General features: G+C 39.2%; 1 protein-coding gene and 1 long non-coding RNA gene across 3 annotated transcripts; both read right to left on the bottom strand.

Annotated features, from left to right (window-relative positions):
• Positions 1-21386: 21386 nt before the first annotated feature.
• Positions 21387-46547, bottom strand: LOC113107422 (opsin-5-like). The gene is made up of 6 exons (XM_026269917.1): positions 46239-46547; positions 35132-35294; positions 33594-33721; positions 31634-31772; positions 23270-23465; positions 21387-22042 (listed from the first exon to the last, which is right to left on the bottom strand). The coding sequence occupies exons 1-6, from the start codon at positions 46426-46428 to the stop codon at positions 21557-21559; spliced, it is 1302 nt and encodes a 433-aa protein (XP_026125702.1). The 5' UTR covers positions 46429-46547; the 3' UTR covers positions 21387-21556.
• Positions 41545-43180, bottom strand: LOC113107423 (uncharacterized). 2 transcript variants are annotated; one of them, XR_003292657.1, is made up of 4 exons: positions 42879-43180; positions 42674-42741; positions 41752-41855; positions 41545-41681 (listed from the first exon to the last, which is right to left on the bottom strand). It is a non-coding gene; the product is annotated as an uncharacterized LOC113107423 (long non-coding RNA). The 2 variants fall into 2 exon arrangements; XR_003292658.1 differs by having other exon boundaries at positions 41545-41652.
• Positions 46548-72089: the final 25542 nt, after the last annotated feature.

Below are 72089 nucleotides of genomic sequence, written 5' to 3'. Positions count from 1 at the left end.
GAATACGATTGCCAGACTATTGCACAACACGTCCATTACCTCACTGGTTGATTGCATCAGAATGTAATCTTCAGTCTAATATAATCTTGGCATAGTGGTCTCAGTAGAGGAGGCGAGCCATGTTGGAACACAAGTCTGCTATTTGCTTACCTATATATAGGTTCAAGATGACAGAGGGAAGGCCATGGAGAAATTAGAAATGAACGTCCAGCTGATCATAGTCTTCTGAAGCTCAGAAATTCATCTGTTCTCCACAGAGAATTTATTTATTTATTTATTTATTAGTTGTGAATTCCTCTGATACCATTTATGACAGTTTTAAGACAGCCTGGACTTTCTGATGAATACTCTTTTATAATCATTATTTAAAAGTATTTTATTTTAATCTTTTAACGCAGATTCATTATTATGCAAATTCATTGTAAATAACATTTTGATTTTAGGTACTTAAAGGTGCAATAGGTGATTGTCTTCATAAACATTTTTTTGTTATACTGGTAGATCAAGTATATTTCAAGTATACTTTATATAGCAAGTATATAAATATCAGTGTTCTAGTAGTATACTTGTAAGTGTACTGTTTCAGTACTCCTTGGGACTAAATTGGCCCACTTATAAAAGTATACTTTTAAGTATACTATACGTATAACAGTAGTAAACTTTGAGTACATAACTAGTTTACCTCTATGTTTATAGTTTGTACTGCAGTGAACTTATAGGTTTACTGATTTACTGATTATACTGATTTATTAATTTAATACTATGTACACTTTTAAGTATAGTCTCAGTAAACTTCTAGTTTAGTAGTTTTATACTAAAAAGTATCCTCATAAGTTTTCTTTAAGTGAACTTTTCAACATACTTTAAGTGTACTTCTATGTCCCTGTTGAGGTTTTAATTTTTAGATATATTTTGTTATATGATTATCTTAACATTAAAACAAAAAACATCCAAAGAAAGAACATGGTATCTGCTTGTAAACAAAAACATTTTATTCTAGCTTTATGCATTCTTTTTTAAACAATTTAATGTGGGTCAGTTTCATAAAAAATAACATTTTGAACAAAAAGCTGAAAAGCTGTAATTATTACCTCTTCATTGGTCAACATTTTTTCCATAACGTCACATTTTTGATGCTGTTTCATGTTCAGCAAGGATGTGTTACATTGATAAAAAAGTTATACAAATATTTTCTAACAATATAAGTCTCTATTTTGGTGTCTATTTTAAATAAATGGTGTTCATTTGGACTTTTATTCATTGTAATTTTTTTGTCATAGTTTATTGGTATGAAACAATTTTTATATAATTATTAGCATTATAATATTTTTTTCTGGTTCTCAGGTGAATGTAAAGAGAAGAAAATCGAAACATTAGATTACAAGAAAGTAAAACAGAGAAAGTAAAAATAAGTATGACTTTGACAATGCATGAGAGGATTGTGGAGGTAGAGAAAGAGAAGGATTGAATGAGGGGCTAAGAAGGAGCGATAAGCAGACCTGTGGGTGATGTCTTCAGTGTAACGACAGGTAAAAGAGGAGGAAGCAATTGCAGGCAATCAGATGATGTTTATTAGAAAGAGAGTCCAGAATGTTGGCAATGGCAAGGAAGGTCTACGGTGGCGTGAGAAGAGCTGGATGGTGAAGTCGATAGTGCAGGTGAAGGAGGTCAATGGTTGAAACCAGGAACAGACCGGAACACTGACACGAGGACGACAACACGAATCCAATCCAGCACACGAACACGGAAGACGGTAATCCAACTAGGACACGGAGACATGAGAGAGGATCTGACAACAGAGAGAGAGCGAGGTGAGTATAAGTAGCTGAGGTGTGATGAAGATCAGCTGGAGCGAGACAATCAACACCCAGGTGATGACAATCAACTAAACGAGCACATGGAGACAACGTAAGTACAAAAACAATCACAAAACATGACACGGAGGAAACACTGGATTTCCTACCGTGACAGTACCCTCTCCCCTAGGACGTCACCTGACGTTCCCAGCCTGCTTTACCTGTAGATTGTAATCAACTATAAGGTGGTGATCCAATATGTCCCGAGCAGGAACCCAGCTTCTCTCCTCCGGACCGTAACCTTCCCAATCCACCAAGTACTGAAAACCGCGTCCCCTCCGTCTAGAGTCCAGAATACGATTAACCGAATAGGTGGTTTCCCCATTAACGAGACGAGGCGGGGGGGGAACTGGGGCAGGCGGATTAAGACGGGAAGAAATCACCGATTTAATTTTGGACACATGGAACACGGGATGAATCCTCCTGTACGCCGGAGGAAGGCTAAGACGCACGGTTACCGGATTAATAATCTTGGTAATAGAAAACGGGCCAATAAATTTGGGAGCAAGTTTGTTAGAAACGGAACGCATAGGAATATTCTGGGTAGAAAGCCACACTCTTTGACCGACGACGTAACGGGGAGGCTTCGACCGGTGGCGATCGGCCTTAGCCTTGGTGCGCGACCTAGCCTGGAGCAGAGCTCTGCGAGCTCTGGTCCAGGTGCGGTGACACCTCTGGACTAGTGCGTGTGCGGAGGGGACCGAAACCTCGGATTCCGTACTGACAAAATTAGGTGGTTGGTACCCTAAACTACACTTAAATGGAGACATGCCCGTAGATGACACTGGCAAAGAATTGTGTGCGTACTCCACAACTGAGAGTTGCTGACACCAGGACGAAGGATTATTGGAAGCCAAACATCGCAAAACCCTCTCGACATCCTGATTGGCTCGTTCGGTTTGACCATTGCTCTGGGGATGGAACCCGGAAGAAAGACTAACAGTCGCTCCTAACAATTTACAAAATTCTCGCCAAAATTTGGACACAAATTGGGGACCCCTGTCGGAAACCACGTCTGTCGGAAGGCCATGTATGCGGAAGACGTGGTCAATGACAGCTACCGCTGTTTCCTTGGCTGAAGGTAATTTGGGCAAGGGAATAAAATGAGTCGCCTTCGAGAACCGGTCCACTACGGTTAAAATCACCGTATTGCCTTTAGAGGGCGGGAGGGCGGTGATAAAATCTAGCGAAATGTGGGACCAGGGTCTTGAAGGGACAGACAGCGGTAAGAGTAACCCATCTGGAGGTCGATTGGAAGTCTTACCAATAGCGCAAACTGAACAAGCCAAGACGAAATCGTGGACGTCACGAGCCATACCAGGCCACCAAAATCGTTGCTTGACTAGAAATCTAGTTCTACTAACCCCTGGGTGACAAGCAACACTGGAACAATGACCCCACTGGAGAACGTCTGACCGTAACCCCTCCGGCACAAACAATCGGTTCGGTGGGCAACGAGCCGGGGGCGTTACCCCTTCTAAGGCAGTCAACACCTTCGATTCGACCTCCCATCTGAGCGCGGAGATAATGATGGTCCCCGGTAAAATGGGCTCGGGAGTAGCAGTACGATCGGAACGCTCAAAAAGACGGGATAAAGCATCGGGTTTGATGTTTTTGGAACCCGGCCGGTAAGAAAGTGTAAAATCGAAACGACCGAAAAACAATGCCCACCGAGCCTGCCTGGAGTTAAGTCTTTTGGCGGTTCTAATGTATTCGAGGTTCTTATGGTCCGTCCATACAATGAAAGGTACACCCGACCCCTCAAGCCAGTGACGCCATTCTTCCAGTGCAAGTTTGACTGCCAACAACTCTCGATTGCCAATGTCATAATTAACTTCTGCAGGAGATAAACGGTGAGAATAATACGCGCACGGATGCACCTTTCCGTCTGAGGATGCGCGTTGGGATAACACTGCTCCTACCCCCACCTCTGACGCGTCGACCTCCACTATGAATTGACGTGAGCGATCAGGGGTGACGAGAATGGGAGCCGAAACAAAGCAGCTTTTCAGTTTGGCAAACGCAGCTTCAGCTGCGTTTGACCACCTGAACGTCAAACTAGGGGAGGTCAAGGCGGTCAGAGGAGCGGCTAGTTGGCTGAAATTGCGAATGAAACGCCGGTAAAAATTGGTGAACCCCAGAAATCTCTGCAGGGCCTTGCGAGACTCTGGGGATGGCCAATTTACCACAGCCTTAACCTTCTCAGGATCCATGCGAACACCCTCAGTCGAAATGATGTGTCCTAGAAAAGAAACAGACTGTGCATGAAAAACGCATTTCTCCGCCTTGACAAACAATCCATTCTCTAGCAACCGCAGAAGCACTCGTCGTACGTGTTGCACGTGTTCCTGGAGAGACGAAGAAAAAATCAATATGTCATCCAGGTAAACATATATGAACAGATCGACCATGTCTCGCAACACATCATTAACGAGTGCTTGAAAGACTGCCGGCGAGTTGGTTAGCCCGAACGGCATAACGCAGTACTCAAAATGGCCTCTAGGGGTGTTAAAGGCAGTCTTCCACTCATCCCCCTCCCTGATGCGGACCAAATGATAAGCATTACGTAAGTCCAATTTAGTGAAAACGGACGCTCCCTGCAACCTCTCAAAAGCTGAAGACATAAGCGGCAAAGGATAGGTATTCTTTACCGTTATGTTGTTCAGCCCTCGGTAGTCAATGCAAGGTCGCAAGGATCCGTCCTTCTTTCCCACAAAAAAGAACCCCGCCCCCGCTGGAGAAGAAGAAGGGCGGATAAACCCCGTTGCTAGAGAACTGGATATATATTTCTCCATGGCCGCCGTCTCTGGAATAGACAAAGAATATAACTTGCCCTTAGGCGGAGAAGTACCTGGCAATAACTCTATCGCACAGTCATAGGGACGATGAGGAGGAAGAGAATCAGCACGAGACTTACTGAACACCTCCTTCAGGTCGTGGTACTCCGCGGGCACGCTAGCCAAATCCACTGCTTCCCCCTGAAACACAGACTCAGAAACATTAACACCAGCAGACAAAAGACAAGACAAATGACATTCCTCGCTCCAGCTAACCACAGATCCAAGGCGCCAATTGATCCTGGGGTTGTGTTTCTGAAGCCAGGTGTGACCGAGAACGATGGGGGATTGAGGTGAGTCCGTGATGTAAAATGATATCTCCTCAGTATGGTTGCCAGATGTGATGAGAGAAACAGGTAAGGTGGTCTGTGTGATGACTGGTAATCTGTGTCCGTTGAGAGCAAAGGGTGCAATGGGGTGTTTGAGGGAGGTGAGAGGAATGTTAAGCTTACGAGCGAATTTGAAGTCCATGAAGCTACCCTCTGCCCCAGAATCCAACAAAGCGTGATGATCGAGTGCGTGGGTGGACCACCGTAGACTCACCGGAAGGAGTGTCGATGTAGATGAGGTCTTCCTGGCAGAGATCCCACCCGATAGTAGCCTCTGTTTTACTATCGGGCTTGGTCTTTTACCGGACAACGCTGGATGTGATGTTCTTGGCTGCCGCAGTATAAACATAGTCCCAGGGATCTCCGCCTGATCCTCTCCTCCCGGGAGAGCCGAGCTCGCCCCACCTGCATGGGTTCAAGATCTCCCGGTGGGCTGACCGCAACCTCTGAGCGCTGACACTGAGCCTCCGGTCTGTTCGCGAGAACTGCTCTCCCCCTCCGTCTGGCGGCTTGATCGAGACGGTTGTCAACTCTGATGGTGAGATCAATCAGGCTATTGAGAGAAGTGGGGAGCTCGACGGCGCGGATCTCCTGTTGGATGCGGTCAGCCAACCCATGCAGGAAGTGATCCCACTGCGCCTCTTCGTTCCACTTACACTCCGCCGCCAGGGTGCGGAACTCAATCGAGTAATCGGATACGGACCTGTCCTCTTGACGTAGGTCCGTGAGAAGTCTAGCTGCTTCCCTCCCGGCGACGGAGCGGTCGAAGACCCGTCTCATCTCCTCCGAAAGGGCGTGGAACGAGGCACAGCAGCTGTCTTGATTCTCCCACACCGCCGTCCCCCAGAGGGCAGCCCTTCCCGTCAGTAGTGACAAGACGAATGCCACCTTCATTTCCTCGGTGTAGAACGTGCGGGGCTGCATGGCGAAGTGCAGAGAACAATGAGACAGGAATGATCGACAAAACTCTGGCTCACCCGCATATTTCTCCGGGATGGGGAGGCGTGGCTCAGGCTGGGAAATACCCCCGGAGACGATCGGCGGTGTGGGTGGCGTGGGAGGCGCAGCGGGTGGCTGTTGTTGTTGGTGTTGAGTCTGGAGAGCGAGCTCGGACACCTTCGTCACCATTGCTTGGAAGGCTCGACCCATCTCATCTATCGCCTTGTCTTGGCGATCCATACGACCCACGGCTCTCTGCAGAAATTCCTCCAGATGAGATGGGGAGCGATCGCCTGCTGCTTCCATGAGGGTCAGATCCTACTGTAACGACAGGTAAAAGAGGAGGAAGCAATTGCAGGCAATCAGATGATGTTTATTAGAAAGAGAGTCCAGAATGTTGGCAATGGCAAGGAAGGTCTACGGTGGCGTGAGAAGAGCTGGATGGTGAAGTCGATAGTGCAGGTGAAGGAGGTCAATGGTTGAAACCAGGAACAGACCGGAACACTGACACGAGGACGACAACACGAATCCAATCCAGCACACGAACACGGAAGACGGTAATCCAACTAGGACACGGAGACATGAGAGAGGATCTGACAACAGAGAGAGAGCGAGGTGAGTATAAGTAGCTGAGGTGTGATGAAGATCAGCTGGAGCGAGACAATCAACACCCAGGTGATGACAATCAACTAAACGAGCACATGGAGACAACGTAAGTACAAAAACAATCACAAAACATGACACGGAGGAAACACTGGATTTCCTACCGTGACATTCAGATGTGGTTACAGGGTGCCGATGGTCACAGATGACTGGCTTCACTACAGAATGAAAATCTCCTGAGTCCAATATCTCACTGCCCGCTAATAGAGACTGTCACTCAAAGCTCTGAAAGGCAGCACACACACACATGCACACACATAATCATACTCTCTCTCTCTCACACACACACCAAGATCCTGGCCATAAATCAATGCCTCGTAAGTGAACGTGAGAGGAATATGAAGTCGGACTGACTCATTCACCTCAGTTTAAGACATCTCAGGAAGATGAAACGATGACAGCAGTCTGACCTATAGCCAATGAAACACTCATGGCTCTGTGTCAACCTCATTCAACAAATTCAATCTAAAATCCCTATTTCATGTTGTGGCATCACTATATAATACACCAGACATTAAACAGGGAATATTTTTAGCGTGAAGATGTCATACATCATCTAATGCAACATATATTGTCTTCGCATGATTCATAATGTGCTTTGAGTGGATGGAAAGTGGAATGTAGATCGGAGTAAGTAGCTATTTATCACCTTAACTGCTGCTTTAAGAATTGCAGATGCATTCTGTTAGCTGACAGTTATCGCAGGAAACTGATAATTGGATGTCAGTAGTGACTTTCAGGATGGAGGACGAATTAAAGCTTAAAACCTGAAATAATGTGTTGCAAGAAAGTGTGCTGTGGCTGATTAGTGATGCTTGCTAATGCAACCATCTGGTTTACTGTTGCTCAGTGTTGCTCAGTACTGTTGCTTTCAACAAGTAAATGACTTACAAGTTTCAATAGACATGACATTAAAAGTACAATTTAGTTTATTATAAATGCTTGTCGGTATATTCAGTTTAAGCATATTGCAACAGACAATATAGAAGTAGTTATGAAATTACAAACTTAAAGGGATATTTCACCCAAAAATGAAAATTCTGTCATTAATTAGACCTCTGTTCATCTTCAGAACACAATTCAAGATATTTATTATGCATCCCAAGAGCTCTCTGACCCTCCCATAAGCTGGGTTTCCATCCAAAGTTACGAATTTAACTTATGCGCAATATTGGAATATCGCACAAAATATTTGAGAACAAATTTGTTTCCATCCAACAAGTCAAAGGGAACAAAATCATCACTTTCTGATAAACTGGCACTATACATCACTAAGGAAAGTAGGATAAGCTACTGAATATAATAATTTTCTTATATAATAAATTACTTAAACCTCAGAACAAGCAGACGAAACACAATGAATGTGGTTACTGCTTTCGGAGGTGGATGCTGCTGTTTGGGAACACAGACATTTAACAGTTAAAGTAACTTTTGACGCTCTAGCGGTTAATAAACAGAACTGCTTGCGTCTCGCGGAAGAACATCGTAGCCGGAACTACTTCTCTCTGTTTATGTCTATGAAGAATCACAAAGGTACTGGGTTACTCCGCCGCGGTACCCCCGAAGCAATCTAAAATAGTCCGAATATAAACACTTATTATAGGTGCACCCTAGTGATTCAGGACAAGCTAAAAACACAGTTTGGAAAATGGATTCATGGTGTACTCGCTTATTATGTAACAAAGTTACGGACCACAGCTCTGATTGGTTATTTTTTACCGGGTCTCATATTCTACTGTCAGGACATAATGACAGGTTTAATAAATATGTAAAACATATATTTTTACAAAAGTTACTTACTGCAGCTTTAAGGGAGGAAGTTATACAGAAATACTTTGATGACAGACTTTGCTCGGGCATTGCTGAATGACCATATAACAACATTTCAACAGTCCGTTGGTTTGTCAAGATTGACCGTACCATAGCGCAAAGTCGCATTACTTTTTTTTGATGCGCTTGGAGGAATTTGTTTGCAAAATGCATTTGCATCTCCCATTATTCCCATTAGCCAATTTTCACACAAGTCAAAAACCACCTCAAGCGATACTTCAAAATGCACATAAAAGCAGAGTGATGGAAACCCAGCTATAGACAGTAAGGATTCCTTATGCGATCAAGACTCAGAAACGTAGCAAGGAGATCGTTAAAATATGTGACATCAGGGGTTCAATCGTAATGTTATAAAGCTACGAGAATATGGTGTGTAAAGAAAATAAAAATAACGACTTTATTCAACAATTCGTCTCCTTCGTGTCACCCTGGTGCCATTTTGGAGAGTATCACATACATAAACAATGTATGCAACGTATGTACATGGATATATTGTTTAGTTAAATTCAAAGCATAAGCAACAAAAACTGCATATCCACATATGGTGCAGCTGACACAGAACAGCATACCTTGTTTATATATGTGATACAGTTCTCTCCTTAATGGTGCTATAGGGTGACGAGGAGGAGATGAATTGTTGAATAAAGTCATTATTTTTGTTTTCTTTGTGCACAAAAACCATTCTCATAGCTTTATAACATTACGGTTGAACCCCTAATACCACATGGATTATTTTAACGATCTCCCTGCAGTGTTGGGAAAGTTCACTTTCTACATGAACTAGTTCAAAGTTCAATTCACAAATTTTAAAATGAACTAGTTCAGTTCATAGTTCAAACTACAAAATTTTGAACTAAGTTCACTAAGTTCCAAAAATGAACTAGTTCATAGTTCTTTTTTTCCATATGTTGCTGCGAGCTATTATTTTACACAATTATTGCCACAGCCCATATAGAATCACAGACAGCAATTATTTCATCAGTTTTAACAATGAAGCTATGCGTCAGATTTCATCTTCATATCCAATTTTGAATCTTTATCCAACCAGGGTTTACATTAGCATTGAGGGGACTACATTTCTCCATTGTTGCTTTAATGCTTTGTCTCCCATTCTCACCGACCTTGTCATAAACATCATAAAATTAGTTTAAATGATCATACGCCTTCTTGCTACATGCTGCTGTCGCCTCCATGCTTTTTTTTTTTTTTTAACTATCGTTCAAGGCACAAAACTGTCTCCCTGCTACATTTCTGAGCCTTGATCATGTAAGTATCCTTGCTGTCTATGGGAGGTGAGCTGTTAGATTTCATAAAAAATATCTTAATTTCTGTTCTGAAGATGAACAGAGGTCTTACGCGTTTAAAATGAGTGTAATTGAGATAAATGAATAATCAATGACATAATTTTTATTTTTGGGTGAACTATCCCTTTAAATTGGTCATAAAAGCACTCTTAAAGGGTTAGTTCACTGAAAAATTAAAATTAAGTTATTAAAAACTCACCTTCATGTTGTTCCAAACCAGTAAGACCTCCGTTTATCTTCGGAACACAGCTTAAGATATTTTAGATTTAATCCGAGAGCTCTCAGTCCCTCCATTGAAGCTGTGTGTACGGTCTACTGTCCATGTCCAGAAAGGTAAGAAAAACTTTTTTTTGAAGCATCGAAAATACATTTTGGTACAAAAATAGCAAATAATGGGTAACACTTTAACAAAATAATGTTCCATATTTTAACATTACTAAATGCAGTAGCTGACATGAATTTTTAATAAAGCATAAATACAAATATACAAATATTGTCCGCACACTGTTGTAAATGCTCTATAACAATGATGTAATAATGCAACGTTTTGATCATCAGGCTTCGTAAGGCACAAATTACGTGAACTGGTACAACTCTTTATAAGTAATGAATTTATAATAAACAATACTTTGACACCATGTTGTTAACTTTAACATATAACTAAGGTACAGAAGCTGTCACCCTTCCAAAAGGTACTAATATGTACCTTTTAGGTATGCATCGATTAGGGGTAAATAATGTGCAAAAGTGTGCCTTTTAAAAAGATGCTGCTTTAATGACAGCTTTTTTTAAAGAGTGTGTAAATTAATATTAATCAGTTTCTTAAATGTAAATTAAAAACATAAAATTGGTATTGGTTTTTCAATACAGAATAAATGATCTGTAAATATTTCCATTCCATGACACCTGTAATGAATGAATAAATACCATAAAATTACAGTTTTACAGGAATAAAAAAGTAGCGAGTGTTTGTGAAGGTTGTTACACAACACACATTTCTTATTAAACAAACATCTTTAAAAGTGCAATTATTTTACAGTATGATGGACAATTTGATTTTACGGTGAATAACCCGAGGTTAAACAAAGGTTACAGCTTGTCAGTAATTTGTTAGCAGTTGGCGAAATATGCCGATGCATCCTCATGAGGCTCGCTTCATCATGCGAAACAACTGTCCTTTTACATTTATGATGTAACGAGACGATGATGAGGACAAACGATCCATTCTCCTCTCTTTCTCTCTCTGCCCCTCGCACATGGAGGAAAACTTGCATTCTCACACAAATTAAGGGCAAACATTCCCACTAAGCTCAAAAACACATACACTGAAGAGCAGGAGAAAGTGTTTGTGTGTGTGTGTGAGTGTGTGTGCTAAAGTGATGACAGCTGAGCTGAGAGATACACAAGCCAACATAGATTTGTATTACGTGCAAACATGTCGCTGGGAGTCACTGGGAAGCTCCAAAACAGTTGGTGTGACAAATCTCAGCAGACGCCCCAAACTCAACCACTACAGCCGCCCTCAGGGCCACAACAACAGCCAGAACAGCAACCAGTCGCACTATTGTTTCAGATCTTTATGTTCAAAATCATAAATCAAATAAAGTGTTATTTCAACAAATTCAGATTTATGTGTAGTAACTAACATAGAGACTTTGTGGCATACTTTTTAAAAGAGTACTTATTACAAAAATAATTTACTTTAAACTGTATGAAATGTTGCACTATAACTGCAATTAAATTCAAATGAATTATAGTTTAAAACTGAACTTTTTAAAATGCTTTTTTTAAAACCACCATGTATTTATTCAGATTTCATGATTATATTTATTTGAAAAGTTTTTGCTTACATGATATATGTGTAGTAAAAACACACACATATGGCATATATTTAGAAAATATGTACATGTATGTATATGTGTATATTAATATTCATATAATTTATATTAATATATTTAATATATCGACATAGCATTTTTTTAAATATATGCAGTAAATGCATGTGTGTGTGTGTATGTATATATATGTATATATATTTTATATATACATAATAAGTAGACATATTAAACAGACATATATTAGGTAAACAAAACTTTTATTTGGGATGTGATTTATCGCGATTAATCGTTTTACAGCACTTATAATTATTTAATATTATATTATCTGCAAGTACAGTTTTTAAAATAAATTTCTCAGATTTACAGTACACAACAAGTGCACATTCATTACAACTGACCTTTCGCAAAAACCCACCCTCCTTAGTTACTGTTGCTATGTCTCACACTACTCATCATGTTCTTACGCAGTGAAAAATAAATCATGATTAAAGAGAAAACTGACAACACGCTGACAGACAAGACAGAGCAGGTTACTTATGATGTGAAACAATTTTTATTTTTTTTAAAGAAATGTAAACAATAAACGGTGTTTTGTGGCTCTTTAATGTGTCATGACAGATTGCTGTTTTGCTTCAGTTCAAGCGGCACGTAAACCGATGATCTTTTCATATTTACTTGAAACTCCACTCCAAAATGAACATTTTGTCATTAATCACTTACCCCCTTGTCATTCCAAACACGTAAAACACATGGGAATATGTCTATGCACACAATTTTTCAAGTTTCAAGTTTTCAAGTTCAAGTTTTGTCTGATTTGTTTGTTGGGCAAGATGGCAGATTTGGCGTTATGAATGGTCAGATCAACTGTCAAACAAGCTCCTTGCAAATGGTCAATTAAGCACACTTCTCTCTCTCTCTCTCTCTCTCTCTCTCTCTCTTTAGTAGAATTATATATTTTTAATTACTTTTTATTTGAGTTTTATGTTTAAATATTTTAGTCCATCATGTCAAACTATAAATTAAAATGTGAAATATTGTATACTGTATTTTCCGGATTATAAGTCACACTTTTTTCATAGTTTGGCTGGTCCTGCGACTTATAGCCAGGTGCGACTTATTTATAAAAATCCATTTGACATGAATGAAGAGAAATAAACCAAGAGGGCGCTCTATGCTGCTGAGTGCTCCTGTAGTCTACACTGAAAACATAGAACGCCCTCTCGCGGCTGTAGACGGTAATGTTTTCTCTTGGTTCTTGGTTCTAAATAAATGCGACTTATAGTCCTGTGAGACTTATATATGTTTTTTTCCTCATCATGACTTATTTTTGGACTGATGCGACTTATACTCACGTGCGACTTATAGTCCGAAAAATACAGTAATATTTAATTATAATGTTTAAGTAACTTTAAGTAACTTGTTGTAAGGTGTTGTTTAGGATGGCAGGGTCAACTGATGCAAGAGCAGCACAGAATGCAAAATTGCTACATCTGTTTGGTTATGTAACCTAATTTAGATGACTATACACAAAGTGTTGGCCGCTTATTTAGCCAGCCTGTCCAGCCACATAAAGTCATTGATTAAAGCCAATGACAGACCAATCTACTTTGAGTGTAAACTAAATGAGCCAATGCACATTGGCATGCAATTATTGCATCCAGCTGCTGCTGATCACAGCGTGAGTATAAGAAGGCAGCAGGTGCAATGCATACCTGCTTTTCGATCCGAAGCCGAGCGACAGTATCGTTCTGCTTACCTCAGCTGTGTCTACGGTGAACTGCGAGTTTAGCACGGTCTGGGATGCTTCCTGTGTTGGCGAGACAGTGTAGCGGCGGTCATTCCAGTGTCGAGTGAGTTGCACACTTCAGACTGCACTACCTCCTGTTGGATACAGTCGTTACCTGGCACCGGGTGATGGTCACTGTAGCAATGTTCTTTCATGGGAAGAAGGAAGCGGGAACCGGCGGACAATCAAATCACTTAAATAATAAAATAAAGACAAAACAGCGCGGCAGCCCCTCGCAGACGACTGCCACACACAAACAAAAATTACTCCAGAGATGGAGGCATCTGCTCTTTGGGAGATAGTGAACACACCACTCCCTCCCATGGATGAGGGCCGGATGGAGAATCTTTTGTTACCTTTTTCCCGCCGTTGCCCATAATACTCAACAAAAGAGAAATTTACCTTATCTCTGGGTCCCAGTAGTGCACGGAGAGTTGTGGACGGCCAAGCTCCGGACCTCAATCATCCTCCTCCCTCCCTCGGGCCCTTCACCGGCTACCGTTCAAAATGTTGACACAGAAACGAATTTCCAGGTGCGTTCGTCCCCAAGATTAGTTTGCAGCGATCGACCTGTAGGACGCGTACTTACATGTATCCATCCTTCCGTGCAACAGACCTTTTCTGTGGTTTGTGTTCATGGGACGGGCATATCAATACAAGGTCCTGGCCTTCGGGCTGTCCCTGTCTCCCCATGCCTTCATTAAAGTCACGGAAGAAGCACTTGTTCCACTCAGAGAGCAGGGTGTTCGTATTCTCAACTATCTAGATGATTGGCTGATACACAATCTCACAATCTCGGGATCAGTTGTGCCAGCACAGGGATTTGGTGCTCCGGCACCTGAGCCTGTTGGGCCTTTGGGTCAACTGGGAAAAGAGCAAACTCTTGCCGAGGAAGAGGATCTCCTTTTTCAGTATGGAGTTGGATTCGGTCAAACAGACAGCACGCCTCACAGAGGAACGTGCGCGGTCAGTGCTAGCCTGCTTGAATATGTTCAAAGGTAGGACAGCGGTCCTACTGAAACTTTTTCAGAGGCTCCTGGGGCATATGGTGGCTGCGACGGCACTTACACCGCTCGGCCCATTACATATGAGACTGCTCCAGCACTGGCTTTATGGCCGACTCCCGAGGTGGGCGTGGAAGCTGGCTGGGGGGCCACGTACAATGGGCATGCAGTCTCAGGGGTTTGGACGGGCCCACAGCTGCAATGGCACATCAATTACTTAGAGTTGTTAGCAGTGCACCTTGCCTTGAACCATTTCAAAGGTCTCTTATGAGGCAAGCATGTGCTAGTCCGAACGGACAACATGGTGACCGTTGCGTACATCAACCGACAAGGTGGTCTGCACTCCCGTCGCATGTCACAACTCGCCCACCACCTCCTCCTTTGGAGTCGGAAGGTTCTGAGGTCACTTCATGCTGTTCACATTCCAGGCCTGTTCAAGCGTACAGCCTCGAGTAATGCTCCCGGGAGAATGGCGACTCCATCCCCTGATGGTCCAGCTGATTTGGAGACAATTCAGAGCTGCTCAGGTTGACCTGTTTACTTCTCCAGAGACCACTTACTGCCAGTTGTTCTCTCCCTGACCAAAGGAACTCTCGGAAGGAAAGTCTGGGAGGACGAGAAGCAAGTCTTAGCGCTGTATTGGCCCACTCGGACCTGGTTCTCCAAACTAGTGCTCCTCGCGACAGCCACTCCTTGGCCAATTCCTCTGAGGTAAGATCTACTGACTCCGAGACGGGGCACCATTTGGCACCCACGTCCAGAGCTTTGGAAACTCCATGTCTGGTCCCTGGAAGTAACGCAGAGGTTCTAGTTGACCTACCCCAAGAGGTAGTGAACACCATCACTTCAGCAAGAGCACCGTCTACGAGACACACCATGACACCGAGAATGGGAAGTCTTTGGGTAAGCAGGACCTCATCGTCAGGTTCCTTAGAGGGGCCAGGAGGTTAAATCCTTCCTGGCTCCCCTCTATACCCTCTTGGGACCTGACTGTAGTGCTTAAAATCATGGCCTAATGGTTAGAGAGTCGGACTCCCAATCGAAAGGTTGTGTTTTCGAGTCTTGGGCTGGCAGGAATTGTGGGTGGGGGGAGTGCATGTACAGTTCTCTCTCCACCTTCAATACCACGACTTAGGTGCCCTTGAGCAAGGCATCGAACCCCCAACTGCTCCCCGGGCGCCGCAGCATAAATGGCTGCCCACTACTCCGGGTGTGTGTTCACAGTGTGTGTGTGTGTTCACTGCTCTGTGTGTGTGCACTTCGGATGGGTTAAATGCAGAGCACAAATTCTGAGTATGGGTCACCATACTTGGCTGAATGTCATGTCACTTTCACTTTTTGTCACTTTTTAAATCACTACAGCAGGGCCCATTCGAGCCTTTGCATTCAGTTGAGCTAAAGTTTCTTTAATTGAAATTTCATTGAATCTTTCATTGCATTTTCGGTCTACGATACCCGCCTAGAGTTTGGGCCAGCTGACTCCCAGGTAATTCTGAGGCCCCGGCCTGGCTACATGCCCAAGGTTCCCACTACACCCTTCAAAGACCAAAACCTGCAAGCTCTGCCCCTGGAGGAGGCAGACCCAGCCCTGGCTTTGCTCTCTCCCGTCTGAGCATTGAGGTGCTACGTAGACCGGACACAAAGCTTCAGGACCTCAGACCAGCTCTTTGTCTGTTACAGGGGACAGCAGAACGGGAGTGCCGTCTCTATGCAGAGGATGGCCCACTGGATTGTGGATCGAGGGTTACCATACTCAACCGAGACGTTTTTTTTATTACATAGTAAAAAAAAAAAAAAAAAAAAAGAAGTATATATGTGTGTACTGTGTTTATTTATAATGTGTATATAAATAAACACCCATGCAGGTATAAATGTAAGAAAAATATGTTAAGTTTATATATTAAATATATTTATATATAATATAAATTAGATGAGTATAGATATACACATGTAAATACATGTAAATATTTTCAAAATATATACTGTATGTGTGTGTATTTATACATACATAATAAATATACACAGCACACACAGATATATTATGTAAATAAAAACGTTTAATCATTTGACAGCATTCATTTTGACACTGGCAACATAAGTATTTACATTTTTTATACTTTTGAAATGCCTTACATTAAAAGACGATCTAAGCAAAGAGGGAAATAATCATAAAACATTTCAATATTATTTTTGTACAAAAACAATTGTACATAAAAAACACACATTAGAAATCAATTCTCAGTGTTTCTCTGCATTGCTTTTTGAAGAGCCTTTGGTTTAGTATTTAGGTTTTCTCTTTAGTTTCTCTTCTGTCTCTGAGATTTTGGATGTTAAACCTCAAACAATATTCTGTTTTTATGAACTTTTAGATTAGATGTTTTACTCACAGCTTAGGCAAGAATCATGCATTTGACATTTGCAATATATTTTACAGTAAGTGGGCCAAGTTTGAAATTGGTCAGTAATATTTTCAGTTAGTTCATAGATAAAGGACATACAAACAATAATAAAAACTTGAAATAAAATATAATAATAATAATAATAATAATAATAATAATTATTATTATTATTATTATTATTATTATTATTTATTTATTTATTTTTTCTGCTAGTTCCTAAGGAAAATTTTCTAATTTTCATTCAGTTAAGCTGGATGTGCTAAAATAATTACAACAAGCTGAAAAAAAAATTCCAAATCAAAAAGTTCAGTCAAATTCTAAACTGAACTAATTTTTAGATGATTTAACAGCAATATATTTTTGTATAATAAACATAAACTTTCATTTACAAAATGACTGTTGCATGATATGTAAACGTTTCTTAGCACAGTGCATTCCAAAGTTTAATCAAGATTAGTTCAGTTATATGAACTCTGTTGCAATCTTATTTACAGAATATAGACAATATATGGTCAGTGTGACCAGAAATGAAAGGAATAGTTTACCCCAAAATGAACATTCTGCCAACATTTACTCAACCTCACGTCATTCCAAAGTATGACTTTCTTGTGTGTTTAATCAGCAGCATCAGATTGGCACAATATGTCTTCTTGCCGTGCAACAGAACATTTTCATTGCATAATATCATTTGTGTGTGTGAGTGTGTTTCAACAGGCTCAAAAGGTTCAAACAGGTTTGGAATGATATGAGGGTTAGTTAATGATGACAAAACTCATATTTTTGGGTTACTGTCCCTTAACAGAAAGACCTATCAGGACACAGGAAAGCAAAACCATGACACATTTTTGTTTGAATCTGATATCAGCACATGTACAGTCGAGAAATACACTCTGCTTGTCCCAGGAACCGTTGATCAACACTGTGAGAGGTAAATGTCATTCTGGGGTGATTTGTGGAGCAGATTAGCATTCCAGATGAAAAAATGATGGTTAAGGCTGTGTTTAGGAATAAGCTTATCCTTGTTTAAATGTGCCCTCTGAGTAAAGATGACTCCACATAGTGATTTTAGTCCAAAGTGAAAGCACACAGCCTGAAAAAATACAGGTTTTAAATCAAGGTGGCGAAATTCAGTGCAACTGCTACAGGAGGATTTTCCCAGTTCCTGCAGGCCGTAGCTGTTTTAAACTGGAGCTCAGGCTAAAGATTCGTCTATACTTAAATAAACAAGTAGTCATTTTGGATTCTTGGCAAGGTCACTCTCATTTTTTCAGAAACCCTTCAGCTTGAGGGAATCACATGGGTGAAAAATCTTACCAAATCTGTCAAGAACATTTCCATGTAACATTTTAATCAAAAAAGAAAGAAATAAAATATCATATTATTGTTTGTTCAGTGAAAATTAAGATTAAGGGAAGATTTCGGGAAGAATGGTTTATTATATGATTGTCACCATTCACACAACATATATATATATATATATGTGTGTGTGTGTGTTTTGTTATTGTCATTAGATGAGCCAAGTATGGGACTCCGCTTTTATTACCTTTTAGTGGAAACCTCATGCTTTTTTTCTCAATGAATGTTTTTCACACTGTCAGATATACAGTATTAAAAATTTCAAATATAAATATCAATTTAAGCATTCAAATTTGATTATGAATAAACTGAAAATCCACTTTATTTTTTTTTTTTTACATAAACCTCTTCAGTTTGACATAAGATTTTCTTAGATATGTTTTTATATTTGAACTTAACTATAAAATATAATCATATGCTCTATGGGTTTCATAGAAAAAGAGGAATAATCAAATATCGTATTTTGTGATCAAATGCAAAGATGATCAAATTAAATGGAAATATTTATGATAAGATCATTCTATTAATCATCTCTTATTAATTAACTTGCTTTACTTTCAAAAGGAATGACAGATTGAAACCAGTCAGCTAATGGAGTCTTGTAGTCTATTTTGGCTCACTAATGAAAATAGCAATAAATGCTGCATTGTTTCAGAATGTCATATGATATCATATTCCCCCACCCAGAAATGTATTTTAGTTAATGTAATTGCAGCTTCTTTTAATGCAAGTTTTAATATATAAAACAGTGCATTGTGGAACTCACAGATACTTTTGTAGAACACATTTTTTGAGGATGGTAATGTCAGTACAGCATACAGATGGTCTGCTGACTTAGATGTCGGATGTTGTGCTCTTGAGCAAGACACAAAACTCATGTCCTTTCTGAGGCTTACTTCTTTAGCTCACCCTTGTCTTTCTTTTATTCTTTATCTCTTTCTCCATAGAGAAGATGGTGGAACATTAAGTGATGACAAACAAGATTTTGCCCTCCTTTTTTTCACTACTTCATTGAAAGATTATTTACCTTCCTCCAATATCACAAGATCTGATCAGCTAACAGCTGTGCTATTAGTTTAATAAAGTAAGCCACTGTTTCTTTTGTGGGTGATGCTGGCAAAGTAATGGTTCGCCACCATGTGAGATTTTCACACTAACATTTTTTATGACCTATGTGGGTTTTCAGCAGATAGGAAAATGCAGTAGTTGGGCAGATTTTGCAGTTCCTGTACACATATGAGAAAACTCTTGTGAAGCTTAGAAATTCCTTGGCATCCTGAATTGACCCTTTACTAAGCTCCGCCCCCTTGGTGACTGTAATTTCTCAGACCAAAGAGGTAAATGCTTTCCATTAAGCTTTTCCATTTATCTCAATGACAATTGCTTAGCTCACACAAGTACTATATAAGATTTAAAACAAGCCAATATTGCTCATAGGCACTCAGTTGTTGATATAGTATTTTCAATCACTTTAGCCACAGAAGCCATGTAACAAACAGCGGAATGACTGATCATAAGAAAGTGCACAATCCCGAATGTTTTAAGCTGACATAATCAGAAAAATAAAATGAAAGAAAATGATAATAATAATTATATATATATATATATATATATATATATATATATATATATATATATATATATATATATATATATATATTTTAAAGAACCAAACGGTTGTTGACCCCCACTGACTTCTATATATATATATATTCAACATGTAAAGAAACTCATTTTAGACCTGAGGGTGAGTATATGATGACAACATTTTCATTTGGGGGTGAGCTGTTTCTTTTAAGAAGTAAGTTTTGGTCAGATGTAAGATTGAGAGTATCAGATAACTCCTTTCTTCTTTTATTTTGGGGCATCAGATAAGGAATTTTACCAGTTAAAACAATCAGATAATCTGAAATTTTGACAGCTGAACAATCTAAAGGATTTATGAGATATCGGTTAACTTGTATTAATCATTACAATGCCCAGATGGTGTAGTTACGCAATCTACCAGCAGGAGCTGACGGAATCATGTTAAGCGACCAACCCAACACTGACAGAACGTTCTACGAAACACTTTGAAAAATCCAGATGTTTTTTTTACATTTTTCACATTTTTTATATACAATTTAAACTATAAAATAAAAAGCTGACAATAATTTAAAAGGTAAATATTTACTTTTAGGTCATTTGAAATAGTATAAATTATAATGTCAAGTTTAACCGGCTTGATTTGAGTTTTATTGTATTCATATATTTTATGGAATGTATTTGGTATTTTCCTTTTAGTTATTATAAACAATTTCAAAATGAAAAGTAACGCTGTGAATTGTTTGAGTTTGCTTATTTAAAGCTGTAAAGGTTAAACAATTTGAACCTCAGCATTGTGGTTGGAGGAATACCCATAATCCATTATTTGATCAGAACATGGGGAATAACAAAAATGTATACGTTAATTGTTATTTAGAATTAAATGTTGACAATATATTTGTGTTTTTGATGTTTTACATTTTTAAACCATTACCATTCACCAGTCATAATTAGTGTGATTAGTGTTCCTCTTGTTTAGGTTTGCCCAGTTCTTTGAAACTATATATATCAACAGTGAAGCAATTTTAAGTTGATTAACTTTCAGGGCTATAAAGTTGTAGAAACTTTTCTCCTTTTTTTCTGCATTGTGACATACATTTGAGTATCCTGTCTAGACGGAGGAAGATATGATTGTAAGAATCGGTCAGGGTTTAAATGATTACAAAATGATGGAAATGGTGAATTCCAGCTTTGTTGATTCTACAGAATATTGAGGCATTTTCATTCATTGAGACCACTTGATTAAAAATTACAGTGTCAAAAAACTATTATTTTTTTTACATATGCAAGGATAAATTGTTCACAGTAACATCAATAACACACATTTAGAAAATGTATGTTATTATAATTTAAAGTTATACTGATAGTTTATTCAACCGTATAATCAAAGTTCAACAAATTCTCAAGGTTGTGTCAGATGTTTTTGCTTAGGAAGCTTGATTTAGCTTAAAATAATAATAAACAACCACTCTACCTCAAAAACTACTTGATACAACTAACTACAGAAGTTAAGAAAACCCCAAAATGTTTTGCAGCTGCTTAACTCATGTAACTCAACTTTTGTTATTTTTCACAGTTGAATAAATCACAAATCTCTGTGAATAGACTTTCAGTAAAATAGCACAAGCTAGTCTGAAACAACTTAGAGACTTAGTGCAGGGTCAATTATTTTGCAGCCCCTAATATGTGACATAAGTATCAGAAGTGACCACAGTTTGTCTCTGACACATTAAGCTTATCTCTAGTGGCCAGAAGTTTCATTTTAAGGCTGCCCATCCATCTATTCCTCACATTTGTCCTATTGCTGGCATGACGAGAGCCTACAGGGCCTTCACAGAAGGTCAGCTTGCATCTTCTCCGGCAGCTGACTCACAGTCACCTTGCTGTAGGATGTACCGATCAACACACAGGCAGTCCTTTGAGGTGGGGTCTGTTGACAATGAGGGTCCGCCTCTGTGCAATGAAAACTGTCCACCAAGCCATTGGAGAGTCGAGTGGAATTGCTAGCATCTTTGTTGCAACGTAGAGATGTTTTCCGTTGAAGATCCTTCTCACCAGGCACAGGGCTTCCTTTGCATGGGCTGGAACATATTCGTTTTCGAATTTGAGCGGTGTCCCTGCTCAGAGATTTGCGAAAGTTGGGCTTAAATACAAGGTACACCACAGGGTTGTAGATGGTGGAGGATTTTGCAAAGATAGCTGCTAATGCAAAGGCTAAAGGGGGAACTTTACTGGGTTCCACAAATGCAGCCCACATTGCCACAACAGCATAAGGGCTCCAGGCAGTCAGGAAACCGATGCACACCGCCACTGAGAGCTATGAAAGAATCAGAAAGAACTCATGAGAATATTTCCACACATTCTGGAGAAAAAAAAGTAAATGAATCATTCTTAGTTTGCAGTTGCAAAGCACTGCTGTACTTTAAACCCTAGAAAGTAAATCCTCCTGCATTCATAAATTTTATCCCTTAACGCAAATAATCAAAATGATGTCAAAATAAAGTCTTCCTTAAAATGGCTTGAAAATAACTCTTTATAGGTTTTATAAAATAACCTTTCCTCATTTAGTATATATAAACAGATCCATTTATATGCAAATTAGTCTCATCCTCCACTCATTTACACAAGCTTGAACTACCTATTCCACTTTCACTCTGTTCATTTATATAGTTCATGCTGTACAATATTGGATTTAACTAACCATATATGTTTGAATTAGAAACTGATTGCGAAAAAGAAGAGGATAAGCAAATTATGAGGTCTCATCTACAAGTATAAGTGCAGTATCAGAACAGTAATGCATTTAATATACCTGTATTGCTCTCTACAATGTCAGAGACGTAACAGTAATTGATATCATTAGTCATTGTTTCCTGGAGCCCAGTCTGAAATTATTTTATTTTTTTATATGAATCTTCATGTCATTACACCCGGTCCCTTAAAGGGGACCTATTATTCAAATATCACTTTTATAAGGTATTTGTAAACAGTTGTAAGGCCGCAGTGTGTGAAAACAATATGACTATAATGTTAAAAATGCACCCACCCACTCATTTCTTTTATATGATTCCAAAAATTCATAAACAGTATCTTAAAAAGAGCAGTTACAGATTTCTCCCTATGTACACGTCAATGTAGGGAAAAGGTCCCACTCATTTGTGAGTCTCTCTGCCCTGTTAGCACAGAAAGATCCCTGAATGAGAAGCAGCAGTTCGCCATTACTGTTTTCTTGCTGTAATGTTAGCTGCTGGATATACATTGTTAGCACTATAGAAGCCTTAAGTGTTGTGTTATGGGATGTACCAACAAACACAGGAGTCTCCATAGACTCCATCCATCTGAGCCACTGAGTACACTGTGGATACATTTCATTTTTGATTAGGTAAGTATCATGCATTTGCTTTTTAAATAAATTTATAGCTTTTAACAAGCTATAAAAAATTGTCTGTGGGGTATTTTGAACTAAAACATCAGAGACTTATTTTATATCTTGCAAAAAGAGGTGTAATTGGTCACCTTTAAGCAATGATGCTTTGCACCTTACCTTCACAATAAGGATATGGGCATTTGTTGTCTTGGTCTGTGGTGACACATGTTGCTGTACTGCCTGCCGTGACCCTCGTACAGTGATGAGAATCAGTATGTAGGAGAGGAGGATGATGGCAAGAGGCAGGGCATAGCAGAAGAGGAAGAGACATATAATGTACGACATGGACAGAGCATCCTGGCCTGGTGCATACCTGAAAGAGAGGACAGGACATATCAATGGTGATGATAATCAGGGGCAACGCTGGAGTTTCTAGGGCCTCTGCTTATTTCCTTGGGCTGAAATCACTGATTGTGTGACCATTGTCTGAATCCTCTAAACATGTTATATCACGGTGACCGTGATATGCCCTTATTCCCAGATTGTTGGTGTTACTGGGCCACCTGAGAGAGACTAAGAATTATTGGGGGTAAATGAGCCCTGTGTCCTAATGGATAAGGTACTGACTTCTTAAGCCAGGTACTGTGGGTTCAAGACCCATCTTTGGCGAGTGGTTAAAGAGCATAACCCAGAGGTAGATGAATCAAAACCATCCTCTGCTAAGACTTCTACACTTACATAGATATTGAAGTCTTTCTAAAAGCAAAGCTGCAACTGTCCTATGCCAAATTGGCCATTGTCTAGCCAAAGCTATAAAAAGCACTTAAAGGGATAGTTCACCCCAAAATTAAAATTGTCATTAATTACTCACCATCATTTATCATTAGGTGAGCAGAATATCACAGTGGGAGAGTGCTGGGCCCATAACCCAGAGGTCGATGGACTGAAACCACTGTCTACTACAGCCCAACTCTCTGCTACTCGGCCTTCTTCCAGGTGTGAAACGTCTCGGTTATGTATGTAACCCTCGTTCCCTGAGATGTCACATCATGACTGACTAACTGGGATCTCGCTTAGAGAGACCAATCTACTCTGAGTGTAAACTAAATGAACCAATGGACATTGGCATGCGATTATTGCACCCAGCTGCTGCTGATAACAGCGTGAGCATAAAAAGGTAGCAGGTGCAATGAATACCAGGTTTTCGTTGAGGAGCTGAGCAGGTAACCCGGCCACTCAGTGGTGGTACAGCATCTGTGGCATTTGGACATGATGAATGTCGAGACAGAGGAGACTGTGGACTCGCCACAACAGTTCCTTATGAGGAGCTCATGGAGGTTGTGACTCATACTGTACATAGGCAAATTAAATAACGATTGGCCAGCCGAGAAACTGGACGCTCATCCTAAAAGTAATCTAGATGAGCGTTTACTGTGAGCTAGATCACAGACTTCATGATGAGGCCTTCTGTTTTTCTTGGATCTCCATGCAGAGGTTTTCACTTCATGGTGTGGACAGCGACTGCAAGACCCAGTCAACTGCCTAATTGGTACAGTTCTGGAGTTTTTGTAGAGGAGCTATTCTCCGCAGGGCTAGCTCCCTCCACTCTGAAGGCATATGTGGCAGCCTTAGCTGCTTCCCACACCCTTCTGGGTGGTCAAACATTCATTTCCTCCATGGCACCCTGAGGAAGTAGGCCAAGAAAGGCTTAATCAGCTCAGTGGCAAAGTTAGAAAACCTGTATGACTGATCCTCTTCAGTGGAACACAAAGGAGATGATTAGCAGAATGTTTTAGACAGCCACAGCTTCAGACACCAACGGCATTCACATTTATTACACATGCTCCATACAGTGAATATCAGTGGTGTTTAAGAATGAGACTGGCCAAAACATTCTGCTAAACATGTACTTTGTGTTCCACTGAAGAGAATAAGTCTTACAGGTTTGGAACAACATGAGAGTGACAAAAGGACAGGACTGCCATATTTTGACAATCTATTCTTAACAGTTAAAATTCAAGATTTCTAGAGTGGGATGTAATTAAAGGGATAGTTCACCCAAAAATGAAAATTATGTCATTAATGACTCATCTTCGGAACACAGATTAAGATATTTTAGATTTAGTCCAAGAGCTTTCTGTCCCTCCATTGAAACTGTGTGTACGGTATACTGTCAATGTCCAGAAACGTAATAAAAACATCATCAACGTAGTACATGTGATATCAGAGGGTCAGTTAGAATTTTTTGAAGCATCAAAAATACATTTTGGTCCAAAAATAGAAAAAACTACGACTTTATTCAGCATTGTCTTCTCTTCCGTGTCTGTTGTGAGCGAGTTCAAAACACTTCAGTTTAGTGATATCCGAATCCGAATCACTCGATGTAACCGGATCTTCCTGAACCAGTTCACCAAATCGAACTGAATTGTTTGAAATGGTTTGCGTCTCCAATACGCATTAATCCACAAATGACTTAAGCCGTTAACTTTTTTAATGTGGCTGAGACTCCGTCTGAGTTAAAACAAACCAATATCCCAGAGTAATTCATTTACTCAAACAGTACACTGACTGAACTGCTGTGAAGAAAGAACTGAAGATGAACACTGAGCCGAGCCAGATAACGAACAAAAGATTAAAAAATAAAAATAAATAGTTGCTCTTTGTCAAAGATTTATTTATTTATTTATTTTTTGGAGCAGTTTTCACAAGTCAGTTAAAATGAGAAGAACAGACAGGTGTACATACATAACTTTCAATATTTATTGCACGTCAACAGACAGCAAGAGTTTTATCCTGCACCTCCAAGTATTATCTTTGTAAGAAAAGTGTTTTTGGCCACTTTGTAGATGCGTGTGTCACATATTACATGTACACATTACATGCACGTACACCTTGAAAATGCCAACTTTTCATCGGATTGCTCCTGACTCGCCATCACTGCTGCTGCTGCGAATCTCACGTGCGTGCGTGTGTTTGACGCCGCTGGTGTGAAAACACTGGCTCTGATTGGCTACCATGAAACACATGACTCTGCCTTAGCCAATCATTATCGCTTATCTCGTATTAACCCACCTGTTCACTCGCTGTGTGAGCCAGGTGTGCCTTCGGGTTACATAGTTTATTAAATCAATGCACAGTAACGCACCGCATTTAACGTCCAGTAATGTTAACAGCATTATAACGATGGGAAAAGTAATAAGTTAGATTACCCCGTTGCTGAAAAAATAACGTTGTTACCTAACGTTGTTTTTTTAAACGGCCTTATTCCAAACACTGTTAATGACATAATTTAAATTTTTCGATGAACTAACCCTTTAAGTACTGCTGCCATATGAAAGTTCTAGACCATGAAAAATATCTAAAAAAAAAACAAAAAAACAAAGTGCTAATCATAATAGAACGGCAGCAAATGAGAACAGGATGAATATCACTTCTTTTGGGTTTTTCTTTTCCGTGATAATTCTCACAAGCTAATTTCCAGATTTCTCACAATTTCTCTTATGTTTTGCGTACTGCATCTTGCCAAAACAGGATCCTCAGCAGGTTTACACTGCTGGCACTCAGTCATTGTGTTTTCCTTTGGCTATATGTGCCTTAAAATGCTTCATGACAGCCGTCACTTCAGCATTTGGGAAGTCGTGGCGTAATGGTTAGAGCGTCGGACTCCCAATTGAAGGGTTGTGAGTTCGAGTCTCGGGCCGGACGGAATTGTGGGTGGCGGTAGTGCATGAACAGCTCTCTCTCCACCTTCAATACCACGACTTAGGTGCCCTTGAGCAAGGCATCGAACCTCCAACTGCTCCCTGGGCGCCGCAGCATAAATGGCTGCCCACTGCTCCGGGTGTGTGCTCACAGTGTGTGTGTGTGTGTTCACTGGGTTAAATGCAGAGCACAAATTCACTTAGCACATTCTTTGTCCTCCTTGTGGGTTTTCAATTTTGTCTTCTTCTTCACTCTCATTGTCTGTACAAAAAAATTTTAATCAGTAAATTCGAACTAGTTTGTATTTACAGTGGAGATTAAAATGAGAGAAATTTCAAGTTACCTGCTATTTGAAGTTATCCAAAGAGGAATAGAAGGGCAGTTTTTAAATTATTTCATAAATTAAATGTATTCTAAAGTAAAAAACAAAAAACAAAAAAAAAACAAATGAGATTTGAAAAACACTTACAGATACCTCCAAGTTATTGGTGTTAATCCGCGACCTGGTGCTAATTTCCTTAATTATATTAAAACCATATTTACCTGATAAAATTAATATAACTTCTACCGAGATTGGGCCGCTCTAAGGTGACTGAAACCCTTAATTTATTTGGGTCCAAGGAGAAACATATATGTTCTCTAATATTGATCACTGTGTTACCACAATCCTAGAGAATATCCCTAAAATTCAAGATATGGGACAAAATGTTTGAAATTTTGTCTCATATTTAAATCAGATGGTTAAGAAATATCACACGAACTTTAGGCTAAGTGCGATAACACACTAATGCAAATGTGATATCTTATACAACAGTTCATATTATACACAGTTCAAGTTAATATTGTGTTATTTTAGACACAATGTTGTCTATTTTGTTCAATTTTGCCTACCAGAAGATAAAGACAAAGCAGAACTGTTCATCTCTGAGCAACCCACATCGGCATTTGATTTCATAATCCATGTTTTGAACGAATTTGGTGAACCATTTGATGCGTTGAACCATTGGCCTTAGTCACGTTGGATTTGAAGTGGCGCTGCACAGACCAATTGGTGTATGACAAACATTTACTTTTATGATTGCAATTCATATATTTAATTTTTAATTGATAAATTATTTAAACATTAACTATAATTTATCAATTAAAAATTAAATATATAAATTGCAATCATAAAAGTAAATGTTTGCATTTTATATAATAAATTATGATCATAGTTTAAATTACTTGAAACGATTAACAAAAGCGATTAACAATTCTATTATAATTAACTGCATTAACTTACTTGTCGGAAGCTACTGTATGCTGTGGCTGACTGAAGTTTTGCCCACGACGCCATCTTGTTTTCACTCACAATAGACCACCAGGGCCGTATACAGAATTCCTAAAAGAATTTGCAGATTTCCTCTCAGACCTTCTAGTTACAGTTGATAAGGCGCTAATCATGGGAGATTTTAATATTCACGTTGATAATGCAAATGATACATTAGGACTTGCGTTTACTGACCTAATAAACTCCTTTGGAGTCAAGCAAAATGTCACCAGGCCCACTCATCGTTTTAAACATACACTAGATTTAATTATATCGCATGGAATCGATCTTACTGCTATAGATATTGTACCTCAAAGTGATGATATTACAGACCATTTCCTTATATCGTGCATGCTGCGTATAACTGATATTAACTATATGTCGCAGCGTTACCGTCTGGGCAGAACTATTGTTCCAGCCACCAAAGAAAGATTCGCAAATAACCTGCCTGATCTATCTCAACTGCTAATTGTACCCAAAAATACACACAAATTAGACGAAATTACTGACAACATGGGCACTATTTTCTCTAATACATTAGAAGCTGTTGCCCCAATCAAATTGAAAAAAGTTAGAGAAAAACGTACTGTACCATGGTATAACAGTAATACTCACTCTCTCGAGAAATTAACTCGTAGTCTTGAACGCAAATGGAGAAAAACTAACTTAGAAATTTTTAGAATTGTATGGAAAAACAGTATGTCCAGCTATAGACAGGCTCTAAAAACTGCTAGGGCAGAGCATATACACAAACTCATTGAAAATAACCAAAACAATCCAAGGTTTTTATTTAGCACAGTGGCTAAGTTAACAAATTACCAGATGCCACCTGATTCAAATATTCCACCAACGTTAAATAGTAATGACTTTATGAATTTCTTCACTGATAAAATAGATAACATTAGAAATACAATAGCGAATGTAGATTCTACAGCGTCTAACACTTCAGTTTCATCCATCGCACCCAAAGATAAACTGCAGTGCTTTACAACCATAGGACAGGAAGAGCTAAATAAACTTATCACTGTATCTAAACCAACAACATGTTTATTAGATCCTGTACCCTCTAAATTACTGAAAGAGCTGTTACCTGTAGCCGAAGAACCGCTTCTCAATATCATAAACTCGTCGATAACTTTAGGATACGTCCCAAAACCATTCAAGCTGGCGGTTATCAAGCCTCTTATTAAGAAACCAAAACTAGATCCTAGTGTACTGGCAAATTATAGGCCTATTTCAAATCTTCCATTTATGTCTAAAATTTTAGAGAAAGTTGTGTCTGCTCAATTGAGCACCTTCCTGCATAAAAATGATCTGTATGAAGAATTTCAGCCTTGCGTCAGACCAAGGCTGCATCTCATTTCTAGTCTTACTTGATCTTAGTGCTGCGTTCGACACCATAGATCATGACATACTCATAGATCGATTACAAAACTATACAGGTATTCAAGGGCAGGCTCTAAGATGGTTTAGATCCTACCTGTCCGATCGCTACCATATTGTTTACTTAAATGGGGAGTCATCTCATTTATCATCAGTAAAATATGGAGTGCCACAAGGATCCGTCCTAGGTCCCCTTCTATTTTCAATATATATGTTGCCCCTTGGTAATATTATTAGAAAATACGGAATTAGCTTCCACTGTTATGCTGATGATACTCAGCTATATATCTCAACGAGACCAGATGAAACTTCCCAATTATCTAAGCTAACAGAGTGTGTTAAAAATGTAAAAGATTGGATGACACACAATTTTCTACAATTAAATTCGGATAACACAGAGATACTAATTATTGGACCTAAAAACACTACACAGAATCTTGTAGATTACAATCTGCAACTAGACGGATGTACTGTTACTTCCTCTACAGTCAGAAATCTGGGTGTTATATTAGACAGCAATTTGTCTTTTGAAAATCATATTTCCAATGTTACAAAAACTGCATTCTTCCATCTTAGAAACATTGCCAAGCTACGAAACATGTTATCTGTTTCTGATGCAGAAAAGCTAGTTCATGCATTCATGACCTCTAGACTGGACTATTGTAATGCACTTCTAGGTGGTTGTCCTGCTTCGTCAATAAACAAGCTACAGGTAGTCCAAAATGCAGCAGCTAGAGTCCTTACCAGGTCAAGAAAATATGATCATATTACCCCAATTTTACAGTCTCTGCACTGGCTACCTATTAAGTTCCGTATCAGTTACAAATTATCATTACTTACCTATAAGGCCCTAAATGGTTTAGCTCCAGCGTACCTAACTAGCCTTCTACCACGCTACAACCCATCACGCTCCCTAAGGTCACAAAACGCTGGACTTTTGGTCGTTCCTAGGATAGCAAAGTCCACTAAAGGAGGTAGAGCTTTCTCACATTTGGCTCCCAAACTCTGGAATAGCCTTCCTGATAATGTTCGGGGTTCAGACACACTCTCTCTGTTTAAATCTAGATTAAAAACACATCTCTTTCGCCAAGCATTCGAATAATGTATCTTTTTAATTGTGAGTGTAGTTGCATCTGTTCAAAGGTGCATTTTTTATTCATTAACTTGGGTTAAACTAATTTTACTTTGTTGGATCAGCAGCTATGCTAATGATGTCTGTATTTTGTTTCTATGTTTCGCCACGGGATTTACATCCCGTGGTAACTAGGATTTAAACAAGCTCCAGTCTGGATCCAGAACACCTGAGAAGAGATGATGCTGACCCTCAGAGGACCTCAGATGATGCTAACCCTGAATCAACAAACAGAACTAACAATTATTGCTAAATGTGTGACTGAATCATATAATAACTTAATTAATAATATTGATAGTTCATCGTCTAGCTGACTACGTCTTGTATTATTATTATTATTTTTATTTTTTCTATAATCCTGTCAAATGTGCACAAACTACTAGCTACTACTAAATATTGTAGAAACATAATTTTCTGTAAAGTTGCTTTGTAACGATTTATTTTGTAAAAAGCGCTATACAAATAAACTTGAATTGAATTGAATTGAATTGAATTGAATTGAATTGAATTGAATAATACGATCCCGCCAATCAGAAGTCTCTAAACGTACACTTGTGTGTATTATGAAAATCTTCGCTGATGCAGTAGTTGTACCGGGTCCAGGCTACAGCGACACACTCTCAAGCTCAGAGGTACACAGTGTATAGTACAATTTCAGAGATTTGTGATATGTAATGACATGGAACCAAAATTTGAAAGGGAGTTTTTGGGACTTAGAAAATAGCATCTACTATACATTGCCCATAAACTCAAATGTCCCTGTAATACTGTTGCATATTCAGGTCAAAACTTTGTAAACCAAAAAAATCAACACATAAACAAGCACTTAGAACACCTGGACAACTACAAAGGCCAGACAATCATACAGAAAACCCTAGTATAGTGGCAGAGAGGTGCAGTGCAACTAATAGCATATAAATTACACACATCACCTTCAGGCTGACTTTTTGGCTTTCTTTGTCTGTTTTTCTGAGAATCTTTCAGTGCTCCCATTAACATCCTCCTAGGCACTTACCAGTCTATGCAGCATGCTGTTCCGTAAGGTTCAGGGCCATAGTGACCCCAATTTGCCAAGGGACCCACAGCAAACACCATGGCATAGCACCACACCCCCACTATCATCAGACAGGCATGAGAGTAGGAGAATTTGTTACCTATTAAAGAAAGAAAAATCACAGATGCATTCATTTAGCACAAAGTACTTATCACTATTAAATGTGTTATACTGTGTTGGAGAACATTACATATACATATATATATATATATATATATAAACCCTGAAAATACATTTTGAAAGCAAAACATTATTATTATTATTATTATTATTATTATTATTATTATTATTATTATTATTATTATTATTATTCATTATTCATTATTATTATTATTATTATTATTATTATTATTATTATTTTTTAGAAACACACCACTTCCTCTTGGCCCAATCCATCTATTTATGTGCTTACGAGGGAAAGATTCTGTACCAAGGAAGCTATACTGTGGTAAGATGAGTTTTCAATCAAACATCAGTCATCCTTATTCTTGTCATTTGTCAGAGTTACATTAATATTTTTTTTCATTTTAAGGAGACCATAGAACATTGAATTCATGAATAAGTTTTGCCATTTTTGTTGGCAAAAACCTATTAAAGTTAGCGAATTTGCATTGTAGCACTAGGTTAGGCCATTTTCACAGCCTCGTTGTGTGTATAGCATTGTGTTTATATTTTGCATCTTGCAAACTGTTCTAACTCAAACTTTCAGTTATTATTATTATTTTTGTATATATATTTATATATAAAAACTGAAAGAGTTGTCGGAAGCTTAACTGTTGTGACGTTCAAGTCATGCATCCGTGTTTCAGTATGTTTATAGCCAGCCTACATTTAGATTTTTACTTCAGCCGATTGTACTTAGGCTTCAAAATTCATAGAAGTTGTGTTCATTTGTGAAGATATTCATTATGAACAAAAAAAGTTCTGTAATAATCAATAAGCCAATTAAATTCTTTATGGTTTTGTCAAGGGAATCAGGCTGATGGTATCATCAGATGATATGAGATGAATGAGAATTGTTGAGAACTGAGAATTGTGTGCACTTGTTTGTTACTTTCAAGTGCATTTTTAGAATGTTATGTCATGCAGGACAAGAGCAAAACAGTCAAACATGCATGTCCAGCACAAGCTGACGTGGAATATTGAAAAGTAGCACAGTGGGATTTTAAAAAGGCCAGTTATAGTGCTCCCACAACAAACTATAATATACTATATTACTCTATAATTATGACATCTATCAGGTGCAGAGCTAAAGACCTATCTGTCAACATGACTTCTAAAATAAGGCTTCAACTGCATCCCAAAAATGTTTGCTTCTCTTCCACCTACAGAATCCGTCTGTTCACCTGCTGTCCTACTTGCCATCTTAATCTCTATTCTCAAGCACACCCACATGCTGTTAAACAGCTCCATCTAAATTGTCTTCTCTGTCCCACACACACCTTCATCTTTTCAACAGTCAGTCAAATCAGATCAGTTTCTCCTAGCCCAATGCTCAGTGTGCATAATAGTTTGTACTATTATGCATTAAGCATTGAGCTCGGAGAAACGCAACTTTGTTCTGCTGGACACTTGTTGTAAAGCTAGAATGACAATAAAGTATTTATACTTGAACTCAACTTGAAATGCAGAAACTGACAAATCTAATGAACTCTAACGAGGCCAACTGCTCTTGTCCAGACATGAGAGTACTGACCAAAAGCCAAACGAAAACTGGGCATCTAGAGCCTGATAAAAAGTACTGTAGAATATCCAATAATTAAACTGAAAGCCATAAGGTAATGACTTTCCCTTTGTTATGTGCATCGCAGCAGGACAGAAGGGATTCATGCAGCTACATCTGATTTTTAATTAAGATATGGAGGAGGGCCAGGGTGGAAGATAAATGTATTGTGGTGTGAAAGGTGTTGAGAAACAGTACCATAGTTTGGGAAGCAGACTTTGAGGCAGCAGACGGACGACAGTGCGGTGAGATTTGTCAGGCTGGATAAGCCGAAGAGGACACCACATACAGCATAGTATAAACATGTCAGCTCTCCAAACAGCCACCTGAGACAATGAGAGAGAGGCAAGTAAAGAAAGCAATGGACAGTCATTTTTAGGTTTTCCATAAAAACATATTTGTATTACAAATATGCCTCAGAAGCCAGATCTGAAATGGCTGCCACTGCCACAGAGATTTGAAGTGTGGAATCACATGCACATTCTTTTGAAAGGCGGTTAAAAAACAGTAATAACTGAATAATTTTAATAAATGAATGATGATTCATTAAATCGTTATTTTTTCATATTTGCATTTAATTTTTTTATATCACAATTTAAATTATATTTCATAATTACCAATTTTTTGTTAAATGTTGAATCTCATAACTACAATACATTTCTTGTAATTGGAAGTCTATTTCTCACAATATGATTTTACCTTACAGTTGTGACTGTATACATTACAATTGCTACATTTGTTCTTATATTTTCTGCTTTATTTCTTGTAAATATGATTTTATATATTTTTATCTCAGTATAATTGTACATATCAGTTACCATCTAATTTCTTTTCATTGTGATTTCTGTCTTTGTCACAATTAGAACTGCATATTTCTCAACTTTCTTTATTTCTCATAATTTCTCACAATAAAATTAGATTTTAGCTCAAAATATGATTTTAAATCTTTATTTTGATAATTTTACCATTTTATTTCTTGTGATTGTGATTCTTATCTCACAATGTGATTTCATGACTATATATCAAAATTGCTCATTTGTTTCTAGTTCTGAAATTAAATCTCACAATATAGTTTTGTATTTCACAACTCCTTTGATTGTTTTTCTCATCTCACAATGTGATTTTATGTCTTGCCATCGTAACTGTATCTCACAACTGCCATTTTAATTGCAAAATTATTTTACACAATTGTGACTTTATATCTCAAAATATAAATGATCTCACATTGCCTTTAATTCTTGTGATTTTTATATCTCACAACTGTGATTTTTTTGTAACTATTGCAACTTTATATCTTTTAATTGCGACTTTTTCTTGAAATGAATAACACAATGAGGACATTTTAAATTATATCTCAGAATTATCTTCTTTTTTTTTTTTTTTTACCCTTTAGATTAACAAATGCTTCCATATGTTAATGGTTCTGGTACCAGCACATAAAACAAGTCATATTCTGACTGTCATGAAAACAGCAAGGTCTAACACTGTGTCTCAACCATCTTCAGCATGATACAATTTCATAAAATGCTGTACTGTTGGTTGCTAGTAGGTGTAGGTATCCTACTCAACTGCAATATCCAGCTGTATAAAATGTGTTATATTGTGGCACAGTGTTAGGCAGTTCTGCTTCAGCTTTGGTCCCGTGTCAATGAAATGACGCATCAGAGCTGCTTTAGACTGTCTCTGTTACAGGGTTGAGCATATTTTAGCACAGACTTCTTGTGGCATCTGCCTACTTGTGAGCAAAGGTGGATGGAATCGCCAAGGGAAAGAGAGTAACTGTCATCCCCAGGTCACTAATAGATAAATTTATGATGAAGAATTCCGCCGGCTTGAGAGATGATCTCTTACGATACGCAACAAGGAGCAGGATGCCATTTCCCAAGAGTGACAGAATACCTAAAAAGAGAAAGAAATACATCTGGTGAACAGTCACTACCACAAGCACTCTGTTTTTCCTTGTTATAACACCCTGCAACCCCAATTTTACTGTTTTGTTATTGCTCTGACAGCTTGGAAAGACCTGAAAATGCTATGATTTATTCTGGCACGGATCTGAAGTCACCCTTTCAACTGTCAAGTGTCGTCTCGCTCTGTTTGTCAATGACCCCTGAAGTTTTGATCTAACATCGCTTGATACTTTAACGTTCACAATATAGCTGTATCTCAAGCATCACATTTTGGCTGAAAAACGTCCAAACTGCATAAACGTAAGTGTTGCATAATTGTGTTCCAAAGAGAAACTTCAAAAAGTCAATTTAACAGAGTGAAATGAAACACAACTATTTAATCGTGATGTCAAGCCTTGAAGGCTACTTTGTCAGTTACTCCTAGTAAAAAAAAAAAAAAGAAATATATATATATATATATATTATACTTAAACAATTATACTTATTTTGGCATATGACTTGTGCACAATGCACTTTTCTTAGTAATAAGTGTGTTTTAAAGTCATTTTGAGGATTGTATGATCTTTGAATAACATCAGACTTTAAATGCAAAATATTTTAAGTGTACCTGAAGTGTACTTGCAATAGTTCCACTTTAGCACAATAAAATATACTAAGTATATCTTTATTTGGACTTCAGTGTGATATATGGAATACAAGCTATGTTAATATAGTACATTTTCCTTGAATCCTTTTTATAACATCGTTATTTTTCTAATATTGCTAAATGGTGTTTAAATTCTTATTTGTGCTTAAAAAAATGTTATGTACATTTATTGAATTGTTGTCGCTTGGCACACCTGCGTCATGACGTCATCGCACGTTTCAGTAGGTGGCGCGCCCGTGATGTGCTTCATTCAGAGTAAATACACCATCACAGAAGTCATCACGGCTGCGCTCTCTTTTTAATTTTTCATGTTTATCATACTTCTTTTCAGGTAATCGCAAAATAAGATGCACAAAATAGACTTCTGTTTAAACATAAACTTTAGTGCGATACTGATGATGTATGTATGTTAAAAGCAGTTTGGTCCAATATACTGATAGTATGTCATGAGTTTAGAAGGCCTGAGCACATGGATAGCGTGAGTGCCTCGCGATTAGCGCGATAGCCATTCTATGTCATACATGGCCAGTATGGAGTTATTTGTGTTCATTAACGTTCATGGTGTTGTGGCAGACTTATGAGTTATGCATTACGTTTATCTTGATCTTTCATGTGTCTTTATTATAAAAAATACATTGGATATGAGTAAGTGAACAGCGTTTAGCAGTGAACATGTGGTTAATATTCCAGCTGTATTCGTGTGTCATCAATTTATTTTCTGTAATTTCATCGTTAAGGGTAAATATTAATTAAGATGTTCTATATCATTTGGTGCTTATGTGTACATTCTGAATACTGTATCCTGTTTTTAGAAAAAGCATGCGATTTGAGTGTCACAGTGTCAGTTGTAACTGACATGGCTTTTTTTTCTGAGACTACAACATGTGAACATGTGATAGTTTGTTAACCAGTTGATTACATTTTCTTATTCCTTCTATTGTAATGGGAAGTGTTTGAGGTCACTCATTTATTTTACATTCAGTTATTACTGGGAAAGAGTGATACATGTGTTCATACTATATGCTGAACTTTTGTTATATGCATATGTTTGTTTTATTCATTCAGAGTAAATACACCATCACAGAAGTCATCACGGCTGCGCTCTCTTTTTAATTTTTCATGTTTATCATACTTCTTTTCAGGAGTACTACAATTTTGGAGGCACCGCTGGGATAGATGTCAGACGGTTTATCCACCTTGATCGGCAGGGAACCACCTAGCGACATTCATCCCTTAACTACCCAGATGTTTATCAGTTGAGTAAAGTGACAAGGCAGAACTGATTGAACAGAGCGTGCACTTGAGGTACAGAGGCAGCTGAGATAAATCAGATAAGTCAAAGTTCACATACAACACTGAAACACTGCGAAAACTGCAGCAATGGATGACTTGCAAAGTATCCAGGAAGAAATTGGTGAGAGACTGTGTACATTGCCAAGAGGAAAATTAATTGAACTGAGTCAGTTCCTTGAGATTCATTTAGAAGCAAATGTCACACGCCTTTCTCTAGTTAGTCGTCTCAGTAATCATCTGCTACGAAGTGAGTTGGAGGAACTTGAGGATGGAGGCATGGCTGAACTATTAAGCATAAATGATAAATTGAGTGAAATAATGCTAACTGATGTAAACGTGAGTGAACTAAGCCCAGAACCGGGACAGGTAGAGGAAAGAGAAAATGTAGTACAAAGACAACCAGGAGAAATTAATCACACAACTGATCTGTTTCCTGCTGTGCAAACACATCCAACCGTTTCACAGAGCACGAGGCTGAGGCCAGCATCAGCAGACAGTGTAGCAGTTAACTCTTCGCTGCCTCCACAGGGTCAAATGATACCGACTGTATGGCACAGGGAGTTTAAAATCTCAGGTTTTATTGGAGAACCTGGCCAAAGAGACAGATTAACCTTTTCGAGTCTGGCACGCCAAATTGAAAGTGGACTGAACAAAGGTTACCCAGAACAAGAGATAGTTGATTCAGTGATTCGAGCCATTACACCAGGCCTTCAATTACGTAGCTACTTAGAAGGGAAAACTGACTTGACCTTACCAATGTTGAGACGAATTCTTCGGTCCCATTACCAAGAGAAAAATGCCACCGAATTGTACAAGCAACTTACTGCAGAATCACAGCGTGCAAAAGAAACACCCCAAAGTTTCCTCATACGTGTGCTTGACTTGAGGCAGAAAATCCTCTTTGCGTCACAAGAAGACGAGTCGGGGTTGAAATATGACCCAGCACTCGTGCAGAATATGTTTCTTCACACTGTGTTAACAGGTCTACAAAACGACCGTATCCAGAGTGATCTCCAACCGTACCTGACAGACACCACAGTCACAGATGAGACACTGCTGGAAAAGTTGAATGTTGCATGCTCCCACGAGGCTGAGAGACAGAGTAAACGGAAAAGTGAACGCAGCGCCACTGTGAATGTTACTCAGTTAAGTGAACCAACTCTGCATTTAAAAAGCAAACAAAAACAGCCAAAATCTGATTTGATGTCACAGTTGAAAAATTTAAGTGAAGAAGTTAAGCAGATCAAGGAATCGATGCAGCAACCCTCACCTCTGCCGCAACAGTGCTGCACTGTCAACAATGATGTCTCAACTTTAAGAACAGCCCATCAATCCATCGCAGAGGAGAATCAGGTGCCGCAGAGCCAGGCCTGGAGGCAGAGTCAAAATGGAGGTGAGCAACAACAACAGTACCCATTTCAAGTTTCTCATTTCACACCACAACCATATCAACGGCGGATGAGTCCGATGCCAGTGCAGTATTTCCAGCCAACTCATTCATCTCAGTATGCAGCTCAAGGGTTCAATCCGCAGCAGTTTCACGCAGAGTCACAGTCATATGTCGCAACGCCACAATCACAGTCTTTCCAGCCATACCGACAGTCACGGCCCCCGAGGCCAAGGCAGTGTTTTCACTGTCAGCAGGCGAGATCGATGGAACTGTGCACTCATTGTTACCGCTGTGGCAGTAATGAACATTTCCTGGCGGGTTGCAAAGAGAGAGGTACCCGAACACCGCGTAGGGTTCAGTTAAACGAGGACGGGTTACCACCGCGGGACAGGGAGTGACCCATCAAGTGAAATTGTCCCCTTCGTATACAAAGCTGCAAGTGGAAAGAGTGGGATTGGAGCCAGACATAATCCCTTATGAGTGCAATCTAATTTCTGAGTGTCAAGTCAACAAACATTCGCCTGTGACTTCCCTGGTTGGTGACATGTTATCTGAATGGACACAAAACAGAGGCATTGTGGGACACGGGATCCCAAGTGTGCATTGTGGATCGACAGTGGAAGGATCAGTACATACCTGGAGTGAAGATACGAGAAGTTTCCGAAGCGACAGAGGCCACAGACAACTTGCATCTTGTCGCAGCCAATGGTTCCATCATGCCCTATGAAGGATGGGTAGAAATTACGTTCAACTTGGCTCCCCCTGCAAACAAAATGAAAGAATTAGTCGTCCCTGTACTCGTCTTAAGAGGCCAGCAGTTGTCCAAGCCAATCATTGGTTACAATGTAATTGAGCAGGTCATGAAACAGAGTGAAGCGAGTGGGCAATGTGATGTGAGCAAAGGACTGTTGAATAAGACTGTTAGATGTGCCTTTCCAAGTTTGACGAGAAGTAAAGTCCAAACATTCATTAACCTTGTGACAGCTGAAAGGTCAAGTGAGTATTTAGTGAAGACGACAAGAGACCATGTGACTGTGCCAAAACATGCTATCATGCAGGTCAAGTGTCAAGTAAAAGCGCCATGTATGAAGCAGGATAGTGTCATGTTGTTTGAACCATCTGTCAATCTACAGTACCCTGATGGACTGGAACCCATTGAAACACTCTTGACTCTGAAAAAGGGGAGCCGACCTGTGATCCAAATCAGTGTCCAGAATGTGACGGAACACGATATCCTTCTGGTAGGAAAGACTGAACTTGGGACGGTACAAACAATAAAGTCAGTGTTACCAGCAGCAGCATCATCTGGTGTAACAACAGCCAGTGTTAATGAAAGTGTGAAGCCAACAAGTGAGTGTGAGACTAATGGTGAAGGTGTGTGGGACCCACCTGTGGACGTCAGTTATTTGTCTCTGGAGCAACAACAGAAAGTCAGGCAAATGCTGCGAGAGGAGTGTCATTCCTTCTCAAAATCAGATGAGGACATCGGGTGTGTCAAAGACCTACAATTGAGCATCAGCGTAACAGATCAGAAACCTGTTGTGCGAATGTATACATCTGTTCCAAAACCGCTGTACCAAGAAATGAAAGACTATCTTCATGATTTGATCGCCCAGGGGTGGATTGAAAAATCTCATTCGCCTTATTCATCTCCAATTGTATGTGTCAGAAAAAAAGATGGCAGCCTGAGGTTGTGTATTGATTACAGGGACCTCAACCGGAAAACAGTGCCTGACCGACAACCGATTCCCAGAGTACAGGACATACTGGATGGCTTAGGAGGAAATAGGTGTTTCTCTTTACTGGACCAAGGAAAGGCGTACCATCAAGGTTTTATGACACCAGCAAGTAGACCGTTGACGGCCTTTTGTACACCGTGGGGGTTATATGAATGGGTCCGTATTCCCTTCGGGCTCATGAATGCTCCGGCTGCATTCCAGCAGTTCATGGAAGGATGTCTGGAAGGGCTACGAGATGACATTTGTGTACCTTACCTCGACGACATCTTAGTCTTCACTAAATCCTTTGACGAGCACGTTGAGGCGGTAAGAATAGTCTTACAGCGGCTGCGGTCGCATGGGGTGAAATTGAAGCCAAAAAAATGTGAGTTGTTCAAAGATGAGGTCCGCTACTTGGGAAGGATAGTTTCAAAAGAAGGGAGCAGGATGGATCCAGCAGATACTGTAGCAGTGACCGCCCTGAAGGAAAAGAGACCCACCACAGTTGGAGAATTGAGGAAGGTTTTAGGCTTGTTAAGTTACTACCGGCCTTACATTAAAGACTTCTCGAGGATTGCTTGCCCCCTGTATGGCCTGCTGAAAAGTGATAATAACAAGGTACAAACGAAAGGTAAAGGGAAAAGAGGGACTTACCTCAAGAGTCATGTGGTTCCATCAAGTCAGTTGGTTGAATGGACGGAGGAACATCAGGAAACACTCGAAAAACTGATTGATTGTCTAGTTAAGCCGCCTGTGCTGGGGTTCCCAGACTTTACAAAGCCGTTTGTACTGCACACCGATGCGTCAAATCAGGGACTGGGAGCTGTCCTGTATCAACACCAGGAAGAGAAATTAAGAGTGATTGCTTATGGATCGAGGACATTAACGACAGCAGAACGGAATTACCATTTGCACAGTGGTAAATTGGAGTTCTTGGCTCTCAAATGGGCCATCACTGAAAAATTCAGAGATTATCTTTACTATGCGCCCACATTTACAGCGTACAGTGACAATAATCCCCTCACCTACGTTTTGACGTCTGCCAAGTTGAACGCAACTGGATGCCGATGGGTCGCAGAGCTTGCTGATTTCCACTTCACTATCCGGTATCGGCCTGGAAAGGAAAACATTGATGCTGACGCATTATCCAGGTTGACAACACTCTCAGAAAAAAATGTCCCAGAATACACAGAGGAGCTTTCATCTGATTCAATAGGAGCCATGATACAGGCGGTGGAAGTCCAGTCTGAATCAGGGATACCATGGTCCTTTGCTATAGCTTGCCAGAGTTCACCAACATCTGCAGAGACCAGTACAACATCAGGACCCCTATCAAAAGAAGAGATCAGAAGAGCTCAGAGGGAAGATAATGACATAGAGTTGGTAATTCGTCACTTACAGTCAGGAGTAAAGCCTTCTTCTAAGCAGTGGAGGTCTGCGGGTTCAGCAGCGAAAAGTTTGATGAGAGGGTGGGATAAGTTGATGCTGGATGAGGATGGCATTCTGCAAAGAAAAACAGCACAGAGAACTCAGCTTGTATTGCCAACGGGATTCAGGAAAATTGCACTGGAGGAATTGCATGACAAAATGGGACACCAAGCTGCTCCTGCATTAAGCAAAAGAAACCGTGCAGAGAAATAAGAGCACCTCTGAAATCCATCACAACGACTTTCCCATTCGAACTTGTGTCAGTGGACTTCCTCCACTTAGAAAAATGCAGAGGAGGATATGAATATATACTTGTCATCGTCGATCATTTCACACGATTCGCACAGGCATATGCGACAACGTCAAAATCTGGCAAGACTGTGGCAGACAGACTCTTTAACGATTTCGCCCTCAAGTTTGGATTTCCGTTGAGAATACACCATGATCAGGGGGGAGAATTTGAAAATCAGCTGTTTGGACAATTGCAAAAGTATAGTGGGATCACTGGTTCAAGAACTACTCCCTATCACCCCCAAGGAAACGGGCAAGTTGAGAGATTTAATCGGACGTTGTTGCAAATGTTGAAAACTCTCACTGAAAAACAGAAATCAAGTTGGAAAGACTCATTGAACAAGTTGATCTATGCCTACAATTGCACAAAAAGTGAAGTGACTGGTTTCTCCCCGTTTCACCTCTTGTTTGGTCGTTCCCCGAGACTGCCCATTGATGTTCTCTTCGGGCTTAATGCAGACAACCTGCCCACAAACAAAAGTGAGTACCTGGAGGCTTGGAAACAAGGGATGCAAGAAGCACAAGAGATCGCTAGAGAACATGCAAAAAAGGCAAGCGAGCGTAATAAAAGAAATTATGATCAAAAAGTGAGATATACAGACCTTGACTCAGGAAGTCGAGTCCTTGTAAGAAACCTGACTCCGAGGGGAGGACCAGGAAAACTTCGGAACTATTGGGAAGAGCAAGTTCATGTTGTTGTACGCCGAGTTGCTGAGGATGTGCCAATTTATGAGATCAAGCCTGAGCGAGGAAAGGGGAGGTCACGAGTATTACACCGAAACTTGTTGATGCCATGCGATTACTTACCTCTTGAAGTCGATCCAACGCCAAAACCCAAATCACAGCAGAGACAGCCACAGGGAAACTCCAGCATACCTGCAAACCGAATGGAAGAAAGTGAGTTGGAAAGTGAAAGTGACTCTGAGTATTATATACCAGTTGAGCCTTGTCAAGTGAGAAAGCAACCTAGTGGTTATGATCAGAGACGAGAGGAAGCACTAATACAGTTTTCACCTCCTGAGTTGCCTGCTCATCAGAGTGCATCACATAGTTCTCCACTGAATCGGTTTGAACTAGAACCGTTACCTACAGCTGAAGTGAAACAAGATGTTCCCACACCTCCTCATGTACCTGTGAAAGAGAACCGATTTGAACTGCTTGGAAGACAAATTGAAAATGAGTTAGCGAGTGCAAATGAAAACTTACCTGCGAAAGTACCAGAGGAAATTGAGTCAAGTGACAGACCTGTTGAGGTGCAAAGAGAATACCAGTACTTAGGGAGGCAACGACGTCCACCAAAGAAGTTCACCTATGATAGTTTAGGGACTCCTACCTGTTACAAAGTGCAAGTAACTGGTTCTGGATATGATTCACACTTTCCTAACATGTGGACACCTACATTTACGCCTTGGGTGCCAACAGTGTTTCCCTACCCAAGACCACCATCTGTGTATTAACCGTGAACTGAAACTGAAACAGAGATTGAGAGCACACTAATTGTTCTTATCAACTAGTACACACACTAATTGTTCATATGGACTGTGAAAGAACTTTTAAAAAAACCAAAGAACTGCTGCACACATATGCACGTACACATAAACAGGACTGTTTCTAGGCCAAAGGGACATGGACTGTTTTGCAAGGCCTATAAAAACATTGTGTGAACACTTTGGAAAAAAGTTTTTGAAACATTTTTGCATAGACTTTGAATCATTATTTTTGCAATTTTCTACATGGCATTCGGCCTGGGACTTCAAAGTGTTTTTGTGCATCAAAATGGCCTTTCGTGGGTTTTTTTTTCCCTCTTTTCTCTTTTTCTCTTGGACGCTGGATGAAACCCCTGAACTTGAATGTTTTATAGAAGGGGCATAATCCTTCGCATTTGAGTCGTGAAAAATTACAATCAGTTCACTAGGACTGTTGGTAAATGCGAACTTGAAATGTCATTATAGAGAAAAGATGACTGAGTATACAAATGTGAAAAGAATAAGATGTGATATGTCACTGTGGCAAAAGTATGTGTAAAAAAGAAAAAAAGAAAAGAAAAAAAAAGGGATTTTATAAGGATATTGGTAGATGTCGTGGGCGACATCTTTTCCTGTAGGGGAGAGTGTGATATATGGAATACAAGCTATGTTAATATAGTACATTTTCCTTGAATCCTTTTTATAACATCGTTATTTTTCTAATATTGCTAAATGGTGTTTAAATTCTTATTTGTGCTTAAAAAAATGTTATGTACATTTATTGAATTGTTGTCGCTTGGCACACCTGCGTCATGACGTCATCGCACGTTTCAGTAGGTGGCGCGCCCGTGATGTGCTTCATTCAGAGTAAATACACCATCACAGAAGTCATCACGGCTGCGCTCTCTTTTTAATTTTTCATGTTTATCATACTTCTTTTCAGGTAATCGCAAAATAAGATGCACAAAATAGACTTCTGTTTAAACATAAACTTTAGTGCGATACTGATGATGTATGTATGTTAAAAGCAGTTTGGTCCAATATACTGATAGTATGTCATGAGTTTAGAAGGCCTGAGCACATGGATAGCGTGAGTGCCTCGCGATTAGCGCGATAGCCATTCTATGTCATACATGGCCAGTATGGAGTTATTTGTGTTCATTAACGTTCATGGTGTTGTGGCAGACTTATGAGTTATGCATTACGTTTATCTTGATCTTTCATGTGTCTTTATTATAAAAAATACATTGGATATGAGTAAGTGAACAGCGTTTAGCAGTGAACATGTGGTTAATATTCCAGCTGTATTCGTGTGTCATCAATTTATTTTCTGTAATTTCATCGTTAAGGGTAAATATTAATTAAGATGTTCTATATCATTTGGTGCTTATGTGTACATTCTGAATACTGTATCCTGTTTTTAGAAAAAGCATGCGATTTGAGTGTCACAGTGTCAGTTGTAACTGACATGGCTTTTTTTTCTGAGACTACAACATGTGAACATGTGATAGTTTGTTAACCAGTTGATTACATTTTCTTATTCCTTCTATTGTAATGGGAAGTGTTTGAGGTCACTCATTTATTTTACATTCAGTTATTACTGGGAAAGAGTGATACATGTGTTCATACTATATGCTGAACTTTTGTTATATGCATATGTTTGTTTTATTCATTCAGAGTAAATACACCATCACAGAAGTCATCACGGCTGCGCTCTCTTTTTAATTTTTCATGTTTATCATACTTCTTTTCAGGAGTACTACATCAGCACTACTTCGGCACAGTTAAAGTGCATTAAATACAAATTAGTTCCAATTTAGCAGACTTTAAGCATACTTTAAGCACTTTCTACTTTAAGAATGTTTAACATACTAAAATACAATTGCAGGACATTTTATTAATCAAATAAATATAAAAATGTAATTGTAGTATACTTAGGATTAAATAAATGTATTTTAAATACATTTAAGTATCTTTGTTTTTGCACTAGAGACAGTTAAAGCTGCAGTCGGTAACTCTTGACGCTCTAGCAGTTAATAAACAGAACTGTTTACGTCTTGCGGAAGAACATTGTAGCCGGAACTACTTCTCTCTGTTCATGTCTATGAAGAATCACAAAGGTACTGGGTTACTCCGCCGCGGTATCCCCGAGGCAATCTAAAATAGTCAGAATATAAACACTTATTATAGGTGCAGCCTAGTGATTCAGGACTAGCTAAAAACACGGTTTGGAAAATGGATTCATGATGTACTCGCTTATTATATACATTTTTCTACATTTTGAACACAAACAAAGTTACGGACCGCAGCTCTGATTGGTTGTTTCTTACTGGGAGCAGTGTATTCCTGCAAATGGCAATAGGACACTGGGAGGAGCCAGAGGAGCTTGATTTTTTTCACAGAATATCTGTCTCATATTCTACTGTCAGGACATAATGACAGGTTTAACAAATATGTAAAAAATATATTTTTACAAAAGTTACCTACTGCAGCTTTAACCATTCTAGACATTGGGTCATATGAGATTTTAATGACAAGGCAAGGTTGGTTCAGGCTGTAAACTATCAATAATTTATGATGTTTGTAAAAAAACGTGATAATATAACGTATGATATCAACATGAAAAAAAAACATCATGCCATTTCTCCTATCTCTTCCTCAACTTTACTGTCTATCAACTGTTGTAAGTGAATGGACTCACAGAAGGTTGTGTATAAAGAACCCATGAAGACATCGTGCTCCTTTGGGATTTTGGAAACAAAATGGGAAGTTTCCGTGGTATTTCCCATCTGCAGGTAAAAAGAAAGAAAAGAAAAGACAAGGAGTTTGGATGAACAGTGGGGAAAGAATGAGGCTAAAGCTGTGGTAGAAATGGAAAAAGTATTAAACATTCATCAGCAAGCTGAGGGTTTTCACGGCTGAAACATGGGATTTTTTGGTTCAATGAGTTTTTGGGTGAGTCCATTACAATTGAGATTAGCAGCTCATCTCTCGGTGAAAAAAGAGCCAGATTCCCACTCGCAGCTAATGACAACATAGAAATGTCCATTTGTTTTGTGGAACATGTGAAGGAGGGAACGGGAATGGATTTGGGTTTCTTTGAGGATATGAGAAGAACATAAACTGTTCTAGTTCAATTTGTCCACCTAAATCATTTTTTGTGATGTGTTTCTGAAATGTCATTCCTTTTTATGTAATTTCCACCACATCTCATATTATGTAATTAAAAAAAAAAAAAAATAATAAAAAAAAAAAAAAATTAACTTTTAAAATGTAAGTAACCAGTGCTGGGTAGATTACAGAGTCTGTTACTGATTCCATATTACATAATTAAACTAGGGTTTGTGAAGGAACTGCAGTGAGTTTGTGTTTAACAAAAAAGAAGAATTAGGGAGAATCAAAACATTATGAATATTTTATTATAAAAAACAAGGTTAAGATTTTGAGCGAATACGTCTTTAAGCTCAGTCTGTTTTTCTCATAAAATATTCATAAGACTTAACAACATACATAAGATAATAACATACACAAATCATATGAACTATGTGTATGGCACTGTAATGTGTTTTTTGGTTCTTGACAGTAACAACACCCTCTCGAATCCACAGATTTTACAACTTGGGCAAGAAATAATGATTTCATTTGATAACCCTAATTAGAGAAGCACTGCCTTGCGAAAGCTAATACATTTGAAAGAATAAAGACTAAAGGGTGAGAAACAAATATTATAGGGCAGCCTGTGTGGCTTTCATGACAAAAAGAAAAAAAAAAGTATTTATTTTCAATTAATCTTTTGGTTCTTATAAAAATCAACCCTTGAGACACAAGAACCCATAGATAAACAGTCAAATATGGAAAAAGCATGAAACTAAAAACAGCTATGTATAAAAGCTCGCCTGGGGAAATAGCTAATACAGTTTAATGGTTATTAAACCAAATATTTCACCACAGAATGCTACAGATTTGTCCAATCAGAATCAAATGTCCATGTGCCGCCTTTTCCCTCTCAAAAGATAACACTTTTTTTCCCACTAGAAGCTCACAAACACTTTCTTTGTTTCCTGTCCTTAAATCCTCCTGAAACATAAACACTCATACAGTGCATATGTGTGTGAACAGCTTATTCAGAATAGAGACATAAAGATGTTCACACAATGATATCCATTCAAAGGCAAAGCCTCTGTATAGAGCTGGAGGAGTCAATGACCAAACTGTGCAAACGGCTTACTTTCTGGAGGCTGAAAAATGTCAACTCAGCTGTTCTGAAATGGAGGAGTGATGCTTCAGCCTGTGCCTGAGGTGTAGGGACACAGCTTGCATCTCTGTCAGGACAATGAGTCACCTTTACACAGACGCAAACAGATACAAATAACAAGCACAGTTTCATCTGCATGAAGGATTATTATACTGCAAATCATTTTAGAATACTGGATTCTTGATTTGAATAGTGAACTAGAAATATTACAGAATGCTAATCATTTCTGCTTTATATATATATATATATATATATATATATATATATATATATATATATATATATATATATATATATATATATATATATATATATATATATAATTTTTGTTAAAACATTCTGTTAAGTACCCGATTTACAGTAAATGAAGAAAAAGCTACATTTGTATGTGTTGTCAAATGCACATATTGGTGGTTTATGTGTTCATAGTGCTAAACAAAGAATGACATCACTTCTGTGCTGACAGCAAAATCCAGCAAAACCACACTCTGTCCAGCACTGTTTCAGTTCATGTTGGCAGAAGACATCAGTATTCGGTTTGTTTGTGTTTTTTCTCTTTTATTTTATTTAATGGTTGGCTGCAGAAGGGTACATATAATCTGACTTAAAAGTACTTTTTTTTTTTTCATAAGTAAACTGAAGACAAATGCTCTTTGTAGAATATTCTAATATTTCTTGGGAATTTCATGGAATGTTTTTGTTTTTTTTCAAAGGTAATGAGAGCCATAATTCAGCGCCATGTATAAAAACGATAAGAAAGACTTACATAATGTCTGTTTAGAAATTTTGCATGTATAATTGTATCATTTTTTTTTTCTGTCATTCTTTGTAACTACTTTTTTTAGTCAACTTGAATTTTTGAATGTACAAAATGTCCTGTAATGTGATCAGTTGACTTTACTAAATAAATAGCTAGCTAAACGTCTAACTACAGTTAATTTTCTCCAAATGGCAATTATTTATGCATGTCTGAAATATCTTATAAACTAAATGTCTAGTTGAAGTTTGCTGAATAAAGTGCTGCATGTTTACTAACGCAAAATATTTCCTCATTTTTCCTCAAGTCAATTATTTACATGTTAAAGAGGCTGGACAAGTCATTTTGTATTTAATAAATAATCTGATTCAAATGAAAAAAAAAATGCATTACATTTAATGAATCACATTCAATAGTGTGTGTAGTTGCAGTGTATCTTTCTGTTTCTCTCTGCTTACAATAAATTAATTCTGGATTGAATTTTCCTGTGCATACACTCTATAAAAATATTACTCTTTAATTGTTTTCTCATTTACAGTTGATTTATGTGCTGTTTTATGTGTTGTCACTTTTAATACCTTGTTTTATTCAGTTATTTTTGTTTAAAAACTGTTGCTAGCATAAACTATAACAGTATAGCATCTACCATATTGTCTTTCTAAAATGATAAATATTACAGTTAGAATGAATTATTATAAAGTCTACTCTAATCACCATAATGTTAAATCAAAATCAATGTTCTGGCACAAACTGGCATGTCTCATTGGACCTCTTTCTGTGAACTCAAATAGCAAGTTCACTAAACATATTGGAAATGTGTTCAGGAACAACTGCACATTATAAAGAATGTCTATGGTTAATGTCAACAGTGCAGAACAAATAAAGTCAGATGAGTGTATTAATAAGTTAATAACAGTGTAATCTTTTACACAGCAAGAAATTCATCACAATTTAAACTAAAGATTTCCTTTTAAGCAAATTATTCATTGGCAAACAAGATATTATTATTTTGTATTTAAATTTCATTACATAATGTGAGTATGATGTAAATTCTGCAATCTTGGCCTCTGGCAAAGCAAAGATATTGGATTTGTGTAATAATTCATATTAAAAAGATGAGCTTCTTATATTACATAACAAGGGACAGCAAAAAAGGGACATGATGAAATAATCCAATAAACGATAAAATAATCATTTATTCATACTGTAACGCAAGCTAGGGGGCTAGCAAACTCTTAACAAATCTACACATTGTTCTTTATAAAGCTAGTGTTCAAACAACTCTGTTTGATTAGAGGTTTCCCAGACTTTTTTATTTCATAGAAATGACCCTGACCCTGATTTTTGCAAAATGGTACTGCATCGCTTGTAGCATGATTCACTACACTTTCAAAGTAAATCATTGAGTGGGTGTCTCTAAACAGGGCATTTAATTTCCTTCCAAACTTTTAAATGTAACTGTGGCAACATTTTATCGTGCTGCTTGCTGTTCGTATCATGGCAGTTCGGAAATGAAGTTTCCAGTTAGTGGCATTATAAGGTTAATGCTCTGTCGCATTTGAAAGTAGCGTTACACCTACATTAAACCTAACCGATAGTGGTTACAAAAGCAAATATGAGCTAAAAATACATTTGCTGAAGCAGCTATGTAATTTTAGCTTGCTTGTACAAGGCTTTGAGCTCTTTTGTGGAGTGTTGTGACTCATACCTGTGAAAGAGCAATGCTGTACCAGGTGAGCCACCAAAAAAAAAAAAGCTATACACATGGACTGTAGTGAGTAGAAACTGATTACATGTAGTCTAGATTATGTAATGATATTCCTAAAATAAAGTAATTGTAATTAGAGAATATTACTTTTTAAAATGTTCATAATCAGATTACATTTACTTTTTTGTGGATTACACGATTACATATTAATCACAACATGGAAGTAACTTATTGTTGATTGCTAATTCACATAAGCCCAATGAGCCTAGGTTTAAAAAGCCATGCATGCTAGATTAATGTTGTTATTTTTGTACAGTGAGGCTCCATATATGGTCTTTCAAGGAACACTAACCATCACACAGTTGTTTGACAAAATAAGCAGAGCTCCTGCATGCTCATCTCACATTATTGATGCTCTGTGGCAGTGAGAAGACTCATTACCAGCTCACGCCGAGCACGTCTCTCCACCTGTATTCTAAACCCGAAGGAGTAATTCCATCAAAAAGCTGTCATAATGCCAAAACCAGTTTCCTGTTCAAGACCTGAATAGAATGTAATGAGTACTACCCTAATAAGCTAAAGAAACAGATGAGCCCTGGCTTGAGACTGCACAGATGGGTTAGAAACAACTAGACATTCAGAAATGAGTTCAAGTTTGAAGAATTTGATTTAGAAATGAGAAAATATTATTATTTTTTTATTAATTTTTTTTAGCTTATTATTTGGCATGGACGCAACAGAGAAAAATGCAAACATATCAAATAAACATCTGTCGGTTTTTAGCATTTGAATAATTATGTAATTAGCATATACATAACTAACTGCTACACACTGAACATTTCAACATCTGTAGTCCAACATCTGTAGTCCAATTTTTTTTCAAGTCAAGTCACCTTTAATTATAGAGCATTTTTAACAAATACAGATTGTGTCAAAGCCATTTTACAGTATTAAATAGGAAAATAGGAACCCATTTATCTGTAGTAAACAGATTACACAATGTAAACATTACACAATGACAAGTGGGTGATTTTGGATTAATGGTAATCGCTATTGCCTTCAGAGTCCACTCCAGAGTCTGCTCCAGTCCGGGAGCCTTCAGAGTCCACTCCAGAGCCCACTCCAGTCCGGGAGCCTTCAGAGTCCACTCCAGAGCCCACTCCAGTCCGGGAGCCTTCAGAGTCCACTCCAGAACCCACTAAAATCCAAGAGTTCTCAGAGTCTACTACAGAGCTTGTTCCAGTCCGGGAGCCCTCCGAATTCCCTCAAGAGGCTGCTCAAGTCTATGAGTTAATTCCAGAATTTTTTCCCATCTGTAAGTCTGCTCCAGTTCTCCCTGATGTGGTGATTTCTGCTGCAGAACTGCCTGAGGGGGCAGCATCCACTTCAGCTCTTCTCTGGGCAGTGGCGCCCCAGAGAACTCTCAGGCTGTCTTGTTCCAGCCAAGGAGACTGCTGCTGAACTTTCTGTCACAGCCTGTTACGGCCATAAAGGCTGTTTATAACCTCTCTGTGCTCTTCATTGCAGTTCGGCCGTAGCCTCATTGGTCAGTCCCTCCAGTCCCACCCTGGTTGTCCACTGGGGTTCCTGTTTGGCTGGAGCCTAACTGGTCTGTCCCTCTGGTTCTGCCCTGGTGGGCTTATTCTCTGCCCTGGACTCCTTCCCTGCCTGTCTGTGTCCCTGCCTGTCTGTGTCCAGGCTCTCTTCCACTACATGGCCTGGCCTGCTACTCATCCCCCTGATCCACCTCCTTCCGCCTTCCTTCAGGATTTATTTGTCTTTTGTTGGAGCTGCTTCTTTAGGGAGGGGTTATGTCACAGTCTTCAGGTGGTGATCCCAGAACGGCCACCAGAGGGCACTTCCATGTTTGTTTGTGAGCACATGGGCCTTCTTGTTATCTCATTATTGTTTCACTTACTGCTCCTGTGTCTCCCTCGTTACCTGCCATTTGTCTCCCTATTTATTCTCCTTATGTTTGCAGTCCTGTGCTTCTTCATTGCCGTATGTGGTCAGATGTCATTGGTCTTACCGGCTACACATCAATGTGGTTGGTCTTACTCTACCAGTTACACATCAATTAAGTCTGCCATGTCCTGTCTGGGAGCCATATGTGGAGGTACTTAGGGTGTCATACCCCTGAGAAAGAAGGACTGGAGGACTGGAAGTACTGGAATCATCCATCGTGACAACGACATGTCGGGAAACTTGTTCTAAGGGCACTCCATAGAAAGGAAAGGTTCATCCATGGGCTGATTGTGCAGTGACACGTCAGTGTGATGGCTATGTGAAGTGTACCGCAAAACTTTTTCATGTGGTCTCATGTGAAGCAATCTGAGCGGCATGACTGTGGCTGTGGATGCCATATGCCCCAGGAGGATCTGAAAGTGTTTCAGTGTTACCACCATCCTGGCTCTGAAGGAAAGGCAGTTCAGCACTGACTTGGCATGCTCGTTGGTGAGACACTCCGTCATACTCACAGAGTCTAACTTCTCACCAAGTAGATAGATTCTCTGCACAGGAGAGAGCCTGCTCTTTCCCCTGTTGACCCGAAGACCTAACTGGCTGAGGTACCAGAGAGTACCAGAGAGGTACCACAACTGCTCTCAAGACTGGACCATGATGAGCCAATAATCGAGATTCCTGTAACGGTACAAGAGGCAAGACATGGGGGAGAGGGACAGCCCGATGGGGAGGACCCTGTACTGCCATGCCTGACCCTCAAACACAAGCTGAAGGAACAACCTGTGTTGAGAAATTCAGGTCAATCGCTGCAAACCAATCCTGGGGCTGGATGCATGTGATGAAGTGCTTCTGTATTAGCATCTTGAATGGGAGCTTGTGAAGTGTCAGCTTGTGATTCGCAGATCCAGAATTGATCGAAGGCCCCCACTGGACAGTTTTTCCACTGGAATGAACGATGCCTCAAAAGTGTGCACTTATATGCTATAAGTGATCTGATTTATGGTGGGTGATAAAATGAAAATAAGAATTCTGTAGATTTACAAGGAGAGACCAAAATATCATAGACACTTGTTGGTGGCCTGTTTTGACTTGAGGCAGTAAGTAACCACTCACAGAACACAGAGTGACTGCAATGCACTAGATACCATTCAGCACTGCAAACAGTCATCAACACTTTAGCATTGTGTCAGTTGACTTTTGCCTGGGACATCAGCACTCAAATTTTCTTCAGACAATGTTTCCGCAGCGGTCTTATTCCTAGTGGAACGGATACATTTTCCCAGTGTCATCCAATCTCACTCAGTGTAGTAGTGCTTTGCAAAGGTGAGTGGAACTGCTTGTTCTGAGCCCTGGCCTACCAAATAGGGGTGCAGGAGGCTTGCACAAGACACTGGAAGGGGCAGCACCCATGGCACTTTGGTAAAGATCCCAATTCTGAAAGGGATACCATACGTAACCAACACGTTCAGTATTATTTTTGAAAAAAAAAACAATTGTGAGCTTTTGAAAAAATATGAATATTGTAGAAGTTTCTGTGACATTACTGAAAATTCTGTAATTATGTAGCGCGTTATATAACATTCCAGAACATTGTGGCAAAAAAAAGCATCCAACATTCAACTTCTGAAGATTTGGATGACTCACTTTTGTAAAGTTTATGTTAAAATGTTGTTAGCTCAGGTTTTTTTTCATTTACCATGTAATTTTTATGCATGCATTATAACATATTAGTTAGTTTAAGCTATCAACATATTATTTTAGCTTTCAGGAGCACTGTTAATGATACACAAAAAATAACACAATCAATAATCACAAATCATAATCAGCATACCAAACTTCATAAGGAAACATTAAAATTAAAAGCAAATCAAAACTCAATACACAGATAATGTTATTTATTTAAGTTACAAATGGACTATAGCCTTGCAGCCTCTTAAACATCTTAAACAGACTCCCCAAATGCTCAACTTGACATTCAGTTCTCATTCGATTAGTGATCTTTTATGTGTGTCTGGAGTGTGTCAAACTATAGCATTGCACAGTCTGGCTTGATTTCCACCCAAAGATGACTCTTGGCCTGTCCTTTACTAATCCACTGGCCAAGACATAAGTAGAGACAAAATGTTTATAGTTGTGATGACTTCAGGAAGGCTGATGATATCACAAAGTGTAATGTATTATTGTGGATGTTTAGCGTCTGCGCCCTTTGGGGAGAATTGCTGATGCGATGGAAATCATTGCATTAGAGTCCAGAACTTTTCCTACTCAAATTTCAGAGGTCCCACTGTTGTTTTTATCACTTTGTTATCGGTTTGTTTAAGTACAGGCTTATTGAAGTAGCATTTGGTCATTGTGTCTTCTTGGTACTTATAAATTGCCTTTATGTAGAAATTGGTTTTATTGCTTTACCTTAAAATATTAAAATCTATCTTTGAATGTTATGTTTTCAATTATGATAAATATGAAAAGATGAATACAGTAAACCATTCAATATTTATTGTAAGAAAGGAAAAAGAAAACAAGAACATAATTTTTGCTCAAATTGTGCTAGAATCTAATCTTCATGAAAGATCTTGTGTAACTGCAGTGGGTTTGTGACATATGTACTCTATATATATATTTTTTTATTCTTATTTTTTTTTTTTAAGCATGATATTTTTTATGTTATGTTTTATGTTATTATACACAGCAGCAGGTCATACTGACTTGCATACTATGGCCGACCTGCTAAAGGATAACATAATATTTTATGTTATTTTTGCCAAATGTGTTTAGTAACTTTGAGTGTGGGCCCTGAGGGGGCACAACTCATAGCTCCTGGTCTCTCAATCGAGGTTTTTGAGAGCATCCTCCAGTGCAGAGCTTCCTTTACAAGGAAACTGTATGCCTTTAAGTGGAAACTTTTCACTTCTTGGTGCAGCAACCACCAGCCTGACCCAGTCAACTGCCCAGTTCAGTTCAGTTCTAGAGTTTTTGCAGACTCGGTTCTCCGCAGGGTTGACCAACTCCACCTTGAAGGTGTACGTGGCAGCTATAGCAGCTTACCACCCCCACTTGGTGGTCAATCTGTGGGAAGACACCCCCTGGTTACACATTTCTCCACTCCACTGGGTTGATTGCACACGTGATTCAGAGCATGTCATGCTGGAGGCATTCCCAAAGCATTTTCCGATGCAGTGTCTCGTTCCCTTGGGGAACCATGGTTACATATGTAACCTAGGGACGTTTTCAACCAACTTTGCTGAAATACGTGTTGTACAGGATCTACTGCATCTCTTCTGTCACCTCATTCAAAATGTATAATTTATTAAGAAAATGTTAATCATATTCTTACTATATCAAACTATATGAGTAATAAAAAACTTGATATGAGATGCAACAAAAACACATATGCAAACGTTTGTTGTTTTTGACAAAGGTTCCATTCTGACTTATTTTGCAGGCTTTACAGGGTTAATAATTATACAACTGAACAGTTTTATTTTCTATTTTATTTACTCCTTACAAAACTTGCCAGCACAATGCCAGGGTGTAGTGCAGTTTTTAGCAGGTTGCTATGTTTCAACAGGGTTTTGGGAGGTGTCTAGGTTGATGTTTAATTGCCGACTCCAAAGCCTCTAGGGTTCCTTCTTCAAATTTCTGAGCTTTTTCACCACCTTCCGTGCAAAAATTATAACTTAGAAACACGCCAGCACACCAAAAACACTAAACATGAGCAATATAAATAAGGCTTACCAACCCTGATAATTAAACCCAAATGAGGACTCAGGAGCTGTCAAAAAACTACCTATTTGGGAAAGAGTCATAAAGTAAATTAATATTCCTCATCAGTTTTTTAAAAAGCTGTATAAAAACTTTTTTCAATGCGATCGCAGCTTCTTGAAACTTAGGAGCAGTGTCAGATATATACAGTTTCATACATCTTTTATAATATATATATATGAAAAGATGTATGAAATGAGACAGAACAGGTATGGAGTTTAATCAGTGATGCTGTGGTTTGGGAGATGGTGTAGGGGAGAGCGGCAGTGCAGATGTCTAGACAGGTGCTGCTTGCTGTAAACTTGTGATTAGAGAAACACACTTATGTCAGTAAACACACTGGGCAGGTGATTCTGACCGCTTCTGATTTTATTGCTGATTTGAATTATGTTATTCAAATGTGAGACTAACAAACAGTTTCTGGGATTTCCATCTTTCACTAAGTACTATATGAGCTGTAGTTGCATGACTGCAAGAGCTGCTACTTTTTAGTGACAGTCAATGAAAGATAATATATTTTTTCAGCCAGGTGGTGTATTATGACATCAGCCTGCTAGGGCTGACTGGACCACATTAACCTGTCAAAGCTTGAGCCCTTGATATGTACTGTAAGAATAAAAGGAGGCATTCTGACCAGTTCAATTGCAGCTGCTTCAGAGATACAGCATACAATACTTGGCAAGACTGCCCTTGATAAAACAAAGTGCACTTAAAGGATTAGTTCACCTCCAGAATAAAAATGTCCTGATAATTTGCTCACCCCTATGTTATCCAAGATTTTCATGTCTTTCTTTCATCAACTGAAATGAAATTAAGGTTTTTTTTTTTTGTTTTTTTTAACATTCCAGGATTTTTTTCCCATATGGACTTCAATGTTGGCCAGCAGGTCCAAAGTGCCGTTTCAATGCTGCTTCAAAAAGCTCTACACGATCCCAAGGAATGAAGGTCTTATCTAGCGCCTCAAGCACACTCGGGTTATGCAGCAGGACAATGATCCAAAACACACCAGCAAGTCCACCTCTGGATGACTCAAGAAAAACAAAATGAAGGTTTTGGAGTGGCCAAGTCTGGACTTAAATCTGATTGAGATGCTGTGGCACGACCTTAATCAGTACTTTCATGCTCGAAAACCCTCCAATGCGGCTGAATTAAAACAATTCTGCAAAGATGAGTGGGCCAAAATTTCTCCACAGCGATGTGAGACACTCACACTTGATTGCAGATGTTGCTGCTGAGGATGGCACAACCAGTTGTTAGATTTAGGGGGCAATTACTTTTTCACATAGTGCCAGGCAGGTTTGGACAGCTTTTTTCCCTTAATAAATTAGATCACTATTTCAAAACTGCCTTTTGTATTTACTCTGGTTGCCTATGTGTAATATTAAAATTAGTTTGATGATCTGAATCTTTTAAGTGTGACAAATACGCAAAATAATTAAATAAAAATAATAAAGCAACAGGATCATAGGATGAGTTGCTTCATTCTTCCCTTACTGTTGTTGGGCTGAGTGAGCATAGACATGTCATTGAGGTTATGAAGTGCCATCCACTTTCAAAGACTTCATCCAGTTAGTTTATATGGGTATTCATGTGTGAAAATCACTTTTAACAAGTTTCAAACATGTTGTAGATGGAATGATGTTTGATGAAAGCATCAAATAGCTACATTGTGAATGTATTTTCAGTTAGTGCAGACGACAATCTATTTTTAGTATGCTTATCATGAAATAAATATATTTGAAATACAACTAAGTATATTTATTTTTCACTAGGGCCATGGCGTTACATTTTGGAATTTGAACTATTGTTGTAAGAAAAAGAACTGTGTAAACGTATAATATGTTCAAATGTGCGTGTATGCTCTTTTTTTCGTGATCCACAGAAAATAACATTGCTTATTGTGCATTTGCTGCACTTAACAATTGCTCATCATGCTTATTTTTCCAGATATTTCACCAAAATTAATACAATCATTCGACCCCACTCGGATGGTGTGGGGCGATTGTGCAACAGAGTCCACTCCAGCAAAACAGAAGCATTACAAACATCAGCACTGTGTCTTCCAATTATTATCAGCACTGCTGAGTCTGGATAAGCCGAAGAAAACAACACTCTCTGGAAGTGAGGAAAAATAGGCAGCAGCATGATTATGATTTGTTTGTAGATCTCTACTCTTAGAGGGGGCCGTTGTTTGAAAGTCAGTAGATTTAACCTTGTGCAACATCAGAATCACAGCCACAGCCAAAAGCCTGTGGATATGCATCATATAACCACAGATGAAAGCTTGATTCAATTTCCTTCAAGATCATTTTGGTACACTGGTCCCAAAAGCACTTGGACACATAAGATATTTATTATTCAGAAAGATAGCAAAAGCACGCTTGTAAAGAGTACAACATTTCACAAAGAGAAAGAGTTTGTAATGTTTTTACATATCGAACACAACAGAACACAAACAGTATTTTATATGTATATATATATATACTTTTACTATATTATAGCAGATATTTTCCTGTTGCTAGTGAAGGGTTTGAGAAGGGACTGAGATGTTCTCATGATGTCATTTTTCAAAGTAATCAGTCACATGGCATTTACAGCTCACATTATTGGCTCACCAACTGTGTCCAGAACTGAGTGCTCATGAGCAAAGATGGCAGAATTCAAATCATTTACTTCCTGTGGGACCTGTATGCGTCAGCCAAGCAGCTGCCATTGAATTGAATGGGAATGTTAATGGCAAGATCTCTCCAGGTATTATTTAGACCTCCTTACCTCAAAGAAACAGAGTGAAGATTTCATAGAGCCACAGTGTTTACACTCTTCAGGGAAATCAACCTACAAATAACTGTCACTGAATATTAAACTGGAAGAGGAGGTAAGATTTTAAAATCTAAAGAAAACTGATTATTGTTAGTGACCATCTGTTTATGTCTGTTCATGCACTTCTTAAGTTCCCTTTGAGGATTGACTGAGTAATTAGCATTTGCATATGGATTAGAAAATCATCAATACGTTCTCACCATGCGAGCTAATCTATAAATGTTTAGAAGAGTGATTATTATAACCATCTCAGCATCTTTGTGTCTGTTTCATCAGCTCCCAGGCTGTTTGGGAGGCTTGTTGCAATCAAGTCTCCCAGGTGATCATTTGCTTTTGGAGCTGTTACTGTGGGACCATAATTTCCAGTAATTGCCCTTGGAGGAGAAATGCATAAATGCTACTGTGCAGAGCTCTACAGTGTTTCTGAGCACATTAACATCACCTCTGATGCACACTGCGTAGACTTCCAGAGGAAGATTTTATTGCTCAGAGGTTCCTCCTTCTCAGCTAACAAGTGACTTAATTAGGATCTTTACTTTGTTAAATGAATATTAACTTTGTCTCAGTGGTAAGATAAAAATAAATGAGCCATTTGTTAGCATATAAATGTGTAAAGCTACAATGAATGCGGAAAGCAGCTCAGTTCATTTGCAATATGCGTCATTTCCCATTAAGATCTCTGACATTTGACTGCAGACTTTTTATCTCAGCAAATCTAAGCATAATTTAAGATGTTGTTGACATCTTTCTGAAACCACGGCAGAGACTCATGTGAGTGGAAAACAGGAGTCACTTTCCACAAATTGATTGTTCCAGTTTATTAAAGCAAAAAGGGTACAAATCTAATTTCATTTAGAGAGACTAAAATATGTTAGATAAAACAAAATGAGCCCATCCTCCCAATCCAATCCAACCCAAAATCATTATGCTATTTATTGTAATGCAAAAAATACTTTATAAACTACTAATAAACCTCATTTTGAACATTATTACATGATGAGAAATATATAATATCATTGAATTTTCAACATTTTACTAGCCCTAATATAAGCTAAATCTGCAACCTTGTTTCTTACAAAAAAATGACAAACACATATAGACTGCAGAGAGAAAAATGCAAAGAACATTTAGTATTTTTTCACTAATTATGATTGCACAATACTATGTTATGACCAGCAGGGGCGCTGCTGAGGATTTTGGGCCCCATGAAAAGAATCTTGACAGGGCCCCCAACACAGCTGAGAGTTTTTTCATATTAATTTACATAAAATCATGCTCTTTTATGGTATTTTGACTATCATTCTCATATATTTAAGTCAATCAGACAATTGAACTCCATCCCATGTCCATCCACACCTGTAATTTGTCCTCTGTAATACTGCACTACTTCAGTACTGTATAATGTATATACTGTGCATAGCTGTACATGTGTAATATAGTGTATTCACCACTGATCTATATATATAGATCAGTGGTATTCACATATATTTATATTTGTATGAATATTTGTACTGTACACTGGCAATGACAATAAAGTTAATCTAATCTAACCTGATATTTTTAACATGACAGTTGAAATGTAACGGAAACACTGAAGTGCGTTTGAGAAAATTGAGTTCCCTTATCATGCACTTTTAACATTCCAACAGCCACCAGCATTCATTTTAACCGCAACATTTAAACTTATGGTAATTATCTTTAACACTAGAATGAACATGGCATCATTTTGACCGTTTTGAAATTTGCATAGTCAGTAACTTTGTCTAAATAAATCACAAAGCCTTGCTGCTCCCTGACTTTTCCTAAAACTACACGAATTTTCATTAAAACTAGTTTAAATACTTATTGTGTGAATAAAAACAGAAATATAATAATTTCTATCTATAACGTCCACAGGCAGTGATTTTGCGCTGTTTAAATTGAGTTTTGCCGACGGTCTGGATCAGATAATGTGAAAGTATTATGTGAAGATGGTTGGCAGAGATGAATCATGCTGTATTTGACAATATAGGGGACAGTGCAGTAATACCACTCCACATCATCTTCAAGAGAGGCACTGAAACCTCACAAACAGCTGATAGTTCGAGTTCATGAAGTTACTGCTTGCAAGACAGGTGCAACAGCGTGGACCGCAGCAGGGTGCTGAAAGTGGGCGCCGCCTCGTACAAAGATGCCGACACCGGCTGCATGTGAGGCAAAGCTGTGCACCCTCTGCACCCTGCTCTATCGAAACGTGCCAACTTATCGAAAAATGCTACCGTAGAGACCTAGGGCCTCATGTACAAAGCGTGCGTACGCACAGAAAAGTGCCGTAGGTTACGATCATTGTCACGGGTGGTCCACTAACAATTTAGGCCTACTTACAAACCCACTTTTTTTCTTGTGAAATGTTGGGTAACATACTGTCGACCCTTTGCCTCTTTCACTTCTCTTATTTTTTTCTCTTTCCGTTTTTGACTTCCAGATTTTTCAGGCATTTTCACATCCTCTGTCAAGTTGAATCTGCCGGCGCTATTGTGTTGCCTTGGTTACTGGATACAATTTGGGCGGACTAAACCATTTTATGATAATCGAGAGGGGGAGAGGGGCCCACGGACGTTTGTGTTTCCTAAACAAATAAATTTTTTGACACCAGGAAACCGCAAATAGAATAATTTAAAGTTAATAATTTTTACTATCAAAATTTTTTTTTAGCACCACAATTTTATTGGGGGCTTCTCTGAGCCCCCTCTTAGTCATGGGCCCCGAGAATCGTCATCGTTTACCCCCCCCCCCCTTTACAGCGCCCCAGATGACCAGTGACTAGTACATTTTAATGTTTGAGCATGCACAACTCCATATGTATTGCTTTTCAGACATAAACTTACTTGGCAGCGCACCTGATACAGCATTGCACTTGTGATGCGGATATTTGAAAAATACACACAAATGCACCTAAATAAATACATGAAAACTCTCTGTCTATCTTGATTCACATTTCTGTGTTCCTCTTATTTTTCCACTTCCCCTTTTTAAATATCCCTTCATCTGCATTTAATAATCCTTCATGTTATTGCCTGTCTGCATGTCATTTAATCTTTTTAAAGGTCATCATAGTCTGTAGTCATAGTCTGAAGGTCATTTGTTTAAAATTATGAGCTACTTTCAAATGGACACATGATTTGTTTCCTCAAAAGTTCCAGAGATAATATCCTCCAATCTTTCTCTCTAATCCTGCCTAACTCCATTAATCTCTCTAGAATCTCTTCATTATTCCCACATAAACTCTCAGGGTAGTGTAGTGCTTATAAACAGCAGCATTGTGCACTGATTTCCTGAAGTTTTCAGTCTCATGCGGTCAGGGAGAAGAGAGCTGATGTGTGAATATGTTAAAATAGGCAAGTTGATAATTATAAAATCATGAAACTTTATCAAGGTTGGACTGTAATTGCCTAGGATGCCCATATCAGCATTGCTAATTTTTGCTGTAAGGATTTAACTGTTATCACAGAAAGTGTGATAACGTTCAGTCCCAGTGTTCCATGCAATCAAAATCAATCAGGATGCATTCAAAATGAAGGGAATGTATGGGTGGTCTCATAAAGTTTGTTACAGTTTACAGCAACTCCTCACCACTATCTAGATTTCTAGGATTTCTGTGCATAACCGACATCAAATTTCAGGCAGACATGAAATTTCGAGTGATATGTTCATTTAAAACTATTTTAAACAACATGTTTTAAGAATTAGAAATGATCCAGTTTAATCATGTGAAAATTAATTGAGAGCTTGCATGCACATTTAAGTGTAAAAAACATCCCCTATGAAAAATTAAACCTAAATCTAATGTTGAACATTAAAATGAAACTAAATAAATAAAATAGTCCACTACTCACATGCATCTAATAATGAAAAAGTTGACACCATTAGCCCTGACCTGTAAAATTTGATATATGAAATTACTGAATAAATAAATAAATAAATAAATAAATAAATATATATATTTATTTATTTATTTATTTTCATATATATATATCAGGCTTGTATAGCTCATATGATATAGAAGAATATGGAGGTCAGACTTGAGCAGCAAATGTTTTTTATAATAAAAAAAAAAAATAATATATATATATATATATATATATATATATATATATATATATATATATATATATATATATATATATATATATAAATATTCAGAGGCCCAAACTAAGCAAAACATGTCATTTGGTCCATATGGTGATATTTACATAACCAGAAAAGTAGGATAAAATCTTAGCTTGTCATATAAATCAATGAGATCTTTATAACAGTATAACAGACTACTTACAGGATTTATTTTTCTTCAGCAAAAAGAGATGTACCAAAACCTGACTTTTTTTTATTATGTTATCACATTTTATTTATTTTATTTTTTACAAAGGCCTTGTACTTGGTGGAAAAAAAAGTATAAAATATCAATCAGATGAGAGAAAGAATGCAGTAGATTGTATATAGCAGGTTTTGCTCATGTTGCTCATTAAGAGGCCTTGGAAATAGGCTTTATAGGGTTAAACATAAATTTATACTCATGTTTTAAACCAGCATGATATTTTGTTCACCATTAAGTTCTTCATCTAACATGCATGAAGCTCCTGAAAATGCACTTGACATTTAGCTGAAACGATGCTGTCAGCTAACACTACACGACTGTCCAAACACCAAAGCACATGTTTATTCAAAACAACAGAATAAGCATATTAGTGTTGCAAGTTCTGCTCTGTCACATCTACTTCTAAACATTCCAGTTCCCCAGTCGGTCACGTTCTACATCACGTCAGAAAGAGACTGACAAATGGGATCTCGTCCGAGAGCCAAATCACCTTAGAGTGGTTACAAAACGAGCCAATGGTACGCTGAGTACCTTGGTCTGCTGAATTTGCATTGCGAGCTCCACTCATGAGAAGATGAAACTTAGGACCTCAGACCAGCTCTTTGTCTGTTACAGAGGCCAGCAGAGGGGAAAGGATATCTCCAAGCAGAGGTTATCCCACTGGACAGTGTATGCTATTGTCCTGGCTTATCAGGCTCAAGACCTGCCATGCCCCCTAGGGGTGAGAGCTCACTCAACTAGGAGTGTAGCTTCCTCCTGAGCGCTAGCACATGGTGCCTCGCTAGCAGACATCTGTAGAGCTGCGTGCTGGGCGACACCTAACACATTCGTGAGATTTTATAATCTCTGCATAAAGCCCGTGTCCTCCCGGGTACTTGCCCCTTCGGGCCAGTAAGGACCTGCTCGGCGCTTGCTGCGCCATTCCACTCCACAGACTGGATGCATGCGCTATTCCCCTCAGGTGAGTTCCTCAATTCAGAACCCTGGGTTCCTCCAGCACTGTTGATGTCCAGCACTTGCGAACATGCCCCTTCGGTCAGCTCTGTGTGGGACTAGGTACTTCCATGTGTTGTTATTGCCCTTTCTGGGTAATCCCACGTGTGTATGTCAACAGTAAGTCTCTTCGCAGCATGTGTCTTTCCCTTGGCAAGCCCCTTGCCAGCTCTATCATTGAAACTTCCGCCCTGCGGGCTGGGTACCTCTGAGTTCATGTTTATCACCACCTTTGGTTGATACCTGCCTTTTGTAAGTCCTCCTACGAGCAGGCAGCCTTCTAGCATATGTCTAGCTGGAATATGCTACCAAGTGCATTCTGTGTAAGCTATAGGCCCTCACTCATGCTGGCCTCACGACAGGGTGCTATCACTCACACGGGACACTGGAAGACAGCCTTGTGGCATTTTGTAAGGGACCCCATTTGTCAGTCTCTTTCTGACATAACGTAGAACGTGACCGACTGAAAGGGAACGCCTCAGTTACATATGTAACCCTCATTCCCTGAAGGAGTGAACGGAGACGTTACATCCCCTTGCCACATCGCTGTTCCACTGAATGGCCGGGTCACTGGCTCGGCTCATCAGCCAAGACTTGAATGAGAGTTTCTTGCATTGCTCCTTATATACCCGTGCTGCGGGGTGGACCTCGTGATGCAAATTCCGCAGACCAAGGTACTCGGTGTACCATTGGCTCGTTTTGTAACCACTCAAAGGTGATTGGGCTCTCAGGAGAGATCCCATTCCTCAGTCTCTTTCTGACGTAACGTCTCCGCTCCCTCCTTCAAGGAACGAGGGTTACATACGTAACCGAGAAGTTCTGACAAATGAGCAATCAAGTTTATATCTGAAATCAGATAATTATCCTCGCTGTGCATTGGGGATCAAATGCTTATGGGATGATTGCCAATTAAAGAAGATAAAAGTCACATTCATATTTTTGTGGAATAAGGTGCACCACAAAGGCACTATTGAAAGGAAAGGAAGCATTAGCGAATAACACAAATAATAGAAGCTTGAATCTCAGTATCCCCAGACACCCTCTCCAGATCACAGTCTGTCTGATTCCTGAGCCTTTGAATCTTTGCTATGGACTTTCTCATTTGCTCTCAAAGCACCATGCTTTGGGGTTCTCAATGAGATGCTTCGAGTTACATAACCACGCAATTAATAGTGCCAGCGCTGCATGAAACATCAGAATCGTGTCAGCGTCTCTACACTTTTGAAAATGAAGTTTTTAAAGCCGATCAAGTACAGAAACTTGATGACTCATGAAAAAAATTACGAATCCTGACACTCGAGTGAGAGTGTCATGGTCAAGATTAAGAAGAACTAACGGATTTAATTTGTTTCCAAAATGGGCTCTGTTTAATCCCAAACAAACCCTGAGTGAAACTATGGGAAGGTATTGACATCTTTTTTTCTCTTTTTGCTTTTTTCTTGGTGTCATATTTATGTCTGACAGTGTAAATGCTGAAAAGAAGGTACTTTAATTACTAGGATTTGGAAAGAAAGTTAGGTTAGCATTCAAGCAAACTTATGTGAAGTTAAGTGTGTGTGTGTGTGTTTGTTTGTGTGTACTCAAATCCCTATAAATAATCCCAAAGGGGCATTGGGTATCTGAACAGACAGATGAAAAAATAGACTTAGACTGTGGAAAGAGAAACGCCTGTTAAAATGAATGAGAAAATCTGACAAGGTCGGGGTCAGAAATTAACAGGGGTGTTAATGTGAAGAAAGAAAATGCCCCTGCATTTTTATGAAATGTGTCAATTTCTGCATTACGTTTAGATCAGTTTACATTGCATTAAATATTTCATTGCAATTACCAACAATGAGCCTTTTTTTTTTAACAATTCCTATATTTTATGTAGGCTATTTAAAATGACACACAATCTAATAACATTATGCATTTGTGGTGTAAATACAGAGAAATTATATTGTGACACGTGTCCCGAGCTCTCATCAGCGGCGCCCTGGAAACGGAGCAAGCACACCAGCGTGTGACCGCCAGCCCCAACGCCCACAGGAGAGCACGGACCTACACTGCACCAGTGCACCCATAGCCAAGATGCTGAGCACCAAACCGCCTCACAACAATGCCTTCCACAACCCTTTCTGTCAATAAAATCTGTAAATAAATTCTGTCAAAAAAGGATTATTATCACCCTTCGGGGAACTTACTTCAGCCCGCCACACTGGTGGAAAATGCAGGCAGGACAGTGAAGAGGACACAGACGACCCCTCCCCACACGGCGTTCTACGATTGGATTGGTTTGGATTGTTTTTTATGCTTCTTACCTCACGTATTTTCTCTGGTTCCCCAGGTGGCGCTCCTCCCCCAACGATGGAAGAGCTGTTGAAACACCTCACCGAGGTGAGCATCTGCCAGCAGTAAATCATGGAGCACATGGCCTCCTGGACGGGGGAAACCGAATGTGAGTTGACCACGCTACGTCTCGTCACAGCCCTGCGAACTCCGCTACTTGACCCCGTGTCCAGCCAACCCAGCTACTGCCCAGGATGTCAGCACATGATGACGTGACTATATACCTCCAGATGTTTGAGACCGTGGAATGGGCGGATCGTTGCCACACTGCTCACGGGAGAGGCCCAGCGAGCGTACTTCAAGCTTCCCCCGAAACAAAGCACCTCCTACGAGGACTTACGGAAGGAGATCCTGGGACGCATGGGGCTGGCTCCGATCAGCGCTACCCAGCTGTTCAACGAATGGCCCTTCGACCCATGGCAGCCGGCCCGGGCTCAAGCCAGGTACCAGAGCGCGTTGTGGTCGACCCGCTATGTCAGGCCGTCGGCATGCGGAACCCAGCCAATGTGGATGAACTCATCAAGGCCATAGAGCTGGCGGAGGCCACCCAACACCAGGAGGTAGGGGAGAGAGTGCCGCAGTTTCCCCGAAGGGTGGTCTGTGTGAACGTCAACACCAGAGAAGTGCTTGCGCGGCGAGTCACCATCGCTGTGCCTACCGGTGCTTAGCCATTAGACGTCGGGCTCGTCTGGGACCTACCCGTGCCGGTCCTCCTCGGAAGGGACTGGTCAGGGTTCGATCGCCTACTCGAAAAATTCCTGATAAAACCTCCCCTCTTTTGCATCATTAGTTTTTGTGCTCCCATAAACAACCGAGTAGTACTGAATTGTAACGAGCAGCTTGAACATTCTGCTAAGCATTCACTTTGTGTTCCATTTAAGTAGACATTGTTAGGAGCAGCATGAGAGTGACTGTTTACTGATGTTCTGAATCTTCTGAGCTCAGAGAATGCCTTTCTTAAGTGTCCTGTGCTCTGTTTGGATATCTACAGGTCTCTGGACCTTGCTATCTCCTGATCTCACCAAATCCAGCCTGGAGGTGCAGTAAAGATGAACACACTCAAGCAGAACTGTTCAGCCTGGGGCCCTCACTTAGTGAATCCTGTCTTTCGTTCACAGACCTTTTATTTTTATTGGAATTTCTGAAGGGAATATGCAGTTGAAATAAATCACAATCATGTGACATTAACCGTAGTTAAATCATGATACTGTATAATTTAAAGTGTTTGTTGACCTCATGGAGATGTATTTCTAAAGTTCATAGAAAGAAACTCCATAACCAGTTAAGATGCAGTCACAAAAAGGTCCACTGACAGCAATGATGTATGAAGCACAGCACACACAGAAAAAGCTTTCAAACCAAGCAGCTTTCTGCTGGTCAGTACATTGAATCCATGTTCATCTTGAACATGAGCAAAATCTGAGTATGGTACATTTTTACCCTCACGTAAAACTCCCCAGCAATTTTAAATGTGACTGCACCTATGCAGTCCGACTATAGCCAATGGCTATATATATGTGAAGACTTCATTTTTTTTTACTAGTACTTACCTAACCCTAACCCATCTGAGAACGACTGAGAATCTTTTGCAGTTTGAACATTTTGATCACCCAGCAGCATCTAAAGAGTTGATGTGTTGCAGTGGTTAACCCTCAAGGCTGAAGACTGGAAGGTTTCTGTATTGATGCCCCCAAGAAGGGAGCTATAGTTCAACAGCACTGTGCCCTTGAACGGGGCACTCAGCCCTGGGTTACTCTAGGGGGCTCTTCCATGTAATAAAGCTCATGGTGTCATACTGTGATGTCACATGCCACTGCAGAAACAACAGCAACCCTACTCAAGTGCCAATAAATTCTGTTACAGAAGTATATTTAGATTGTATATTTACAGTAAAGACATTTATAGTGTTACAAAAGGTTTTTTTTGCAGCTCTTTTGAACTTGAAAAAAAAGAATGAGCATGGTTTCCCACAAAAAACACTTGAAGCACGGCTGCAGACGGCGATCAACGAGAGTAGCCGCTTGCAGTCGGGTGTGGAGTTGAAAACAGATAGGTTAAATTAAACAGATAGGTTAAATCCATTAAACTGGATGGGTTAAATGCAGAGCACACATTCTGAGTATGGGTCACCATACTTGGCTGAATGTCACGTCACTTTCACACTTTTCACTTTCATACTGTATGTCAAGCTGGACAAAAAATGTATTGATCAAATTTAAGTGCAATATTTGTAAAATACACAGATGTTTTAGAAACATTTTTATGAGCAACAGAAACAGTTTTTACATACTGCTTAATACAGCTCCATATTTTCAAGAATAATGTTCAACATAATCATATGCTATTTAAATACTAATACAGTGGAGTAAATATGCTTTTATCAGTGTTGTATGATAAACGTGACTCAATGCAACATTGTGACTACAATACAAAAATGCTTTTACCTTTCTAAAAACACAGATTTGTTTTCAGATTAACCCGAAACACACGTGATCGTTGTCATGTGGTGGATCCGGCCAATCGTGCAGCAGCTGTGTCGTCATCTGTGCTCCTGCAGCCGCTCTGGAGAAACTGCGGCAGCTGAGTCAGCCGGCTGCTCTCGAAACGCTCTCGTGGTACTTTGATGCCACACGTGACAGTCATGTGGCGTCGGCACCAAGTCAGACAAAATTTCTAACCGGCATGCACTGCTTCAAGTCAGATTGCGATCGGTTTGCGCAGTGTTGCGTGAAGTCGAATACACCCAATGTTGAATAAACCCCAAAAACACACGTGATCGTTGTCATGCGGTGAATCTGGCCAACCGTGAAGCAGCTGTGACGTCATCAGTGCTCATGCAGTCGCTCTGGCTTGTTTGAGATTAGCATAATCTGCACAGAACCGATCACCGGTGATCACCGCGAGATGCGTGACGGTTAGAAAAGTGTCCAAGTTACGTCCACCTTGCTCTGATGTCATGCTGACGTGTGCCAAAAAACTCTTGCGACGGCAAGGATGCTGTGTCGAATTGAGCAGTGGATCGCAGTTGCTCTCCACCGACTGCGCTACTCAAAAGCATTATGGGAAATGACTGACTGATGACACAGCTTCATTCTCATTGGCTGAGAATGTCAACTGATACATTTTCTCTTTATTCTAAGAATTAGATTACCCATTTTTGAATTTATATTTACATACGAACTGAACAAAAACAAAACACTGATCCATTAAAAATATACATGCACACATACATACATACATACACATCTAAATGGACTGTTTGGCCATTATGCCTCATCTTTGTGCAGTTTCATATGAGAAGTGTCAATTGTCACATGATGAAAAAACAGTGGTGATTTCGATTACATCCACTTATCTGCGATACAAAATGCGAACGCGATCTCTTCCATTGCTGACGTTTGCAGGCAACAAAACAGATTCAGGAAGTGTCCAAATTTCAAAGGTCTTTTTGACCCTCCCCTTTCTGCAGCCACCTACTCTCGCCTACGGTTGCATCCGAAAACTTAGGCAGGTAACTTGCTGCCTTGCTGTCGTATCAGGCAATGACTTTGCAGGCAGCGTTTTTGCAAGAAAGGCACCTCATGAAACTGATTTTGGACAGGCTTCTGAAGCAGAGTAACATTTTAATGATCTGCAGCTAAATATAGAGAGCTTTGGTGATAACTAAGTGGATATTTTATTACTGCAATATTAATTTCTCGCTAGAAATTACATCAAAAGTGGAAAACGATGATCAAAAACATACATTTAAACACAAACTGACCGACTGCAACATTCAGACGCCATCTTTATTTTTTTTGCTTACGTCTCACAGAATGTAACACACAGGATTGTGGGATATCAAAGGCAGCAAAGGATACATCTATATATTGCTTGAAATTCTATATTTCTTGTAAACTCATATGAACACTCGGATGTTGCTTGTATTTCTAAGTTAGACTCTGTTGCAATGTTGCAAAATGTATTTAGTACTGAATGGATGACAATACATTCCAGGAGAGCCAATCGAGCCAAATTCAAATTAGCCTTCTGACGTTTTACACAGGAGATTTGCTTTTCTTATAAGGGTCATCTTCACACTCAAATGGCTCTGAGTGGCTCTTGGCTATATATAAAGCGTTCGGTGTATAATGGTATAGGAGATGGCGATGCACGTCAGCAGTAAGGAAGCAGTTTGCTATCATTGTTTGCGTCACAACGTCCAGGCTTCATGCCAAAATGTCCATTCGACTAAAGGAACATGTCATGTGCAAGTCATTGCAGCAGCAAAAACAAAAAAAACAAATTCATTGAACGAGACAAGCTACAACATTTATCTAGGGAGTTAAGCACAACCCAAATGCTTTGCGCTGTTGTTATAAGTAACGTCCCACACCAAAATAATGTTTGAAAGTTCAGAATCAGAAAAAGTATTATATCACCTACTCACTCTTAATACTAACACTAGAGTTAAGATGCTGACAATTCAGTTTTGCATCACAGAAATAAATTACATCTTAGAATATATTCAAATAGAAAATAGTTCCTTTAAATCATAATAATATTACTGTTTTTTTTTTTTTTTTTTAGGGTATGTTTTTACATGTTGCTCTATTTTAGCTTTGCACATAAAACAAATGAAGCAGATAAATGGCATCAGGGAAACTATAATATGAATTGTAATAATATTTCACAATATTTCAGTTTTTACTGCATTTTTATCAAATGGATGCAATATTCAGTGCAAGAATGCACACTTATACAGAACTATTTTTACTTTGCACATAAAACAAACAAAGCAGATAAGCTCAATCAGGGAAACTCTGGAAGGTTGCATTCCAAAATTTGTCCCAGAAGAACACTGAGTGGAAAAGCCTCTGATGAAGCATGAGATAACAGATTCCCTGTTGCTGTGACACTCCAGGTTGGTCTTACCTTCCAGGGAGAGCTGGGTTTCCTCAGCTGCACTCATGGAGGCCAGAGGTGTTCCAGGGCAAAAGCACCAGCAGCCAAACTTCAGCAGGAGAGACGAGACGTGTCCGTCCTCAGGCTGAGGCAGAAAGAGCGCTGGAGCTCGGAGAGACCCGGCGCGGAGCAAGCTAGCATCTGACACACACACAGACACACACTGATGGAGAAATGTGCGTTCACACATGCATCCACACAGAAGTAAGGACAGTTCGGTCAGACAGTTGCAGAGGTGTGCTGTGCATTGGGCTGGACTCACTCATTCACACACACACACACACACACACAGTTGTTTTCCCGTGCGGTGTGGAGAGTGGCTCAGTCCAGAACGCTGCCAGTCCAAGCATGGCAAAAGACACACTGAGGTTTGTTGTCTACCTAACAGCACACTCTCGCTCTCCATTCTCCCTCCCCTCTGTATCTTTCATTTCTAGCTATATCATAAACGTCTCTCCACCTCCTATTTTCTGTCGTTCCGCTTTTAAATGTCTCTCCCTTTGCATCTGTTTCTCTGATTCACTCTGTTTTAGTTGGGTTGACAGATACTTTCCCTGTATTTGGCACAATTGTCCTTTTTCTTGCTTTTCTTTTATTTTGACGATTTATGTCTAAAGCATAATATAATACATTTTTAACCATTTTAATTTTATATAATTAACTTATTTG

This window comes from Carassius auratus, chromosome 8 (assembly GCF_003368295.1).
Source record: "Carassius auratus strain Wakin chromosome 8, ASM336829v1, whole genome shotgun sequence".
In the NCBI taxonomy this organism is placed as follows: Eukaryota; Metazoa; Chordata; class Actinopteri; order Cypriniformes; family Cyprinidae; genus Carassius; species Carassius auratus.
This window is presented reverse-complemented; position numbering and strand designations above follow the sequence as displayed.

Coding starts and splice junctions, on each gene's coding strand:
- LOC113107422 (XM_026269917.1), bottom strand. CDS start 46,428: ATGTTTAATACTTTTTCCATTTCTACCACAGCTTTAGCCTCATTCTTT. Junction 35,295..46,238: donor TTCTTTATACACAACCTTCT/GTGAGTCCATTC, acceptor TTCTCTTTTTAG/GTATTCTGTCACTCTTGGGA. Junction 22,043..23,269: donor CCCATATCCTTATTGTGAAG/GTAAGGTGCAAA, acceptor ATTCTTTCATAG/CTCTCAGTGGCGGTGTGCAT.